At 41.8% G+C, this 70,747-nt stretch overlaps 4 protein-coding genes, 1 long non-coding RNA gene and 1 pseudogene across 6 annotated transcripts in view; 3 read left to right on the top strand and 3 right to left on the bottom strand.

Moving 5' to 3' along the window:
- AIG1 (androgen induced 1) overlaps window positions 1–7,963 on the top strand; it is a 72,611-nt gene extending 64,648 nt beyond the window's left edge. The window contains exons 5-6 of the mRNA XM_082215998.1: window positions 1,415–1,578; window positions 5,601–7,963. Of these exons, the coding sequence (XP_082072124.1) occupies window positions 1,415–1,578; window positions 5,601–5,638 (202 nt within the window). The 3' untranslated portion in view covers window positions 5,639–7,963. The remainder of the gene's footprint in view (window positions 1–1,414; window positions 1,579–5,600) is intronic.
- A 10,752-nt stretch (window positions 7,964–18,715) lies between these two features.
- Window positions 18,716–23,037, top strand: LOC309528498 (mitochondrial-processing peptidase subunit alpha pseudogene; annotated as a pseudogene). Its single transcript has one exon. The product of its transcript is annotated as a mitochondrial-processing peptidase subunit alpha pseudogene (transcript).
- A 1,118-nt stretch (window positions 23,038–24,155) lies between these two features.
- On the bottom strand, window positions 24,156–30,359 carry LOC309528530. Its single transcript, XR_014217800.1, has 2 exons — window positions 25,966–30,359; window positions 24,156–25,593 (listed from the first exon to the last, which is right to left on the bottom strand). It is a non-coding gene; the product is annotated as an uncharacterized lncRNA (long non-coding RNA).
- A 2,889-nt stretch (window positions 30,360–33,248) lies between these two features.
- On the bottom strand, window positions 33,249–43,406 carry ADAT2 (adenosine deaminase tRNA specific 2). Its single transcript, XM_082216013.1, has 6 exons — window positions 43,273–43,406; window positions 41,928–42,032; window positions 37,672–37,822; window positions 36,456–36,562; window positions 34,705–34,777; window positions 33,249–34,624 (listed from the first exon to the last, which is right to left on the bottom strand). The coding sequence occupies exons 1-6, from the start codon at window positions 43,342–43,344 to the stop codon at window positions 34,584–34,586; spliced, it is 549 nt and encodes a 182-aa protein (XP_082072139.1). The 5' UTR covers window positions 43,345–43,406; the 3' UTR covers window positions 33,249–34,583.
- Window positions 43,402–54,252, top strand: PEX3 (peroxisomal biogenesis factor 3). The gene is made up of 12 exons (XM_082215973.1): window positions 43,402–43,680; window positions 45,746–45,877; window positions 47,070–47,151; window positions 47,701–47,744; window positions 48,868–48,992; window positions 49,764–49,830; window positions 49,929–49,983; window positions 50,090–50,258; window positions 50,513–50,583; window positions 51,143–51,265; window positions 52,395–52,491; window positions 53,171–54,252. Exons 1-12 carry the CDS (start codon window positions 43,410–43,412, stop codon window positions 53,252–53,254), a joined length of 1,320 nt encoding a protein of 439 aa, XP_082072099.1. The 5' UTR covers window positions 43,402–43,409; the 3' UTR covers window positions 53,255–54,252.
- FUCA2 (alpha-L-fucosidase 2) lies at window positions 53,168–68,790 on the bottom strand. The gene is made up of 7 exons (XM_082215969.1): window positions 68,442–68,790; window positions 67,109–67,296; window positions 65,834–66,173; window positions 58,532–58,742; window positions 57,709–57,899; window positions 56,915–57,023; window positions 53,168–56,121 (listed from the first exon to the last, which is right to left on the bottom strand). The coding sequence occupies exons 1-7, from the start codon at window positions 68,672–68,674 to the stop codon at window positions 55,981–55,983; spliced, it is 1,413 nt and encodes a 470-aa protein (XP_082072095.1). The 5' UTR covers window positions 68,675–68,790; the 3' UTR covers window positions 53,168–55,980.
- Window positions 68,791–70,747: the final 1,957 nt, after the last annotated feature.

The raw sequence follows: 70,747 nt of genomic DNA, 5'->3' as shown, positions 1-70,747 counted from the left end.
AGAGATTGAAAAGAATCTACATATGTGCATGTTTTGTCTGGTTCCAGCTTGCTTCTATAAAGGTTTCTAGGATATGCACCCATAATAGATACTTATGGTACATTTTAGGGAGTAACTTCTTCCCCATAAGTCTCCTCATCTGTTCATGTAATCAGGTGAGATCCTGCTTCCCATGCCTCTGCCTCCTTAAATTAAGCTTGTTGCTACAAGGACAGAGCTTTCTCTGTAGTGGCACCTTCATTGCATCCTCTTCCCAAGGAACCCTACCTGGTTTACTGTCATAAACTCCCCACACACACACACTTTATAAGCCTTTCAGGACTGAAATGACTAGGGGAATTTATTAGTCCACTACAATTTCTCACACTATGCCCTCAAATCAGAGAGCAGTACTCTTTCCCCCCCTACTTTTTAATATTGGCTTTTATTATAATTAGGATAGAGCTGCATGCGATATGGGAGAGATGATCTGATGGTGCCATGTTTTTATTTTTACTCTAAGGCATGAACAGAGGCCTCCAGCTTAGATTTGGTTTTTTCAGGGGCTTGCAGTATATCTTTAAGAAAAACCATATAAAGGTTTTGTGCAAGACTTCCTTGACATATGTGCTGGAATTGCAGTCTTCAGAGATTTGGGGGCATGTCCTAAGCATATAGCAGTCAGCAGAAATAGGCACATTTACATCATTTGGACTGCTGGAAACAAAATGACTAGATTACGTCCAGGTAAGCAGCAAACAGAATTAGGGGTTGTGACAACAGAGGCAGCCGATCGGAACATCAGACAAATGCACCAAGGAGCTTCCACACTAGCAGTGAATGCCGATGTCCTGACTAAAAAGTGAGAGAGAATTGTGATTTGAGCATTGTGGAAAACTTGCCTGTATGACCAACAGCAAATCCACAGAAGACAAGCACAGCATATAAATAGACAGATACGTTGCAACGCTGAATACACCTAGGCTTATGGCTATCTGTATCTAACGATTAATCATAAATAACAATTAGGAATCAAAAAGTGTTACAATAGTTGCAAATGCTGGTTTGAGGCCAAAGGTTTCCTTCTTCTTTTTGGGGGGGGGGGCGGGGGGAATCCATCCATTGCAGCAAGAATCCATCGGTCAGAAGAAAGGAGCCTTTGGCTCCAACCCATTCTTAGTGTTATTAACACTACAGCCCAGTTGCCATTTGCATAATGGTAAGCCACATTTATATCTTTTCTTCAAAACCATTCAAAAATGGTGGGTGGGTGTTTCGTAGATGTATACCAAAATCTCACGAGACAACTAAACATAATCAATAGAGTTTACTTCTGAATAGACATAGGATTCTGCTCAGAGAAAAAAAGTTCTTGTTATTGTATAATTTTATTTATTTAAAGAAAACTTCTGATTTCTCTCTGTATTTATATTAGGGTCTGTTGGATTTATCATGTAACAGGTGTTTGGGTGTACCCTCTCTTGGAGCACCTTGGCTCAGGTGCTAAAATTATCTTCTTTGCTACTGTAACTGCAATAATTAACATCTTCTACTTGCTGGGTGAGATCCTAAACAACTGCATCTGGGATACACAAAAATGTAAGTATTATTTTGAGAAGCACTGATGTAACTATGAAACAAGGGCTGATTCACATATTGCCATGGACATTGTAAAGTTCTCTGAGAGTGACTCCACCATGTCTTTTTCATGTGTTTAAATTCTGTCACTTGGTGGTTATTCCATACAGTGTTACTTGGTCAGAAAAAAACAACCCATAAATTTCCTACCATTTCAATCTAATCTGGTAGCATTCAGTTATTTCCCATTGCTGCAGTTTCATGCAAACACCTTTCCACGTAAACTGATTGCATTGAAATCAGTACATGAAGTTGCTTGCACACTCATGCATTGATGTACATTTGGGCTTAATTTGAGGCTGTGTGTGTGTGTGTGTGTGTGTGTATGTGATTATCATTGCCTGGTTTTGGACATTTAGCTGAGAGCATCAAATGACAACAAATAAGTACATAAATCCAGAAATTACTAGTGAGTTAAAGGGGAAATTAGCAAAAATCACCTTCCGCAACCACTTCTATTCATGGAAGCCTCTGCTGGATCAAAGATCATTCCATGAATGAAACAACACCATTGGGTGATACTCCTAGTCTCAATAAGTTCTGCAAAGGTGATTAAGGATGTGCCTCTTGTGATCCAGATAATATCTAAATTGGATGTTCTTAAAAAGGTTTGACAAGTACACCACATATCACAAAATTATACAATGAGCTTATGCCATCCTATAATAAAGGTTGGGGTGGAAAGAAAAAGGCATTTACAAGTCTGAAAGGTTTCCCCCTCTCTTCCTTTAAGAGTTACATTTTTTAAAAAAACCACACACACGACTACTGACAAAATAATTTGCAGTTACTTTTTCCAAACTAAACCACAAACATGGTAGGCAAAGAAAAATCTTCCCATTCTATGGGCCAGAGTCAGCCCACAGGTCTGAAGATAACATAATTTCTGCCAGGGTATTTGATCCATCAGCAGTAAAATGCTTCTCAAGAAAGGATAGAGGCTCTTTTATGAAGAAAAATGAAACACTACAGCTTGAAACCACTGGAAAAGTTTCCTCCAGCAGCAGAGAGGACACAGGAGACCAGAATTGGCATCATCACAGGATCCAAAGCCAAGATGCGTTTCTGGAGCTGAGCCATTGTTTTGTTTTCTTAAACCTTTGACTGACTATCCAATTATTTTTGGTTTGTCAGCAACACCCAACCCATTGTATGTAGACTATTGGCGATGTCCAAACCAAATTGCTTCATTACTCTGTCTTTCAACAAAATCGCCACTACCAGACACTTTTGCCCCTCTGTAATTTGGACAGATATGGGTGTGTTTTTCAAAGATGCTCATGGTAAGAAATCTGAGCCAAGCAGATTTTCCATTTGAAAAGTACTGTGATTTATGGTCAGGTTTCCTTCTGAGAGGTTCCTTCTCATCTCTGCCCACCCTCTAGACCCCTGTCCTATTGAAAAGAAAGATAAGAAATTTCTGTTTTGGGATATGCAGCAGCACTGGAAACTTCCAAAAGAAACACTTTCAGAATAGATCGGAGGTGTTTGGCAGGGTGGTTTGGTCCAAATTAGCTAAACAGACAAAAGAACAAAACTTTTGCCAGAAGCTAAGAATAGAACTTTGCCCAGGAACAAGCATTTGAAAGAGATGAATGTTTCCATTGCCAGAAAAACACAATCAATGGCCATGAATGAGTTACACTGTGAGTTCAATTCCTGCACATGGCAAATCCCAAGGGGGTTCAACAGAACCTGCACCCCCCCACACACACACCTGAACAAGCGCATGGACACACAAGCAGACAGCACCTCTCACAGCCCCATCCAAGCCCCCTTCTCTGTGCCTTCCAAGTTACTTATGCTGGGCTTTCACTGCCTGGATTGCTCAAAAAGAACGAGAAACACAGTAAAGGATGCTGTTGACAATACCTGGATCTTTTTCATAGATGAGGTAAGTGTTGCTGCCTGTATATTTTGCTTAAGGAAAATAAGACGGGAAAATTTTGCAATTTTTTTTAACCCGTTATCATCTGCTGTCTCTGGTTCCTGTGGTGACTTCAGCATTTGAGCAGCTAGCGACATGTTTACGGCTTGCCACATTTCCCTCTATCGCACCTATAGTTTACAATATGTTGAATCTGTGGTGGGGTTTTGTTCTGTTCTGGTTGTTTCTGGGAATTGATTTTGGTTTTTGAAGGCTGGAACCAGGCAATAGTTATAAAGATAACTTTTTAAAGAACCATTTTAAAGAAAGTGGTTTTGAGTGAGGTTTTGCTTCCCATGATTTTCACACTCTTTATTTTGCCTGACGGTTAAATAGGTTTTGCAGGCTTTGGAACAGTAAGAACTGTTGTTTTTATCTCCAGCAAAAATGAGTAGTACACTCCAGAAGCAGTGATCCTTCTTTCAAAGTGTCTTCAGCTCTCTGAAAAAACAACAACCTGGTGACTATTTCCAGGCTATGTTTTGTCCTTGCTGTGCTTCAATGTTCCTCTATGGATTGTGGGTTTTCTTTGGCCACATTACTTTAAAATAAAATTAATATTAAAGGCCAAATGCACCCAGAGACACCTGGGCACCTACCATACTAATAACATTTGGGGGGGAGGGGGAGGTCATTTAAAAAATTGTTGTGTAGGAAAGTTAACTTCTGATGTCTCTGAGATTGGGCAGAATAGGAGCAAGATCAGAAGCACCCCTTCCCCCTCACAGAGTCGAGGCATTTGTGTGAGTATTGCTGAACTTAGAGAAGATTGTGCCATCAGATTTGAAAGGGGAAGGAGGGCTGTGTCTCTAGTAGTAGAGAATGAGCAGGAGATGGGCACCTCAGAACTGCACCTCTAGAAGCAAAATTATTTGTATAATTTTGGTAAGGAAGGAGAGACTGGGGCAATCACTTTGGGATGTTTTATTGAAATCAATAAACCTTGCAAAATGTTGGCAATCCAAAAGCTAAGATCGCCACAGTCAAGTTAGTACATACCAACTGCAGGTCTGCTCTGAAATAAGTCCCATTGAATCTAAAGGATGGAAGTCTTGGTGGAGTTAAGTCTCTATACTATGGCCGCATAGCGGGATGGGGACTTACTGGGAATAAGCCCCTTGAAATCGTTGGGATTTACTTCTGAGTAACCATTGCTAGGATTAACTGCAAGAAATCGACCAATGGAATACTACTCAGGCAACAGCTGAACCTTCCAAGCTGCTTGCAGTATTTTAATTCATGGGTCTCATTATAATGAGCTAATACAGATATATTGTTACAATTACAGATCCAAGTTATTGGTGTGTTTGAGGTCTTTTAAATCAAGGCTGACTGTAGACTGGTGTCACAGACAGCTGGTATAAGAATCTGGACATTTTTGTGTGGGCATAAATGCATATTACAGTTAATGGCTTTAAAAGTATGCCCCCAAACCTACCCATCAGCAGTTAATAATATGACTTGGAGAACCTCAAATATTTTGTTGCTTATCCCAGCATAGACATTGTTTTGTAACCATGAATACAATACATGCTCATAAGTAAATAGACATCATGAAGAATGATCTTCACCGTTATTCAACAAGGAACGAGGCGGAGGAGCTTCAAATGTGGAAGAAATATATCAGACAAGCTATTATTTAACAGCAAAAAGCCAGTATGGTTGCAGATTATTTGGTTAGTCTGGCCCCATTTTGTCAGCATTCTGGTTCCTATTATCATGCATTGGGAAGGCACCAAAGGAGAAACAAAGGGCAGGGTTTGGCAGATGAGTCTCAGCAGCAGCAGATCTGCACAATGGGGCTCTTTGCCTCCCCACTCCCTTGCACACAGTCCAAAATTGGCCTGGGGGTGGGTGAGGAGAAGCCTTGGAACAGGGCATGGAGGGAGGGGGAATCATTCTGCTTGGCAAACCCAAATGCTTATACTCTGACAGAATGATCACCTTAGGATGTACAACATTAAATTCCTCCCAAAATTTTGCAGAAGATGCATAAGGATGCAGTGCCTTCCGATTTCCTCAGGCGTTTCAAAAGTTGTTTTCTGTTTGTGATCAGGTATGGAAGAAGGAAAAGAAAAGCCTAAATTGGACTGAACATGAAAGAGGTAAACAAGATTTGCTGCTACACGGAAGACATCTCAGTCTCAAGAGATTGGCCATTTACATGAACAGTGCATCCAGGATACTTTTATTTTCTCTTAAAAAAGAAAAGGGATATTGATTTATTGTCCCACTCCTTCCTGATACCTGCCTCTGCCCATAACACTATATATGATACATTTCTCCACGACTCTTCTACACATGTAATTATGTATGTTACTATGTTAAGTGTCTTTCCTGTGGCAGCATTATTGAAGTCTGCTCTGTCTCTGATTTGGAAAACAGTGGGGAAATTGTTTGCATATCTAGCTGTATCATAAAGCCACGTCTTCAAAAGAGTGGAAAACTTAACATACACATGCAAATATTTTGAATCAGAGAGTTCTGTGGAATTAACAAATCAGAGAGTTCTGTGGAATTTTAATCATCATAACACGGACAAGAAGTGTTTGGGAAAATGGCGGTCAACTAGGGCTATAAAATTATTAAAACAAACTGATTTAACTCAGTGCTGCTAAAGTACAAAACCACATCAATAAAAAACAAGAATAGTCTCCCTTCATTCAAAAAAGTTCTTGCTGCTAAGGTGTTTTCAGGTACATCTTAAAAGCACCACCTGGTTTTCTTCACATCAAGAGGAAATGGCAGAACTTCATCATACTCCTTCCAGGAGCAATGACGAGATGGACTCCTTTTATTTAATATTTATTTGGCACTGGACTTAAATTTTACAGTAAATGAGGAAGACAGTGATTGGTGAATGGTAGGATTGGAATAGGAGAGCATCGAGTAAGAGGAGTGGCTGAGTCAGAGCCAGTCCAACTGCACAAACAACTCAGGATCACTTGGGGGAGCAAACCGGAGCCAGTGAAGTAGCATGCAATCTGCAAAGCATGCCCAAGGCCCCTTGCGTCACAGAGGCAGGATGTCCAACCACCGTAGTCTCAGGGATCACCAGCCTCTAGTCAGTGGTCTAGGGTCTGGGAGTGGTCTACATCTATTGAGCAGGAAAGGCTTCACGGCTTGGAGAGAATATTGCCAGGCTTAGTTTTTCATATAGCCAAATAGTCGATGTCACAAAAAAATGTGGCATATCCATTTTTAGTAACACCATTGGGGAGCAGAAAATTGCTAATCTGGCCTCCTGCACTTTGCAAACCACAAAACTGGCCACCTCTGTTCTAAATAGAGGTCTGGGGGGCAGAAGTGGACTCCTCAAGTGGTCAGGTTCTGCAATAAAGTTATTCTAAAGTAACAGTAAGGACTTTTTACAACTCTGGGTCGTGGACACAGGGCATTCATGCAAACCCCGGAGAGCAACAGTGTGAAGTGCATATCTCACATCATTTTTGAAAACAAATTTATTTTCCTTACAACTGTATGGAAAAATCTTTACCACGCTTTCATTACAGCTTGGCGGAGCGAGAGCTCACTAACAAAACTGTTCCATGAGCTGCATCTGCCCCTAAAACCTTCCACTGGTCAACGCTTTTCACAGAGTATACTAGGAAGAAAGACTCCAGCTAAACATCAGGCAGAGTTTTCTGACAGTAAGAGGTGTTTGACAGTGGGGTGGACTCCCTCGGGAGGTGGTGGACTCTCCTTCCTTGGAGGTTTTTATACAGACGTTGGGTGGCCATCTCATATATGCTTTAGTTAAGATTCCTGCATTGCAGGGGATTGGACTTGGGGTCCCCCTTCCAGCTCTACAATTCTATGATTCTATATCCGTCTCCCGACAGAAGAGGAATTTAGAGTATATTCCTATACATGTGCAGACAGAAGTCAACACTTTGGGAGTTCAGACAGTGTTTCCTCTCGGGTAAATGGGTATAGAATTGCAGCTTCAAAAGTAGTTGGTAAGAGAGGCTCTCCTGAGCAGAAATAAATAAAGATCCTCTCTACCTCTGGAAAGCTTTTTAAAAATGTAGTTGCCAGAAGCAAATGCACCAAAAAGGCTGAAAGGCCTCACTTTGGCCACATATCTCTTTGAGGAAATATTTATAGACAATGCTTGAAAGTTTAGTACAAGATTTTTCAACACGAGTGGTGCAATGTAAATTGAGGCTTCATTGTCAACAATGTGAAGTTCAGGTTGGTAAAAAAAAAAAAAGGTCTGTGCCGTTTTGTTAATAGTATTTGAGTGCTTTCGCGTGGCAAGGCTCGCATAACTCATTCTTTGCTGTTGGGACTTGCATGTCTGCAGTCTAAGTCTGTGTTTCTCATTGACCTTTTATTCGTTAAACACTGGATGCTGGCCTTTGTACTTTACTCGCTGCACAAATGGCAAATAATAATAAAAGAACTTATAATACTGAAGCATTGCAGAGCAGTTTACATTCTTTCTGCCTGCGGTGGCTAGCGTAGTCTTCTACTTTTGGCATTAGGCATGCTTCCTTGAGTCTCATTCGCCGGTTACCTTTTGTGGCTAGGGAGTTGCTGCAGTGTGGCTCCTTCCTCTGCCACAAAGTTAATGTCAGAGGCCCGAGGCCTTATGGGAGGTGGTCCCAGCTGCAGCTGTTTCCTACACCAGTGTCACCCCAGTTTCCAAGAGGGTGGGCCAAACCACATGAATTTCTCCCCTGTGTTCTGGGGATTTTGATGCTACCTTTGTAATATGAAAACTCGTTAGATGGTCACATGCTGAACCTGAACTCAAAGCACCAGACTGACATCATAGTGATGATGTGTTCCAAACATGCAGTGACAATCGGCTGGTAAAACCCACACAGTAAAGTCTCAACCTCGTACCAACACAACACCAAACATAATAAATTTACCTTTTTTCAAAAGCTAGTGAGAAATATTTATGGTTAAGGCACCTCTCTGTAATATGCTATGCTAATATGTAGGATGAATAGTATGCATTTTCCTATTGGTAGAATGAAACCATAGAGCTGGAAGTTCCTTTAAGGCCACCTACACAAACTCCCAGCACCGAAATCAAAGCTGATATATCTAAAGATTTGCATCTAAATCTAGATCAGCTCACAGCATCCTCCAGGTTATATATAAATCTTGTTACAGGCAGAAAGCATATGCAGACAAGCATCTCTAAGGCTTGGTAGAAGAAAAAATATTCGCCGCATGCATAACGTCTTAAAATCCACATAAGAGAAGTGAATCAGCTAGCCCTAAATGTGCTTTGCAAGTGTCAATTTATCCTGTAATTCCAGTTTTATCAATTTATGGCTACCCAGAAAGCCTTTTGCACTATATATCTCCATATCATCAGCTACCTTGTTGTCAAGTAGTTCCTCAGTTACATGCTGCCCATTTATCTTCCCTTCACAATAATTCATTGCTCATCTTTCTTAGCGCAACACTGATTTCTTGGGCTGTGTCATGTTGATGTGTCATCCTAGTGAGAAACCACCATCCTAGATAAGAGTTACAGTGATGACATTGTTTCAAGCAGATGCCAGAGCTTTGTGGAACACTCTTAGCAGCAGAGATCATGACTGCTGAAGATCAGCAATGCAGTCGCCTTGGTGAGTTTCCACTCAAATTTATTTAGTGTTTAACTGCCGCTAAACTGTTCTTGAAGCAAGCATTTGTCTTCAGAGCATCTGAGATGGCAGGAAGATTGGAAACCTTCTCAGTTGTGGTGTGTTTTAAATATGACAGTCGTGTCCTCAGGGTTGCTTTCTGTCTGTGCTTCCCACAACCGTCCTTTAATGCCTTAAAAGATCTTGCTACCACACATGCAGTACCCTTCTCATGTGTTTGTGGGTCTTTGAACTAGAGGCATCAGAGGAACCCATGGGAAAGCACCTCCTTCAAAACTAGCTTAACATTTCAAGGGCGTCTTGACTGTGGCACAAAGTTAAAACTAGAGGTGTAAGAAGACATCACGTTTTGTTCTGTATTCATCTCATGCAGCCCTGTTTCTGTTCCACTACAATTCATATTCTGCCCAAAACTGCTTTTTGTGTCTCTGTCCTCTGTGGCAAAATTATATAACTTCCATAATTTATGTAATTGATTACATAAATTGTGTAAGTTATGTTGTCATTACATTATTCTGCCCCATTCATTTCACTGCAAAGGAAATGCAATGCAAATAGAGGAAGGAGAGAAAAGCAATCAATTACATATCGTTTGTGGACTGAAAGCTACAGCAACAAAAAACACCAATAGTATTTGCTGGGTTGGTATCTGTTCTGGACATGGGACAAGTAAGCGAACACCAGCAATTTCCATCCCTGCTTCTGTTTTCAGTTGAATTCTCTGATATCCTCAGTTGAAACAGTTTGTTTTCATTGGAGAAATATGGTTTTGAGGTTCATTTTCCTTCCTTGAAATGAGAAGTGGCAGAGTGGATAGAATATGTTAGCAAAGTCTCTTAAATAACACAGATGGAGTCCAGAGAGGAAAAGGGTCCTGATAACACTTTACTGAGGAAACTGAACAAAACATGTATAATTTGAGGAGAAAGAAAAGGAGAGGTCTTGTCCTCTTTCAGGGAGTGTCCTCCCTAGCAGGGAGGCATTCAACCAAATGTACAGAGGAAAAAACCTCTCAGAGCTACATCCAATCAGGGCACACACACCCTGGTTGCTAAGCAGCACCTCCATCTGCCCCCCTCTTGGCTATCTGATTTTAACAGTTAACACTTAAGTTCCACATGGAATGTTGCACTTCCAACAGGGAGTCACAAAGCGTAAATGCTGCCACACTAACAAATAAACTCCTCACAGATGTGGAACAAACACTATATGGCACCTATAGAAATACAAGTTCTGCAGAAAGAAGCTGTCAAGTAAGCACAAAGGGAACGAGGCAATCCTTTAAGCTGGTCCCTAGTTGTGAGGAAAAGGTTGGGCATAAATGTTTAACAGTGCAATCCAAAGTGGGTTGGAGGAGGTAGAACTGATTTTTTTAAAAAAAAATACATGTTGCCCCCTGCATGAATACTTATTTATTTAAAGTTGCAATCCTATGTTCCCTGCAAGGGAGTAGAGAAAGAGCTTTGCCTGCTGAGGGAGTGATCTAGCCTTATAAATCCCCATCATGAGGGTCTGGAAGGATCTTCAACCAGTGATCCTCTGAAGTGGAAGTTCCAGTGTCAGGTAGAAAAGGAGGCTTGCTGGAGGGGGGAGGGGGACAGATCCAATGGGATCAAAACTTTAAAAATCTCTGAGAACAGAGTGAACTCCCCAGCCCTCCTGCCAGCTTTTTTTGCTCTAGGACTACAAATCCAGCAGGACATAGGAAAATACAGTTCCCCCACCCACACTTTGAATTGCTTAGTTAAGCATTCATAACCTGCCATTCATTATAAAAAGCTCACTGCTAAAACAAGTAAAAACAACATCAGCAATCGGCAAGATTAAAGGTGGTGAATGAACAGATGAACACTTGAAGGTTCGCACTGTGCTTGTAAACTATTTTAAAAGGCAGGTGGTTTGCCTGGTGCATTGCAGGGCGGTGGGGGTGGGGCAGAGAAGCCGACAGCTATGCCAGTGTTTGATTAGTTGGTTTGTACATCTCCCATTTCAGCTGCGGCTAAGGAACATGCTGCAAGCTCTCTTTTTAATATTGCAATCTTTGTCTCCCTCTTTCATGAGTACTGTATTTATTCCATGGAGCTATTACACCAGGCAGGAGGGTCTGGAACAGCAGAAAGTGCACAACACCAAAGGCCAATTTAACACCACACAAACGTATCCCTGCAGACTTGCTGTGCCAAGTTGATTTGAATGTCAGTCTGCAGGCGGTCCCTGCAGAAGAAGGAGGGGACTTTAATCACACTTAGAATTCATACAATCATTCCTGCACAATATTGATCTGTCAGTGTGAAAAACAGCTTTGATGGTCAAAGCATGCTAGGTTAAAGTCCTGAATGTGCAACTTGAGTGCTTTAACAGGGCTGGATAAAGTATTTCTTTTTTGCATCCTACACGTTTTTTAATTCACCTGTAACTTTTCTGTGAATATTTGTCCCCTGCCATTGCTTGTTATTGATTCACATGTTAGGGAAAGAATGAAACGGCCTTGTCCATATTTAGTGGGGAGGCCGTTCCAGCTGAATTGGCTGGCCACGACTTGCTCAAATGCATGCTGTTTCAGCAGTCCTGAGACATTTTTAGCAGTATAACCCAAAGCTTCTATGTCTCTGGTCAACATCACCTACCTTCACTTTGGCCAGTCACCCAGAGCCCTTCTTAGTCTCCTCCTTTCATTAGGATTGTTTAGGAAATGGTTTCCATTGGAGCAAGATCGCTGAGGCTCACTGGCATTTCACAATCCGAGTGTTTATCTTTATAAATACATAGGTTGAACACAGGTGGAGGTACGGCATGAAACACTGCATTACACCCCACACTTAAGTTCACTGCTGCCATAGCCAGGGCTTTTTTTCAGCTGGAAAAAAAGTTCTGGTGCCTCTCAGGTGGGCGCCATTGCCATTATAAGAGAACAAGGGAGGTGTTCATAGTGAGTTCCGGCACCTCTTTTTCTAGAAAAATAGCACTGCCCATATCAGATCTTTTAGGGCAGTGTTGGATTATCCATGATACACAGACTGTATCCACACCCCCCCCGGCTGCACATCTTTTAAGAACAAAAACCCTGACATACCCTCCTTCATAAATGTTGGTTCTATTCACATCTATTGGAAAAAGCTTCCAGCTACCCATGGGTGACATGCATTGCTGCCATTCTGCTCGCTGAATAGCTTTTAATCCAGCAGAGGTGTTCTCTAACATGAAAGAAGGGGAGGCAATTTTATCCAGTTCTTCATGTTGTTGTGGATGTCGCCCCACACCAAATTCCACATTAGGGAGCATTAGGAACAGAACTGAAAATAAAACTACCAGGATCATAATGCTACCATACCAATCTATGGTGCGATTGCATTTGGAATCCATTGCAGAGTCCTGGTTGTCTCACTTAAAATAAAGAGAAAAGAATATCACGGAGCTAGAAAAGGCTTAGAAAAGGACAGCAAAACTAGAGATTTGGGAGATAAGATTTAATGTGCTTTTTTGTTATTTTGATAAATTTATCCATGCCACACAATGCAGTGCACCGGCTAATGACATCTTGAGAAATTCCAAAATCTGTATCCTACACAGTTGCCTGCCCAAATGCCCCATCACTACACATAAATCCAATTTCTTTCACATTCTCTACATGCTTCTTGCCACTCAAAGGTCCACCTGCCTCCAGGACTTTCAAATAACATTGGCCATACCTAGCTGCTCCACTTAGATGGGGAAAGGTGGTGTCCTTCAAGTGTCATTCATACAGGGATTCGTCTAGTGACAGAGACACTGTGTGGGCACTAAACCAACCAATCCATTTGCAACTGTGATGTCCTCAAAGTACTACTGTCATTCTGATTCGTTTTCAGTCCTTAGAAACCTACCAGCTTTCCAAAATGTACACATATTTAACCTTAGCTTGAATGTTAACATACACGAAACTTCATGAAACTGAATGATTGCTATTCAAGCAGTGGAGAATGTGTGTCTCCCCCTTTAGCAATTTTACTTGTACTGTTCCGTTCCAAGGACTGTGCTTAAAAATAATATAAAGTGGATTTTCAGTTTATACATTTGCATAGCGTGGGATTACTGTCAGGAATTTATAGCTAGAGATCTGGAGGTGGCATGAACCACTGCCAACACTTCAGTGGGATGGAGATGAACCCAGCTGAACAAAGGAAGGTCTCTTTATTTATGAGATAATAGAGTATTACAAAAGTATGAGAATGTGCAAATTGCTTAAACGACTTCCTCTTGCATGTGGAAATTCTGATGTTTGCAGTGTGCAAATCTGCAAGTTTTAAGTGTGTGGTATGCAATTTCAGCTGCATGGTCTCCCATTATGGGTTTTGGAAGGAAAATGTTGCTATGGTAATTGCTCCTTTTTGCTGAATATTTAATTAAATGAAAAAGCAGGACATGCTCTGTAAAATATATACATGATATAATCTAACTAAATTTGGTCATGGCTACAGCTGCCGTCCTTTCCGCAAACACCTGGGAATAAGCCCTATGGAACTTGGGCCCCAGGCCAGTCTTAAGAAGAAAAACAGCTTTGCAAGAGGGGAATTTAAAGCAGAGAAGTGGCACCAAAATAGATGCTTAACCCCCACCCTCAATTTCTGCATTCCAGATAGCCCCCTGGGGAGGGGGAGGTGAATCTGTTGCTTTTGGTTTCTATCAGTTTCTCATTTATTCAGTCTTAAGTTGGGTTCTCCCCATTTCCACATACATTGTGGGGTGGTTGTTTTTTTTAAAACTACAACCAACAACCCTGTATGCGTGGAAATTAATATGCATTTTGTGTGCGTTTATCTAAATCTATGTATTTGTGTACCCAATTTTTACAGACAAGTACAAACTTGCTTCAGTCAGCCTTTGGGGAATGAACCGTTGTGCTGACCCTGTTTTTATTAGGATTGCTGCACTGTTGTTTTTGGTTTATGTTATCATTTTTAGAGCTTTTTGTTGTTGCCTTAAATGTTTTAAACCACTATAGAAATTTGGACGAAAAGCAAATAAAACAAATAAAAAGAGAAGTGGTGGGCCATTTGGATGGAAGCTTGGACCTCGCCTCCCAGCCCCTCCTAAAAGTCACCAAACAGTACTGTGGTTTTATTTGGGGGGGGGGATCTTTTATCATCCAGCATTAGCAGTGTTCATGTTGCCTTTTAAAAATCAGAAAGTGCTGAACACAAGAAAGGCTTCCATCTCTCTTTACAACAATGCCCCTCCATTTCCTAAATCTTTCATTTTTGTTCTGTGTTCTGGCACTCTCTCTAGTGCTGGAGCACAAACCTTTGAATGTTTTGGGGTGTTTCTCATCCCTCCCTCCCCAAAGATGGTTGACACAAGAGCAGCTCTCCCCCTTCAGCAAGACTTAGGAATCCCCACCCCACAGGAGTTGTCACCCCCCTGGTGCTGGACATGGGCTAATAGATATTTTGTGCTACAGGAATGGGGAAGCATTATCATCTGGAAAGCTCTTAATAGGGATATAAAGGTTTAAATGTTTCATTTCCCACGATGCTTCTGACTGATAGCTTAAAATATTCAAATGCTAGCCTGACAGAATAATATGAATAACCAAAAAGCCTGAGCAGTTGCCGTGGAAACCAGGGAGAAATTGTTTTAAGGGGAAGAACTTGAGGGTAGTTAAAGCTAACAGTTGAACTGCAAAGGGGGGGGGAGCCCTACATTGTGAAGGAAGTTAAGGCAAGGTCTGTTCAGCTACTGAATTAGGAAAAGAAATTCCTAAGCCTTGGAGATGTGGATTTCAAGGAGCAGGTGGTGAAAGGATTGCAGGTGGCCAGAGAAATAACTAAAAACTGTCTATCAAGTTGTTTCACCCTATGATATGTGGTTATCCAGGTTATCCTCATCATCTTTACCTTCTCTGAGGTAATAGCAGCAGCCTGAAGCTCATTTAAGCATCACCCCATTTACAGAATAACTGCCATTACCTTTAAAATGGAAGACATTTTTATGAGTTACTGGTTCCAGGGCATGTGGTCTGGCACACAGAGCACATACTTCACACACAAAACAACGACATTAACATCCAGAATCTGGCTTAAACTGACCCAAAAATTAAATAAACGAAAGAAGCCTACGAAACTCAGAAGTTCAGCTGCAAAATGTGTCCTCGGTTCACCCTCTGCATACCTCACTATTGAAACTCTTTGGTTTTGGGAAACTCTCTGACTCCTTGATTAGCTCTGGGCTGGCTGAGTTCCATTTGACACAGGACTTATAGGGAGGATAAAGAGACGGTGGCTCTTTGCCACTTTCATATTGTCTAGATTTCCATGGTTACTACATATTGGCCCAACCCTTGACAAAGCTGCTTTAAATCACAGGACCTAAAACTAAATAGAAAAAGAAAGAAAGAAACCTTAAAGGACTTCTAGAAAGATTACAAAATATTGCAAGATCAGAGAACCATCAGCTGCAGCCTCCTCTGCATAGGCATACAGTTGACTTCAAAGTGATTTCATACACTCTGGGAACAGCAAGGAGAATGAACAGTGAGGTAGTAGAGCTGGAAAAAAAATCACATATGGCAACAAATGCACCCCATTGGTTTCAGATAGTGCATGGGTAGATGAATCTGAAAGGCCCTGGACCCAAATTTTCACAGCCCTCTTGCTTCTATGGTGGCTCATTTACCAGAAGTGTGTGCTCGATTCTGATCAAAATAAGCCTCCTGGTGTGTGTGTGTGTGGCCCTGGCTAGCATGAATGCTGGAAGTTGTACCCTGTGCTTGCCTTAGAGGAGGTGTTCTTAACCTGTGAGCCGTGGACCTGCTTTGCCTCGCAGTGTTCAACCATGGACACTGTGCAGAGCCTATCACTGTGTGTGCGTGTATATCTGGCTTGAAGCCATGTTTCTGTGTAATTCTAACTCTGGATACTCATTTCTGGCTGTTATCAAAGTCGACTTGGATGGCTTTATACTAGAGTGTTGACTTTTATTATGAGGTAAGCCCATGAGATAGACCATTAAGTGTTTTCAGCTGTCGAGCTAATATGAAAATACCTTTGCTGATCTCACTGAAGAACAAACACATCAACTATTATGAGGTAAATGTGTACAAAGTTTTAGCTGTCTAGGTAATGCGAAAATATCAAAACCATTTGAGGGCATTCTTTCTTCCATTTATTTGTGTGAATGTTACCTTTTCAAAATTTTCTAGTAATGGGCCTATGTAGATACTAAATTTCCAGTTTTAAGCTCATGGAAAGTACATTAACTTTTTTATCTTTCTGAACAGTTCAGTCAGTTATGCCCAGAGCTTGGAAAGTTCATTTTTAAAAATAACTACATAGTTCTAGTTCAAGGTATCAAAGAAGGAACTAATTCTAGTTCATATTCACCCCTTTGCAAAATGAACATGTTTAGTTCACAGTTCATCCAAAAGATCATTGGCATTTCCCCCCAGCATTCAGAATGTTACAAGCTGCTGTGTTGAAGTTTAAAATATTCTTTAAAAGCCTGAGGAAACATCAAAACATACACACAGTGGAATGTGAACTGTTTAATTAAGTTCCCCCAACAATTATAATTTTTAAAGGCCAAAAGAGTCTAAAGAGTAAACAACACATGTACAGTAAGTGAATGAATTTGAAGATGAACTAAAAATCAATCAACGTTCTACCCCAGAATGAACTTAATTCATATATAGTTCACCTGGAAATTATAGGAACTACTTTCAGGTGTAGTTCAGAGATTTTTGAACTATCTCAGTGTACTTTGCTAAACGGAACTACAATAGCTGGTTCCAAACTTAGATGGATATGGTAAAATGTGAACTTCAAAAGCTTTTTTTTAAAGGCATTGTTTCATTAGTATATTAGGATCAAAATCAGCTGGTGTTAATTAAAGCACACAACCAGCTGTGGTAAGCTCTGCATATTAAATAAAGTGGAGAAGCGCATGGCAGAGCAATGTTGATGGTGACTGTTGAAAGCATTTACAAAAAGAATATGCCTCCTGGGACATTAAGCCGCAATAGACTGTCTCATTTTCTGGGGAATACAGAGCTCTCCTTAGGCAAGGAGATATTTCCCGAGTGTCTGCCCTCATTATACAAATAGCAAGGGAAATGCAAAGGGGAACAATCCAGATAAAATAAAAGGCAAAGACAAAAGCAGAAGACCAGAGGCAAGAGGAGCAGCTGCATGAGCTGTGTTGTCCCTGAGTAGGAGGGAGATGTTTGTCAAAACACTGCCCACGGGACCATTAGAAGATGGTGTTTATGACTTACTCTTGAACACAAGCTGTCTAAGACACAACCAAAGGCAGAACCAGCACAGGGAGATCTCAAACCAGCTCCAGATGGGCTCCCTGTGCTCCATATTTGGACAGGGGCAAATGAGGACATGGATATAAATATATCGGGACAATCCCTATTCTCTGGTACCTGTGCCTGAACCTATTTTGCCTTGAAAAGGGAAAGCTGTCTTTCTGGACCATCTTTGGGAAACAAGTATTTGAAATTTTAAAAATTATTTATTTTATTATTTTCACTTGCCTTCATAACTGGAACCAAACCAGTTCCTAGAACTTCTCAATCAAGCAAAGTAGTCTATTCTAATACCTAAAATTGAAAGGAAATTCAGCATTTAGTGGAATGACGCTTACTAGCCTAGGAGTTTTCTGGGAGCACTTGGAAATCCTTGATGCCCAACCAGCACTGCTACAATTGTTCTGGACAGAGGATGTGTCTTTCCCCATTATTGCATTGTCAGGATGGAAAGATCTTCGAGGAACCTACAGCTCTTCAAGACTTGCTGTCTCTTTCCATAAAACATTAGCACTGGCACACCTCCCTTGTTCTGCCTTCTACAATTTCATCTGATTTCCTCAATTTCACACATTCACATTTCTGTAACTGATATTCTCTCCCCATCTCACCCCCAGAAGTTAGAATGGTGTAGGGATTTTGCTTATGTTCGTTATTGAACAACCTTGGATATTACAACCATGTCTGCTCTATTGGTTGTGGCTGATCTAAAATACCCTCCTCTCTCTCTCTCTCTCTCTCACACACACACACCAAACCTGCATACCAGTCTGCCCTATAGACATTATTGGTTTTGTACTGGCTTAATAGCATTGCTTTCTATAAAAATAATTCCTGGGAATGCTTGATGAGGACCATGCAAATTCTTTCCTAACCCTCCTCTCAAAACTAGGGTTCCCTGACATAGAAGATTTACTGTTAAGCCAAGTTGACTCCATCATATAAACACACCTTTGGGGGATATGAATATCTCTGGAGGATATGAGACCATTTTGAAGCAAGTTCTGTCCATCCATTTGAAATGGAGTTCAGAAGTCCAAGTGCCAACTTAAGAGAAAACCACTAATGCCCAACACTATCCAGACCATGGCATACCACACAAGCAGAAAGTAAACATAACCCAGAATGGTTCCTGGTAAGCAAATATCTCTGACTCAAACAAGGGAACCAAGCTACATGCCATAGGGATCAGAATTAATAAGATAAAACAGAAATGAAAATATGAGGATGCAACATGGTTAGATCCACTAAAACTCAGTCCTGTGGCTCTTCCATTTCACGCAGGGGAAAATGTAAGTTTATTGGAAATTTATTGGTTTGGAGGAAATGAAGCAGGCTGTTCTTTGTGCTGGGTGGGTCCAGTTTTTATAATATGTTTATTGCTTATGGTTCATTATTATAGCCAATGAAGGAATCACTTCTCCATCACTCCCAGTACAGGACATTAATCTGTGCAGTCTGCCGGGGAGTGCAGTGACTGCATTTGTTTTGCTTGGTAGTGAAAATTCTGAAAGGGAGACGGAGGTGACTTTTATTGGATTAGGCAACTAGTGATTGGCTCAGTTTGTTATTATCTGTCTTTATCTCATTCTTCAGACTAATGGGTTCTGTCAGATACAAAACAATTCGGATAGGAAATTAGCATAAACACTGTTTATTCTCCTCCAATACAGCATGTTCTTTCTGCTGTTTGACACAGATGCTAGCCAAATTTGGCGCTTATGGAGAATGAGGCAGGTCCTCCTTTCCAACTGTTGTATTCTAGAAATTCCCCATTGAAAGCAAGTTATTTTTAAAAGGCTAGCCAACTTCTCTCTTTCTCCTAGCTGCACTGGAGGACGACTGCTTTGAGAAAGGGGATTGGTCTCAGGCTTGAATTTTCATGGGCTCTCTGCCTGTCAGTCTCATCTCCTAAAACACATTTTTAGCACATGTGCTGAAAAAGAAAACCTAGAGATCCCACCCACCCCTGCTGACAACAAGGCTTTGACTAAAAAATATTTGGTTCTGCTTCTTTTCACTGCCAGCTTTTGCAAAGTAAGCTTCCTCCGGAGTGCAGATAACCCCCAATTAATCAAGCCAAAGGCTACAGAAGGAGGCATCCCTCTGCCACCCAGTGTGACCTGGAGAAAATTGCTTTCCGACCGCAAGGCTGTTAGTTCATCTGAACTTGAGCATGAGTAAAATTGTGCCACCAGACCTTCCCAGCAGAAATTATTCTGGGGTGCAAGTGCACTATTATAACTCTGATGCAATGAGAGCAACTCCCCACACCTTCCTGTACCATGCTGCTAACCCCGAACCAACAACAGTTGTATGGTAATTGTACAAATGTAATAGAGAATGGAATGGAGCCTTGCTTCCAGTGAGTGGGAGAAGAATCTATCCAATTTTCCTAACTACAGCTACTCCACACTGATGGAGCTTTAAAGAAGGCTCAAAGTATGCTTCCCTTAGGAGTGAAGTACTCTAGAAGGGATTACTTGGCAGCCAATCTAGTCCTTTAAGCATCCCATTAACTTGCATGCGATTTGGGAAAGATCTGCTACTGGAAATTAGAAAAGCTGTAGAAAGAGATTCGGAAGTGTCAAGTGGGGACTTTATTCTCCCTTCCTTTTTACTCTCACCTCCTCCCTCCTATCTTGAATCAGCTGACTTCAGCTCTGCCCCTTAAGCCAGCCACTGGCCAATCCACACAATCCTCAACTGGCCAATCCACATTTGCCTTGCGTGACTCACACCTCTCCACTCTTGCCATGAGGAGAAGCCAATATGGCGGCCAAGGTGGTCGGTCAGGGCATCTGGAGCTCCGCACGCTTTGGACTAGTTGCATACAGGAAATACACAGTGGTGGAAGCTATCCCAGCATTCCCCTGGCAGCTCCTCTCCCTGGAGTGCCAAAGCCAGTCTTTGCCACCATTGATGGTCAAGAGAACTTTGAAACCAAAGTGACCACCCTGGTGAACAGGATGCAGGTGGCTTCTCAGAACATATTTGGACAGTTCTGCACAGTTGGGATTCTTATAAATTAAGGCTCAAGATATGAAGCAAAACATACCAGTGGCATTTCACGCTTTCTCAAAAAGCTTGCCTTTTCTTCTACAGCTCAGTTTGGCAGTAAGGACATGATCCTCCTCACTTTGGAGCAGCATGGCGACATCTATGATTGTCAGGTGTCAAGGGACACCACCATGTATGCCATTTCAGCCAATGCCAAAGGCCTGGACACTGTTGTCCGTCTGCTGTCTGACATACTGCTAAAACCCAGATTATCGGATGAGGAGATTGAGATGGTGTGCAGGGCAGTCCACTTTGAGCTGGAGGACCTGAACATGAGGCCCAACTGAGAGCTTCCACTTACAGAGATGATTCATGTAGCGGCTTTCTGTGAAAACACAGTGGCATTGAACAGATTCTGCCTGGCGGAGAATCACTACACACCCAATAGGATGGTGTTGGCTGGTGTCGGGACTGAGCATGAGCAGCTGGTGCACTGCGCCCGGAGGTATCTCCTTTGGGCTGAGCCCATGTGGAGAAGCGGTACAGCTTCAGCATTGGACAGGTCTGTTGCCCAGTACATAGGAGGGATCCTCAAGCTGGAGACAGACATGTCAGGCGTGAGTTTGGGGCCCACCCCCATCTCAGAGTTGACCCACATCATGATTGGCCGGGAAACTTGAGCTGGAGGAAGACTTTATCCCCTTTGCCACCCTGAACATGCTGATGGGAGGAGGTGGGTCGTTTTCCGTTGGGGGGCCAGGCAAAGGCATGTTCACCCAGTTGTACCTCAACATGCTCAACTGGCATCACTGGATGTACAATGCCACTGCCTACCACCACAACTAGCAGGTCGCAGGTGGTGCTGTGGTCTAAACCACTGAACCACTTGGGCTTGCGGATCGGCACAACGCGGTGAGCTCCCATTGCTCAGTCCTAGCTCCTGCCAACCTAGCAGTTCAAAAGCATGCCAAAAAGTTCAAGTAGAGAAATAGGTACTGCTCTGGAGGGAAGGTAAACGGTGTTTCTGTGCGCTGCTCTGGTTCGCCAGAAGCGGCTTAGTCATGCTAACCACATGACCTGGAAAAACTGTCTGCGGACAAATACCAGCTCCCTCGGCCTGTAAAGCAAGATGAACTCTGTGATCCCAGAGTTGTCTGTGACTGGACTGGTAAAGGGGTCCTTTACCTTTTTTTTTACCACCACAACTATGAAGATGCAGGCCTCCCATGCATCCATGCCAGCACAGACCCCAGGTAGGTTTGAGAAATGGTGGAAATAATCACCTGGGAATTCATTTCAATGCCAGGAGCCATTGGAGAGGTTGAACCTGAGTGAGAAAAGACCCAGTTGCAGTCCATGCTGATGACGAACCTGGAGTCTCAGCCAGTTATTTTTGAGGATGTCAGAAAGCAGGTGTTGGCGACTGGCATGAGGAAGCTACCCCACGTCCTGATTGGCCAAGTGAATACCAGTGACATCAAGAGAGTGGTGACGAAAATAATCCTGAAGGACTTGGTGAAGCTGCCCACTTGCAAACACATCCAAGGAGCCTTTTCCAGCAAGGATGGGTGGCTCCCAAAGATGTATCGGCTTCCATTAACAAGCCCTCTCAGATCCACTTGTTGAGATTTGTGGTTTCCCTGCCAAAGTAGCTCTCGTGTGTTTGGCCTAAAGGTTAAGGTCATGCAAATATATAACACGAGAAGAACCTTGCTGCATCTGTCCATCTAGTAATGTGTTCTCACAGTAGACAACCAGATGCCCACAAGTGGTATACTTGTGTTCCTCAGCAACTGGCATTCAGAGGTCTGTCTTTTAATGCCACAAGGTATGGATTGTCAACCACAAATATCAAAATTAGACAACTTCTTTTTTTGAAGATGGGGCAGGATCAAGTAAACACAGACAACAGCTGGTTCAGAAGGAAGAGAGACCAGAAAAACAAGTTTTTCCAACAGAGAAGGTATAACAATCTTCATCAAAGAGTGCAACCAGCTGATAATGAGATTTAGCAGATCAGACTGCACTGCTGGATGTGCTTCTTTACTGTGAGTCGTTCAAAATATTAAAGTTTCCACAGAGAAAGCAGTTATGCACATTATTTTTTAATTTTTTTGCTTTTCTCTACATATAAGCAATATGGTGAGACTTGTGCCTACAAAAGAAAGAAAGCATTATTCACTTGTTATAGCAAAGAAACGGCTCTGTTTTGACACCCCAGTTTAAGATGAATAACAGCAAAACCCATAATATAATCTCATCCTTCCCATAGGTCACCTGTTGCATGAGTTAACTTCAGTCCTCTGTGTTGTCTCTCCTGATTCAAACATGTACACACAGATTCTAGATCTTTCAAACAAATTGGAAATGCCTGCAATTCCTCAGGAAATTAGCTCCCATAGCGGAGGAAGACATAAAAAGAAGCTATAAAATTTCTGAGTTCTAGGTGAAGATGACTTTCTGATAGGATTTTATGAACTCTTTAGCCAGCCCCCACCACCACCACTGCCGCCCATCTGCTAACACACTTTTAAGAAAGGAGAAAAGGGTGGGCAGGTTGTTCCATTACAGGCAAGGTCCTTCCCTTCCTTCACTCACTCACTCACTCACTCACTCACTCACTCACTAAACTCAAAAGTGGATTGTTTTTGAAATAAACCTTTCTGTGCTCATCTACTTCATTGCCTCCAGGAGTAGTGCTTTGTGGACGATGAGAATACTGGTCAACAGAATTCTACTAGAAGGTTCAGCACAGAAAGCAGAACTGCCTGTAAAGAAAAGAGAGGGTTGCTCCAATACCCATAATAGGGATTTATTTGTTTACATACTACTCAATGGCAAAAGAGGCTTCTGTCACGGCTGAAGGCAGAAATGTGGAAAATATAGTTCTGTGCTGCTTCAGAGAAGTGGTTGAGGAAGTAGGACAAGACACTTTGGCTATAATCCACAGGACGGGGACCTCCAGCCCACTGGCCAAATTTGGCCTGGCACAGTTCCCAATTTGGAGAAGGCCAAATGGCCACTTGCCCCAAGCCATGCCCACTTGTCCCACGCCTGGTGTCAAGTGTCATTAGGTGTGGAGCAGCTACAGAAGGACTTTCCAAACTTGGGTCTCCAGTTGTTTTTTGGACCATAGTTCCCACTATCCCTGACCACTGGTCCTGCTAGCTGGGGATGATGGGAGTTGTAGTCCAAAAACCGAGTTAGAGATGCAGCAAGATCAGCTGCATGACCAAGTTCCCCATGGGGAACTTGATCCTGCAACTGATCCCTGAAGAAAGCAGGCTTGAAGTAACCACCCACCAGCCCACTAGCTAGATCAGGGTTCCCCACCCCTGCTATATCTGCTTACATGGAAGTAAGTCCCACTACACTCCTTTAATTTCTCTCAACAGGCCTGACTGACATCTTGGTTCTTTCTAGACTCTTGTCTGGTGCTTTCCCTCTTCATCAAAAGCCAGTTCTTAATGTTTAGCCTGCTCTGCCTACAGACCAGCGCTACCATGTTTACTTTGAGAAATGTCCAAAGAAAAGAAGGGGAATTTGTGGCCCTCCAGATGTTGTTGGACTTCAACTCCCATCAACCCCAGCCAGCATGGCCAAGAGTCAAGAATTATGGGGGTTGTAGTTCACCAAATCTGGAGTGTCACAGGTTTCCTATCATTGTTCCAGACAGACGGTGCGTTGCAGCAAAAACAATGTAGAATCTTGAGGCACCTTAAATAATAACAGATTTATTCTAGCATAAGCTTTTGTGGAGTAGAGACCACTTCAGCTGCCTGAAGTGTTACCCTCAGTTGGCAGGAATAAACATAAGTGTAGAGAGAGAAAAAGATGGGAATGGAAAATTTAAAAATACAGACTGTGAAAAACTGAAATGTATTCAGAATGAGTACAGTGGTCATTTCCAGCAGCAGTAAGTCGTGATAACAGCCCATACTTTTTGCATTTCATTGCCATTTGCCTTTTCAGTTTACATTTTTCTTCATTACACCCATATGTCCATTGTATATAATTTTGGGGCCAGCTCAGGATAGATAACACATCAGGACTCTTAAGCCATAAATGCTTATGCTGTAATAAATGTGTTCATCTTTAACTTGCCATGTGACTCTTTTGTTGTGTTTGAAGAGGGCTCTGCTGAATTCAACAGGATTTTCTTCCCAGTATATGGGCATAGGACTGAGGCCTTATTCCTTCTCTGGCATAGGTGGGGATCAAAACTTAATAATAGCAATGTTGTGATTTCATGGAAGAACTGTTATCTCTTGACTGCAGCTGGGTGCATGAGTCTGGACGGGAGGATAGGCAGGCTTATATATTCATCTGTATATTCTCAACAGATTGGCAAAAGTGCTCAGGGCGTTTTAGAAGCAGAACCTCTACAATCCAAAGATTAACCCTTTTGAAAAAACTAGGCACATACAAAAACAATGCAATATCTACATATGATTGCACATATAGTCTAAACCAGTGATGAACAACTTATATATATATTTTAGGGACTATTATGTTTTCCATACAGTGGGGTATATGTATTGTGGGAGTCACTTACTGGTTGGGCTTCATAATAAGGCTAGTGCCGTGAATAATATAAATTACAAATATTTGTACTCCATGCTGTCAGAGCACCTCACAGTTTTAAAATAGTTATTTAAAAAACCCTCACTATAAATATTTGCCACTACCAGCAGCATAAATACATATAGCTTCAGGATTAAAAATAACCAAAAGTTAACACTAAGGACTACTGGTAAAGCAGATGGCCAGGCCAAGCTAATACTGTACTTATCTGGTCAGTTGGCAAGTTCCATTACGCATATGTTAAATATTAAAACCTGTGTTGAATTAAAGTGTGGAAGATATATATTTCTTACAACTTGAAAACACTGCAATCTTTTTTTTACTAGTGGAAATGTCGGCAACCTTTTTCTTTATTTTAAACTTGCACTGATTACTGTTCTTTGGCTACAAGCAGTCAGAGAAAATAGGCATGTGAGATATCAATTAGACTAAAAACAGCTTATATGGTTCAGAATTGCTGAGATCTTGAGATTCCTTGTCACAGCAGCAGTCCACTAGGTGGCAATCCTGTTATGCATGGCAGAGTTCACTCTGGCTCAGTATTAGTGCTTTTTGCACCTTTCGGAGCTCTTGTATGCTGCAACAGCTCATAAAAAGGTAAAGGTACCCCTGCCTGTATGGGCCAGTCATGTCCGACTCTAGGGTTGTGCGCCCATCTCACTTAAGAGGCTGGGGGCCAGCGCTGTCTGGAGACACTTCCAGGTCACGTGGCCAGCGTGACAAAGCTGCATCTGGCGAGCCAGCGCAGGACACGGAAACACCGTTTACCTTCCCGCTATAAAGCGGTACCTATTTATCTACTTGCACCCGGGGGTGCTTTCGAACTGCTAGGTTGGCAGGCGCTGGGACCGAGCAATGGGAGCGCACCCCGCCATGGGGATTTGAACCGCGACCTTTTGATTGGCAAGTCCTAGGCACTGAGGTTTTACCCACAGCGCCACCCGCGTCCCTACAACAGCTCATAGATGGAGTTTAGTCCAAACAGTAGGGGAGGAACCGAGTTTTCCATGGGATATTTCTGATACAATATTGGGGCACGTTTTTTCTTGAAGATGTTCTCCCCATACATACAATGGCTTAGAATCCACATTGCCATACCCACGAATGTTGCAGTTGGGATTAAAGCATGCATAATGGTTGCAACCCTGTTCAGAAAATTGGCAATATCTCCCTCATATATGATTATATAGGAACCATTCAGGACTCTAAAAGGAACCATTGGTCTAGGTTTGCTTCAGTAAGAACACTTAAAATGCTAAGTGCAACAGAAGATGTAGCAACCTGCAACCTGACAGCAACTTTACATGAAAAACTTCAGTGATAGCCTCAAACAAAATTTAGCTGGAAACCAATGTTGTAGGCCACGAACTTAGTGTTATTTCATCCAGTGAATTATATAATTGTGTTTATTTTTTTAGTCAATCATCATTACATATTTGAATTAGCATTCAATACTTGCAGATGTGTGTTTCCATAGATTCCCATGCATGATGCGTGGGTTGCAGTTGTGTTCAGTCTTTGCTGCATAGCTACTCCAAATAGTATGGGAATCATCTGCAGTTTTCCCCTTATGCATGGCTCTAAACTTCTGTGTAAACTTCTGGATCTTCCACAATTCCTGATACCATGTCTCCAACATACTGGGACATGATTCTTTCCAATATCTCACTATTACCAATCTGGCAGCAGTCAATAAACTCTTCATGCCTTACAGTCTTCAAGTTGTCATCAAAAACCATCATTAAAACTAGCTTTGAATCTGGTGTACTTGTCTGGTTTGTTATTTTATCTCCCCCAAACTGTGACCTTTTCACATGGCCACCACATATGGAACATTGTTCTTCATTCTCTACACCTTTTCGACCCTCTGGGGAAGAGGATTCTGTTATTAAGTGTATGTAGAATGAGGTACCATTTGAATACTAATTTAACAGATTTTTCTGTAGTCCTTGCTGATACTGATTTAAAAGGTAGTTTTCTCCAGAGACTTTTTCAATTGTGCTCATCATTTCTTTGTAGGTCTTGTTCCCATGTTTTCTGCAGACTCTCATATGACCCTAGCATTTCCACCTCCAATATTTCATGTTTATCCAATAACAAGACTTTCCTAAGGTTTGTGGCTTGAGCAATTAAACTTTCCATTAGCGTGAGAGGTCTGGTCACTTGAGGAGCAATTTCCAGAATGGTTATAAATTGTCTAACTTGATGGATTTGAAAGCAGGTGTAACTTCATTCAGCTAATTGTTCTTCAGATAGGTTTCCTTATGTGGATCTTACACCCAGTTAAAAGTTCCTTATCTGGAATGGGCCAACTTCTTCCCAACCTTTAAAATTATGACATTTATCCCTGCTAAATGGCTGCAAGTAAAGGGCTCTGGATATATTTACATAAAAGGTGGGTTCTGACATGGTGGCTAGATTTTCCTCTGATAGGCATCTGCACTCTGAGCAGGAACTATGCCTTTTCCCATAGGACAGATGTGCCAGGTTACCTTTCTCTGCTGAATATGGATTCAGAAATTCCTATGCTGACCATGAAACAGCAACCTATTATATGGTAACAATTACGCTATCCTTTTAGTCCAAACATCAGCTGTAGAACTTTGTTTAAAGTCTTGTTAAATGCATTATTAGTAAATTGCATTCAGAGTCCTCTTATATAAATGCGCCATTGGTAAGTTTAACTATTTTCTTCTGTCCTGGACTATTATGGAATACCCTCTCCTAATCACAAAGCCCTGCTACGTTTATCTAAGCTTGTGTTTAAGAAGAATAAGATGGAAACATTTGGGCGTCAATTAACAAAGACACAATTTCATGACCAGAGGTTAAAATGCTCCTAGTTTGGGTTTTTCCTAGGTATCACCAGTGATGAAAATTGCAGTGTGTATGGGAAGGTGGTGAATGCTATGTCAATTGGGGATTTGGAGCTAGCAGTAAAGTTAATTTGCCATTTTCCCCTTATGCATCTGGGTTTAACAGTCATGCCTGGTGTATGCCAGGGTAAAAGTGGAGTAGCTATTTTTCTGGGAAAGAGATCTAAAAGAAAAGAGTTGATCTGATGTCTCTTGGCTTCCTCCACCAAGCTGCTATTATGCCAGAAGGCAGTGGAGGAACTTTGTTCTCCCAAACTAAACACATGGTGTCTCCCTGGTGTGAGAAGGGAAGGTTAAATCTTAAGACTTCAAGCAGTCAGGTTTGCAGAGATGCAAACCAGTACTTGCTCACCTATATATTTAATCACACATTCTGAAGAGTGGTGTGTTTGTATGTGTTGGGGATGGGAAGAGTAGCACAGTGCAGAAAAACATCCCAAATCTCTATGGAAACACAGGATACATATTTTCTCTCAAATGGGAGTTTTACATCTTGATATATTTTTTTAAGAGACTCTCAGATCTTTAAGGGCAATTTCTACTACATCAGTACAAAGCACATTACAATCCTTTTGCCTCCCTTCTTCTCACACATTAATCACCTTTGGCTTAGATTTTGAATCCAGCTCTTTCATACGCCAACTGCTATACCCGTGGCTATCGTTATCAAATACAGCAATCAAATATGTCCACATTTGACAAGGTTTGCTGCTAATTAAACCTTGATAAGAAAAGCCTTGGCCAACCCCAAAATACTTGCTCCAATCAAGCTAGAGTTCATATGCATGCAAAAGCAGATTTCTACTTGAATCTCTCTAGCAAGGAACTTTATGAGTGCTGGGCAATGCACAATTCAGCTGTCAAAGACTACACACTGAAAACCTAGTTAGAAAATCAGTGACACTACATGTCAGCTCTCTGGTAGGAGAAAATGGGGCTGGATTTGGTTTCCCTTGCTCTCCTTCCAGTAAGACTGGCAGATCGACAGTTTTTCCAACAGAGCTGTGTGTACAAAGCGACAGCAACCTGTGATAAGCACATGGAACCATAGTTCACTATCTGAGACTTTGCATATACAGAGTGCTTAGGTATTATTCTGGGAGGACAGATCTCAGCAGGATTATTAGTTTTTTGACTGGTGTTGGTCAGTTTGTAACCGATAAAACAGCTCTGTATAAGGTGGCACTTGAGAAAACTAGAAACAAGTGTGTTACGCCTAGTGCTATGTCTTGTCAAGGTGAACTTCTAGTATAGAGCTATCCTGCTGAAAAGGATGTAAAGGGTTTTGATTTAAAGTCTATAATTTGTACAATGCCTTTTTTGGTGATGATTGCTCTTCTTCACAAAGGAGAAGTCAATCAATCCTTTTATTTGCAAAAACCAAGATAGATTAATTGACTTCTCCTTTGTGCAGGAAACCCAAGGTGCCTGCCTTGTCAAAAACCGCTTCTGCAGCTTACGTCAGTTTCCAAAGCAGTTTGGCCTACGGGACAGAGATCTGTTGCTTGATTTCTTACATTTCTGTGGTTCTTTGGATCTTAGCTGAAATTTCTTGGCATTTCTCTCTTTTTTACACACACTACAAAAATGTGTGTGTGTGTCTTTCTGAAATCAGCCTAAAAACAAAAGTCATGTTAGTGAATATATTTCAGTGGGAAGTGTCCTATTTCTAGATGTACTTTATTGATAAAAGCAGATAGAATCAGCAGCCAAGGCTACACACAAGGCAAAGCAAATTAATAAAACAGCTGCTTCTGGGACTCTAATTGTCCTCGGAGCTCTTTCCCCGTTTGTGTCAAAGCCATTTTCTTTAAAAACCTAACAGTTGCTGTTTAAACTGAGCCCTTAGCTGAAAGCTCTCCTGCTAGTCTTGCTCCAAATACAACCCTGGAATGGATTGCCTGCCAACCATTGGACATTTTGGGGGGAGGTTTTAAAAAAATACAATCTTTTATCAGTGCTCAAAACCTGCCAAGGTAATTAAAGGCCACGTTGCATATACAGGATATGAATGGAGAGCCCTGCAGACTTTCAAATGTTTAAATTATAAGGAGCAACTTGCTTTTTTAAACAGCTGCCTTGTAAGAGTGTCGCTTTATTGTATGCAAAGGGAAAAACTAATTTTACAAATTTCACCATCACAATACATAATACATACCTTATTCCTTTTAATCTTAATACTTTAACTCTAAACAAGTTTGTACTTCCCTCCCTCCTTCTGGTTTCTCTATATTTTCTTTATATTTATGTATTTGTCATGTTTACATTTTATGTGTCCTTACTACTATGGAATAATACTATTCAAAATTTCATTAAATATACATCCTTCAACAAATATATTGTTGTAATATATTTGTTCAATGTTCTTAAATCCAAAATGAATGATTTTTAATAAACATTATGAGGTCTATTTCAGTCCCACGAGTGTCTTTATTTGTAAAAAAATTGTGAAATTTGTAAAATGTGTACAGTGGTACCTCGGGTTAAGTACTTAATTTGTTCCGGAGGTCCGTTCTTAACCTGAAACTGTTCTTAACCTCAAGCACCACTTTAGCTGCCGGAGCACAATTTTTGTTCTCATCCTGAAGCAAAGTTCTTAACCCGAGGTACTATTTCTGGGTTAGCGGAGTCTGTAACCTGAAGCGTATGTAACCTGAAGCGTATGTAACCCGAGATACCACTGTAAAACCAATAAAGATCATTTTTTAAAAAACAAAAACAAAGGGAAGAACTAATGAGGCTACAATAAAGCTTTCAATATTGGTTCAATAAGCCTTTCATTTGTTTACGTTGTTGTTCATATTTATGCTTCTTGTTGTGCCTGCATAGAGATATGAAAGCTCATAAAAATGTGGAGTGGGGGAGGACAGGTTTCACCATATTTTCACAAAGCAGTTCCTCCTCACTCCCCCCCCCCAATGGAAAGTTTTGGACATGTGAAAGGGTAAAGGCACTTTTTTCAACTCAGGCAAACCATCAGTTTCTAGATATCCCTGATAAATATGATAACAATTATAAAGCAGTAGAAACTGACAGTGATATCTTAATAACAAGACTGATTAAATTTCATATAGTATCGAGTCTTTGTCTTGCCCCTGCTCACCCTGTGTTTTCACAGCTCCTTTTATGGAAGAAATGCCTTTTGTCTGCCTGACCGCGTGAAGGGCTTCTACTCCTACTCAGAGTAGACATGCTGAAGTCAATAGGAATGAGGGATGTCCAGTGATGGCCATCTGTGAACGGAACGTATTTCAGCTGCTGCAACAGGCCTTCACCTTTATTTCTTCCCCCTATAGCCAACCACGTACCCCCAAAGTCTGCTGTGGAGGGTGGGGGACCCTCTGAGACAGGATTGGTGAGGGCACAGGAGATGAAAAAGGAGACACTCACTCAAACATCATTAGATGTCACCCTGTTGCTGCAGTCCTGCCCATCACAGATGGGAAACCTGTGGCCCTTCAGATGTTGTTAGACCTCAACTCCCACCACCCCTGGCTACTGGCTGGGCTGACTGGGGCTAATGGGAGTCCAACAACTCCTGGAGGACCAGATGTTCCTTATCCCTGCTATCTATGCTTGGGAGTAAAGTTATTTTAAGTTTATTTATAGGCTCTTTTGGAGGGAGGCACAGCCTCCCTCCCAAATCTCATTGAACTAGGCAGGACTTCCTTCCAAATAAACATCGATAAGATCGGGCTTTCTCAAAATAGATCATCTGAGTAGGAATTCAAAAGTTGCTAGACACAGGTAACTAGTGTGTGGGATAGATTACCAAAAGGTAATTGGAATAATAAGGATAAGCTTGCTTTTTTTTTAAAGGAACTTCAAAATCTTCTCAACTGTGTGTACTTGTGATATATAAGCAGTGGGACCTACAGCCAATTGCAGCTTCTAAGCCTGTGGAGATGATGGTCTACAATTTTTTGCATTTTTAAAACACATGATTTCTCAGTAGGAAATGAGAAATGTGTTACAAGTTGCTTGTTTCATATGAATAGAAATAATGTTTGTAGTGTTTGTGTCTCCCAAGTTTTCATTCTTCCCTTCATCAAACAGAAATGGATCCTCTCACCTGCCAGCCGCACTAGACTCTAATACAGTGGTGCCTCGCAAGACGAAATTAATTCGTTCCGCGAGTTTTGTCGTCTTGCGAAGCACGGTGTCGGAAAAGTTTTGGAAAAGCTTCAAAAATCACCAAAGTCTTCAAAAACTTCAAAAAAGGCTACCACACCGCGTGCTATGAGTTGCTCCTCAAAGTCAAGTCGCAACTGTATTAACGGTGTTAAGAAAAAGGAAACAAACTTGCAAGACGTTTCCGTCTTGCAAAGCAAGCCCATAGGGAAATTCGTCTTGCGAAGCAGCTCAAAAAACGCAAAACCCTTTCGTCTTGCGAGTTTTCTGTCTTGCGAGGCATTCGTCTTGCGAGGTACCACTGTATGTACTTAAAGCATTTATCATTAAATTGTGACTGAAGACAGATTAATAAGGGAGAGGCACAAACTGTATGTTTAAGGCTGCAACCCAAAAACACATATCTGAGAGCAAATTCCATTCAACTTCCAGGTAGACATGCATAGGACTGCACTGTGAAAAGCACCTTGCATCATCCTTACCTATAACTATTAATCAAATATATTCATCACACAAATGATGTCCCAGGTGCTATACAGGGCATAGAGGGGACATATTTTCTGCGCAGACAACTTACCATTTAAAGGCCAAATCAGTTTGCTTATAGAAATGCTGTATTTGAAACCAGTGGGGCCCGATTCCAAGTTTAATGCTTAAGAAATGAGGTGCTAATATAGCTACCTTAACATTACCTCCCCCACCCCCAAAATGCCCTTCTGCCGTGCACAATGTGAAATTATTATATGTCAATGGAAGCCAAGCATGGGAGGCAAGTGGCAGATGTATTCATTTTTATTATTTAACCATCAGGAACACACTTCATCCCTTTTCAGAATTTGTTTATCTGTTTAATAGAGAAATAAAAATAGTGCAACAACTGTGGCTCTCACTTGTCTAACTATTGGAATTGTCCATAATCTATAAGGCACTGCTTGACTGCTTCCCAGCCTGTTGAGTTGCTCAGCATGCACATTCTGCAGGAATAAGAGCTCCATGTCAAACTGCTGGGCCATTCATTATTAGAACAGCAAGGCCCTCTTCTGGATTGTAATCAGAATACGGTCAAGGAACAACCCAATAAGCACTGAAGTGCCAGCTCTAAGCTTTAGGCATTTTTTATTGCCATTTTCCTGCCTAGTTACCTTATACTAAGAAAAGTTCCTCTGGAAATCTACTTCTCAATATTCCTCTTTGACCTCTTTTTTTTTTTAAAAAAAAAAGAACAATAAAGCAATGTATGAATCTTATGAAACAAAATATTCATTCAAAAAATACTGGGTATGCTAGACTTCCGTTTTCAAGGCGGTTTTCTATCACAAGCATATAAGAAAAAGAAACTGTCTTTTTGCTAACTGTAGTGACAACGTAACCTGAAAAAGTACACACAACCAAACATGGTCATAAACCATGGTTTGTCAACTCAGACATCATGAACAAACCATAGTCAAGCTTTCTTAATCATGAATGTCTTAATTGAGATCAAGATAAACAAGCCATTGTCTGGGATTTGCTAGCTTACCTTCGAATTCCTCCAAATTATGTATACATTGGAAACGTGCACCACAAAGTGATGAGGAAAGCAGGTTTACTTTTAAGTAATACCAACTATAAATCTGTCTAGGATACAAGGGAAAGGGCTGTAGCACACTGGAAGAGCACATGTTTTATGAGGAGAAGGTCCCTATTTCATCTCCCTGTTTCCAGTTAAGTAGTCCGTAGGTGTTGTCAATCAGAATACGTAATCCTAGCCTAGATAGACCAATGGTCTGACTCCATGTGACAGCTTCGTATGTCCTAGAGCTAATAAGACTGGTCCTACAGTTTTCAGCATCACAGCCACTGCTCACACAGGTTTCTAGCTGCATGAGTGGATGTGGTGGTTCTGTTCCAGCTGATGGGCCATGCAGAACTCTGAGACCACTGATTTTTTGTATGTTGTTAAGTGGTTTAAATGTAAACAGAAATTTGTATGTGCACTGGCTGGTATATCATCATGTGTGTGCATGGCATCAGTGACAAGAAGTCATACCTGCCAAACTAAGTACTTTCAGGATAGTTGGTCTTCCAGCTGATCAGTTCAAAATTAGTAGGGTTACAACAATGTCATCTTCTTATTATTAATTTTTCAATTTATTAAGTACAAATTAGAAAACATACATATTTACAACAAAAGAAAATACAAAAGAAAAAGAAAATACATATAAACAAGGAAAAAAATTAGAGAATACTTTGTCTCTCTTCATATTTACAGTTATTTATACCTCTATAAAATACTATTCACAATAAAGGAGTGAAATGAAAGATAAGACTTAACTATTTAATTATTGAAGGATACCACTCCTTTCTATTGTTCCTTATAAAAAGCCAAACATTTTAACCAAAAGCCATATTTGACAATTTGATTATTATCTTTCAATTATTGATACTTTTGGTCATTTTACAGAGTATCTCCACCTCTCAGGATTAAATACACTGAGGGAAGGTCAATACTGGCCAGCCTTTTCAAAGACTTGTCATTCTTCCAGCTTTGCTTTACTATCCATCACAACCACTCATTTACTGCATACCTTTCTTCGAACTTTTGATTTTGGTGCTGCCACAAGAAAAGAAAACATAAGCATTAATGTTCAAAGATGCAAAAGCCAATATGAATTAGAACAAGAGGGTACTTACCATTTGGATTTTCTTGTCTGTAGAAGGTTTTCAGCATTTCAACAGCTTCTTCAGATCGATAACCAGCTATGCACTGTAGAGATTGGAATATTTTGTTCATAAAGCCTCCCAGATTAACCGGCTTGTATCCCAAAGAGGTTATCTGACTCTTTAGTAGCATAAAGAACGTCAGCAGATGTGACTTCTTATATCACTGTGTTCAACTTCCAGGGGCAAAAGAAAATCCACTGAACAACTTCATACTGGAGTTTTTTTTAAAGGCAAAGCAATACCTTTCAATAACAAAAATGGCTTACCACTGAGGGTATCCAATTTACACATGTAAATAGCATGTTTCCAAACCGTTATTATATTCATCTTGACTGGCTTACAGATAATAACCATAGTGTGATAGCCTGGTTTGTAGGGATAGCTTAAAATAACAGTTTCCTGGTTTGGACATTAGAAGCAACTGTGGGTTTAACAAGCCTCCAAAGTAATGAATGAAGGCATATGAGAGGAGGGAAGTGAGAGCGTGCACATACACAGGCTCTTCCTATTCCAACCAACCAACCATGGTTTGTTGAACAGGAATCTATGAGTTTGTGCCAAGGAACTTGCCTTTGTGGGTGTGCTTTTCCCCTAGCAGCAAAACGTCCTTGACCTATCAAAATAATTTAGTTATGTTGCAACTTTTTCCACTCACAAATCCTTCCGTTATCATTTATTTCTTGACATGTGTGAGTGAAAGTGACAGTGCTTACACACATACACAAAATAGGATGCTTTCAATGAATGCCCTAATTTAAGCAGTATGCACACACTTGGTGGAATAATTGCCATTAACTGCAATTGTTTGAGACTGGAAATCAAATTTCTTAAATGCAAGACATTTCTTCTCACATAGTTGTCATGATGTAGAGCTAGTGTCATCACTATGCTAAATGTCAGGGTAAATAAAGTGCCCCTTTTTCTCTTTTAAACAAAATTACAACCAAAGATGATCCTATAATGGTTTCCAACTATTCTGATAAACCTTCATCCATATAAAGTGTATTATTTATTAAGTTTACAACTTGCTCTTTGTTTTTAAAGGGAGGATACATAAGATTTATTGTGGTCTTCCATACATGGACTACTCAGATCCACTTAGCGTCACCAATGCTGCACAATTAAGTGCTCCCTAACCATTCACTGAATCCATTTTTATTGCAGCTAATTTTACAATTTATGGTTTGCATTCCCTCACACCTCAAACAAGGATGAATTATAATATCTATAAAATAAAGGAGCCCTGAAGATGCTATATTATGGAAGAACACTCCAGCCTGCTATTTCTGTTTGGGGGGTGGGGGTGGGAAGAGAGTGGCTGCTCTAGAGACTAAAGCTATTTGAAGTCTCTCTGAATGTTGATTCAGCACCAAACTATCACTGGAGAAATGCTGACCCAATGGTGCTAAGGATGAATTTCAGTGGTAGTTTCAGAATTAAAGTACTGACAACGATGCACCTTTAGAATAATTTCTCTCTGGATAAGGTTGTACCATCAACATGCACTTGGTTCTTCTACACCAGTGGTGGCCAAACCTGGCCCTCCAGCGGTTTTGGGACTGCAATTCCCATCATCCCTACCCACTGGTCCTGTTAGCTAGGGATGATGGAAGTTGTACTCCAAAAACAGATGGAGGGCCAAGTTTGGCCACTGATGTCTACACAATTTCATTTTTGTTGTTGTTTTGTAAAAACACACACATCCGTGACAAGTATTTCACCTGGAATGGTTCCCCTGTGTCTGTTAAGGTAGCAGAAGAGATGTTCAAAACCGAACCACAGCCTCCAAATCGTTCATTCTGGCAGCCATATACAACCAGTGGGATTTATATATGTAAGTTAAGAAAAGAAGGAGCATAGAATAGAATTACCCTCATTTAATAGGCTATATAGTTGTGCTGGTCTCAAACCCATGCCTCCCTCCTTTCTCACGTATGCTATAAACTCCTCTTTTCCACAGACACACTACTGCCTGGTCATATCTCTGGGCAAAACTTCCCCCACTTAATTCAACTCCTTTGCTGCTAATTCAGTGTTCCCCTCTGCCCACAATCTGAGAGCAATAACTACCACTACTGTATCCTTTCCAAATTTCCTAACCTAGACTTGCCATACGTCAGGAAAATTCCTGACATGTCCTGGTTTTGGGGTGTAAAAATTGTGTTGGGGGAATTGCCAAAATGTCAGGGAAAACCCAGATGTATGGCAAAGCGATGCGGGGGAAAGCAGAGGAAACAGCTCCAAAAGCTTAAAGTCACTATTGGGGGGGGAGGTTTCCCCCCCAAAAAAGCTCAACAATGTGGGTTTGTTTCCCAAAAAAAGCTCAACAATTTTGGGGTCCTCAGGAGTAAACCAGCTGGGTGGGCAGGTTATGCTTGCTCAACAACTTTGCGGGTGTCAGGAATTTTACTTATTGAAATGCAGCAACCCTATCCTAACCCAGAGCAGAGATGGCACAATACACTTTGGCCCCTGAGGCACAAGCACTACCCAGGGAAGGTAATAATTATAAACTAAGTCATGATAACCCCAAAGATTGCCACCTGATGCAAGCTGCCTCACCCTGCTTCATTGTAGCATTGGCTACACCCGGCACCCATTCCTTGCTTAGACTCACCCACACAAATACTTGCTAAATTAAACTTCTTCTCCTTAGGTGCAGAACCTGGGGAATAGCAGAGGGACATAGAAATGCGCTCTGCTTGTTGGCTTTCCTAGGATCTGGTTCAGCACAGTAGGAAACAGATGCTGGACCAGTTACGTCTTTGAACTTGTCCAGCACAGCTCTCCTTACGCCCATCATCTCTGCACAAACAAATCCCCTTAGACCCAATGACACAGGCCTCATGTCAACACAGAGCTGCCCTCTGTTAGCTTGTTAGCAACCGATACATGAGATGAAATGAACATACCAATGGATAATTCTCCAAAGGATACTCATCATTCGCAGAGCAGCTGCACACATTATACAGGGCTCTACAGTGACATATAGCACTGTGTTCGCAAATACTTCCTTGGGTTCCTTCTTGTTCTGACGACACCAGTCCATGACCTGATCAATTGCTACCATTTCTGCATGGCGAGTAGCCTGTGGGGATACAGGGAAATAACATCAGTATTTACACCAAATAGTAATGTATCAATCTGAATGGATGGATTCCTGCTATTTTTAGTAGGAAGGCAATAGGGTAGGATCTTCAGTGATGCCAAAGCTTAACCACTAAAACCATATAAAAGATGGTCATAATAACTGCAGAAATTTCATTTCAAAGCGGTAAATTTCCTCTTGTAAAATAGAAAAGCAGAGTATGTTGTTGGCACTTTATTGAAAGTTTCTTCCTTATCAAAATCTGCTATAAAGGGAAAATGCACAATACATCTGTTTCTCTTTATCCTTGGTTAACAAATGTTATGTTAATCAGCTTTTCCATTATTGAAAACATCCCAGTTTTTACCCAGATTACCATTCATGCAAGGACAGAGAGGTCAGACAGAAAGTGGCCAGTTGGGGGGGAATGCTCAGCTACAGGCAAAATGCTTTCCTTACTTGTCAAGATATCAGCATCCTTATTTTGTATCTAACTCAGTCTATGAATAAATATGAGGGAGGCGATGAGACCTACTAGTCATAAGAGCTCAAAGGATACCATGCAAGACACCCTCCCTCTTTCAACAGCTTTAGGCGTGTTCACATATTCCATCCAGAGTCACTTTCAATTAGGAGCATTTGAAAATGCTTCTGGGCTCAACAGAATGTCAGTATTGTTCACAGACAGACCGAATACCTCCATTTCATTCATTTATTTACATTTTGATATTCTTTACCCTGCTCATAAGCTGACAAGGCTTACATAAAAATTTGTTTAAAATAGGAACAATGACACACACACACACACACAGAGAGAGAGAGAGAGAGAGAGAGAGAGAGAGAGAGAGAGATGAAACAGGATTCAAAAAACAAGAATTAAAAGATTTGGGAAGATAAAAAGAGCAGACTCAATGTCTCTGGGGAAAACACTTCAGTGCTTGGAGGCTACAACCATTGGTCTGGCTTCACCTCCAATGGCAGTGGGGCCAGAGAACAGGCTCTGAGGATCATCGTCATACTTGAACAGATTCATGTAGGAGAAGGCACCCAAGATTCAAAGTCATTTCAGCGTTTAGAGACTAAAACCAGTCCAAAGAATTGTGCTCAGAAATAGACTTGGAGCAGTTATTTCAAGGCTGGCAAGTTATGATCTGGATGTCAGTTCTCATTTAGCAGTCTAGCCACTGCATAATTAACTTATTGTTATGTCCATTCCTCAAACACAACCCCATGTACAAAACATTATACTTGCCTAAATAGGAGGTTAACAAGAGCATGGATAGGAACTGCAGTTGGTGCATTAGCCTAAATGCTTTAACACACCATTTAGCGACAAAACACATATTTTGATAAGAGATGTTTAAAGCTATTTAAGGCTGCTTGGCTTATGATAAATGAAGCCTATATATTTCATTGAATTCCACTTCTTTAATACTCTGTTGCTGTTAAGATAGCGATCAAAAACAAAAAGCAAATTAATCATTGGGTAGATTAATTACTGTTCTGTCTTAATATGCTAAAGTTTTATGAACATTATTTTAAATCCCTTCAGGTAGACTGTTTGCCTTGCAATAACTTGTTCCACAAATGATTTCAGATCAAAGTAGAGATCTAAAAGTAAATAACTGATAACAAGTACATACCAAACAGAATTATTAGTATCTTATGTATTTGTCTGTAAACCAATGTTATGAGACAGTTTTGCAAATGAATTTATATTTTAGCCAGACTTCCGAAAGATCAGGATCAGCAGACACCATGAACAGTGTCAAGCACTCCAGGAAATGTTCAGCCACCTTCTTTGTCCCAGAGCTGACACTATCATGATTATTATTATTATTATTAAAATTTGTTTACTGACCATCCAAAGATTTCAGGCCAGTTCACAGCATCCCTACACACCTAATAGTCCTCTTAGTTCTTGTACTTACCTTTTATGAATCCAGTCATGATCCGCATTTTGGAGGGGAGGTTTGATATCACAGCACAGCTTTTCACCTCCCCTCTCCTCCTTGTGGGGACCTCAAATGGAACCCATTCTTGTGAATGAATTTGCCACACACATCTTATTCTTTAGCCTGTCCAGCTACACTGATAGCCTCCAATGGTGGGAATGGGCAACTACTTCACTACAGCAGTAACAAAGGGGGAACTTAAGATATATACACAAACTATTCTTATCACCATGCTAGTCCTACAAAACAAAGGACAGACTGTCAGACTAGGAGTGTTAATGTGTTAGGATGCTGGTTTAAATGCACCGTGATTTCATGCTGTACGACACTAGTTACTTCTTATAAGAATGATCTTGTTATTTTTCTATAAATTAACTCTTTTTGGAACAATTCTGTGTGAGAGCATATTTGTGGGTATAGGATAAGTTAAGCACCTACTCAGGGCAGTGCACAATCATCTCTACACAAAATATCTTATTTCTCAGGAGGTGGACAGATATAGGAACTCCCCCCCCCCACATGTAACTGTTTGATCATAGAAGTCCTAATATCTTAGGCACAGTTTATTTGAAATACTGCATCCTAATATGCATCCTATGTGGTGATATTGCCATCACCACAATGCAGTTAGATCATCCAAGGATTTCCCTGCCATCCAAGGTACAGTGGTACCTCGGGTTAAGTACTTAATTCATTCCGGAGGTCCGTTCTTAACCTGAAACTGTTCTTAACCTGAAGCACCACTTTAGCTAACGGGGCCTCCTGCTGCTGCCGCACCGCCGGAGCACGATTTCTGTTCTCATCCTGAAGCAACGTTCTTAACCTGAGGTAATATTTCTGGGTTAGTGGAGTCTGTAACCTGAAGCGTATGGAACCTGAAGCATATGTAACTCGAGGTATCACTGTAATATTGTTACACTGTTACCTTGATGCTTTGAATTTTGCCCTTGATTGTGAGCAACTCAGAGAGATCTGTTAGGTTTGCTGTGCTATGTAATATATGCATACTCAAATGACCAACTGGATGCTAGAGGTTATCGCTGAAACATCTTCAAAGGCAAACCAGGCGGGTGGGCAGGTTATGCTTGCAAGTGAGGTTTGGTGTGCCAGATAACTGTTACAGCCAAAAAGAACAAACAACGCACGTTCAAACAGAAACAGAAGCATGAAGGAGGGAAAACAAGAGCAGGCAAGGAAGCTGCCAGAGGGAAAAACACGCTGGTAATATTTGCTCCAACTCCTGCCAGACAATTCAGAAGGGTCAGCTCAGAGACGTATTGGCTGCACTATCCGAACGGAGAACTGCCCCAGCTGCAGATTAAAACAAGTCTATTATGCTGTTCAACATACAATCCAGCTCAGGATCACTTCTCACATTTTGTACTAGGGCACAGATACCAGAGCTTAAAAAACCCCACACAGCCACAACAAAAACATGCATGCATTTTGTGAATGGAATACTGTCAGTAAACTGCAACTTTTCTTGGCAAACATTTATAAAAATAAGATGAAAAACACATCAACTTTTGATCAGAAAATCTTTGAGATTGTTAACAAAGTTAAAATGTTTTTTTTTAAATAAACAAACACCACTGTATCATCTTTTCAGCTTTAGCTGTGTCCTGAAAATATTTCAGCAAAAAGCTGCTGCTTTTAAGAATTACACTATTTTTTAAAAAAGTTTTAATTAAAATGCAGTTGCATTAATATGCAGAAAGGCCAGATACAATTATGATAAAAATACAGAAGCTGAAACAACAAATCAAAGGACCAAAAGTAATGAAAATGAATTCTCACCAGCATTCAGAAATCAGTGCTATGCCAAATGCCTTGTAGAAAAGGAATGTTGTCATGGCCCTTCTGAATTACATTAGGAAGGATGCCAGGTGATATTTCTCCCATTGGAAGATGTTCAAGAGTTGCAGAGAACTACTGAAAACACAGTGCTTTACACACCTAATTTCCAGAAAGAAGGAGCACAAACATGCAAATATTCCAGAGACAGCAGTGTACATATGCCACTCAGAAGTTACACAAGATGCATGTTTTTGGACTGCAAAAATGATTACAATTATACCAACTTAAGGAGTTTTGTACCCACATATGTAGTGCAGTGATTTACATTAGCTTAATTCAGTTAAATAACTTACATTTTTAGTTTCATTAACTTCATTCTTTCCCTTCCCTATGATCTCATTATTGTAGACCATGAGGCAACCAACAGGTACTTCACCACTCTCTAGTGCTTCTTTAGCCTATCAGACACAAAATGAATCAACAAGAGCAGCTTTATCACTGATTATATACACCAAGGCAAAGTACATTGCGTTCCAAATCCTCCCACCCCACAAGCCAGCATTAAGAAAGCAGCCAATTCCAATGTATTCTTACCCAAGGATTACTCTTAATAGTAAGGTTGGAAATTATTCTGTTCCCCCTTTCCATATAATAAGCAAAGGCACCCATGTTAGAACACAATAAAAATTCAAAAACCCACATTAGGGCAATATCTAGCCATAATAATATCACAATATCACTGCAATAATATCACAAATTTGAGTGCATGCTTTCAAGTTCTCCTAAACTTTTCATCAGGCTAGATGTTAAATGAAGCCAAAATGCAGGGCAGGGAAGAGAAGAGGAGAATTATATTTTGCTACCCCTTATCTACATCTATCCTCAGAATGAGCTCAGGCTTGTTAGAGAAGTTACAAACAAACAAATGTTTCTTTGTCTATGTTCGAAACAATAGGAAGAACAAGCAAGTAGTAGGTTAGGTCGTCTGCATGGAGATGGGAGAAATGCTGTTGGAGGACACGAGAGAAGTCAGAACTGCTCAACAAACTACTTTGCCTCTGTCTTAACCCAAATGGAAAGAAGGTCCATCCTGGTGATAATAGACGATGCAGAGAGGATGTTGAAGCCCAAGATAGGAAGGGGGGGGGGGAGAGGTGGTAAGATAACACCTAGCTAGTTTAAATGAATTCAAACCTTTCGGGCTTGTGAGCTGCACCCAAGGGTACTAAAGGAAAGACACACTTCCTTTATCCATACATGTCTCGCGTGGCCCTTGAGAGAATCTGCACTGACAAGGGGTTTGCGGACTTCCCCTAGGCCCAATGGCGTAGCGTGGGGGGTGCAGGGGGGGGCCCGGCCGCACCATCTGGGGGTTAGGATTAGGGGGCGCAAATCCGCGGGTTAGGGGGCGCAAATCCACGGGTTAGGGGGCGCAAATTACTTGCCTTGCCCCGGGTGCTGACAACCCACGCTACGCCACTGCCTAGGCCTAGGGATATTGTGAAGGCTAGATGCTGTACTGAGTGTCCTCGGTGGGCCTTTGGCTTAATCCAGCTCCTACACCCTTAGATGACAACAAATCTGCCTAGGCATTTGACGCGCCACGAGCCTCCTTTTTGCTTCGACGAGCATCCCAGCCACAACTCAGGCGACCGTCCTTTTATCCAGTCCCTCCGCTCCCCACCCCCACTCACTCACCATGTTTACAGCGAGGTCCATCCAGGCCTCCCTTTCCCCTGCGGTCACCGCTCGCCCCTTCTCCGCTTCCATCTCTCTATAGAGGTGAGCGGGGCCGCCGCCGACTCTACAGCCCCGGAACGGAGTGTATGGAGCCGATGTTTCCGGGGGGGGGGGACCGGGATCTAAACGGACCGCGCAGAGGTGGGGGACTAGAATGCAGGTGGGAGGCGGAGCGGCTGCAGCCGCTGCCTTCGCTTTGCGTGGCCGACGTCCGGGGCGGGGCCGGAGGCTTTGCGGCGGCTGCGCTACGGGGAAGAGGCAGCGCCGAGCCCTTGCTTTCCGCGGACGCCGGGATGCTGCTGGCCGTGTGGGGCTTCCTCAAGCGCCACAAAAAGAAATGCTTCTTCCTGGGCGCCTTCGTGGGCGGTAAGTGAGAAGACCCCCCTCCCTTCGCCTTCTCGGTCTCCGCGTAGCCCTCCTTAGCCCTTTGGCTGGCTTTGCTTCTCACCCAGTGCCGCATTTACGCATAAGCTAAACAAGCTATAGCTTAGGGCCCCACAAAAAATTAAAGGGAAAAAAAAAACCTGGGTGTAAATTTCCAAAATATAAGGTAAAACCTACATACAGCAACAGAGGCGAATGGCGTTAGATAGCTATTCGGTCCAGAAATAACCATATAGCATATATTCAACACAAAAAACAGCGGCAATTTGTTGTTGACAAAGGACGGCTGGAAATATAAAGGGCCCCTTTATCTTCAGTAGCTTAGGGCCTCATCAAACCTAAATCCAGCCCTGTTCTCTCCCCCATACGCTCCGCCTCCCCCCATACACACACACACACCTGCTGCCTTGTTCCCTGAGATTCCTCCCCCCCCCCAAATCTCCCAGCAGTAAGCCCTACTGTTTTTAGTGGGGCTTACTCCCAGGTAAGCGTGGCTACCTGCCTAAGCAATTATAGCACTGGATGTCGGTGTGCAGTTCCTTATCTTTTTGAGTTCAGGTGCGGTCAAAGGCCTGGAAACAATGCCTTATGAGGAACGGCTAAGGGAGCTGGGCATGTTTAGCCTGGAGAAGAGGAGGTTAAGGGGTGATATGATAGCCATGTTCAAATATATAAAAGGATGTCACATAGAGGAGGGAGAAAGGTTGTTTTCTGCTGCTCCAGAGAAGCGGACACGGAGCAATGGATCCAAACTACAAGAAAGAAGATTCCACCTAAACATTAGGAAGAACTTCCTGACAGTAAGAGCTGTTCGACAGTGGAATTTGCTGCCAAGGAGTGTGGTGGAGTCTCCTACTTTGGAGGTCTTTAAGCAGAGGCTTGACAACCATATGTCAGGAGTGCTCTGATGGTGTTTCCTGCTTGGCAGGGGGTTGGACTCGATGGCCCTTGTGGTCTCTTCCAACTCTATGATTCTATGATTCTATCATTCAGTTACAACACCAACAAACCTGCTAGGCAGGCCAGCTCTAGCATTCCTGTGTATTGTAAGGCAGGGGCTGAAGTCAAGAGAGGGCCACTTGCTCCTGCTCTATGGTGGCCACACACCTTCTCTCCCAGGCTGCGGCTCCTGCTGTTTCTCGTTCCTTGTGCCTTTATTTCAGCTGATCTCTTGTGTCTTTTAGCCAGAATCCGGTGTGTCATCCCTCCTTTTTCCTGGCTTGAAAAGTAGTCCCCCACCCCCCAAGAAAAACTTTTTTTAAGCTCAAAATTGCTGAAGGTGCTCGAGTTCAGGCCTGTTCCTTATTCACTCGTTTCAGATTATAACTTGTCTTAATCTTTCCTAACAAGTGCATGTATAGACTCATTCCTTCTTTTCAGATCAAAGTCTTTCTTTTTGCACAATCATCCTGTTATAACCAGCTCTTGCAGATACTTGCTCCCCACCCCCACCCCTGATTTGTTTTTTGCTCTGTACTAGTGGGAAAACACCCCTTTATTGTGCTTTTCTGGACATATACATTTCATGTGCTGATATCTTGTATTCTACATCATTAGAAGTTTATATTTCAAAATAGGGGAGTATGTGGCAGTAGCAGCCATTGCTTCATAACTTACATTTGAAACTGCTATATATTCATTTGCCATGAATTAGGCTTTTCTCATCTCAGTATTCGTCACTACTTAACCAGGGGACTCTATTTCCATTATCAGTTTGCTAAAAGTACTACTTGAATAATTTGTATAGTCAACTTTTTTATCTGATTGTGTGAAACTATTACCAATAATTTTCTATCACAATCCATTGTAGGTCATTTTTGCCTGAGAAAGGAAAGACAGTCTGGAAATTAAGAACAGTTTTATTTAGCACATATGCTGTACTGTGATGGGATCCAGCCTTACTTATGATCATTTAATCTAATTGTGAGAACTTGTTCTGGGTAACATTTTTACAATTTCTACTGAAATCAAGAGAAAAATATATTCTGAAGCAGAAGAAACTGGTTGTAAGCCCTAAATTATGCCTCTTCTAAAATACCTTTAATAGGAGTTTACATACTTGGAAAATATGGACAGAAAAAAATGAAAGAAATCCAGGAAAGAGAAGCTGCAGAATACATTGCACAAGCACGAAGACAGTATCATTTTGAAAGTAACCAGAGGACTTGCAACATGACAGGTAAAGCAACAGCAGTCTTGGAATCAATTCAGGTTATACCATGGCTTTTGCTAACTAAAGTGCATGTCACTTGCCTATTGTTGGTTCCTGTTTTCTCAGCACATATTAATTACCATAGTTTCTGATGCCAATTTGACAACTGATCACTGAACCATGATTTGTCATGCCAAATCATAGTTAAACTTCCTTAACTATGGTTTGGTGTGCTGCCTAAATTGAAGTGGTCTTTTTGATTGAGGTAATATAAACAGAATCACATAGTAGTTAGGGTCAAAAGAATTGCATGTCTAGCTTTGCAATTCCAGGGGGACTTGTGTTTTGTTAACAGCAGCCCCTTAAGTTGCATGGCAAACTACATTTAAAACTCATGAAGGACCATCTGTAGCCTAAGGTAAGTTTGACTTTTATAGCTAATTTTGTTATATTTTTCTGCACATTTTATGGACTGTTCTTATCCTGTGCATCTGTGTTAAACTCCTATTTTTAAAAGCAATCATATCCATACTGAGCTTCCTTTACTCTAAAAGACTGAGATCATTTAATCTCTATTCATAAAATTAGTTCTCTGATTGCAAAAGTGCTCTTTGCACTTTGGCTTTGAATTCCTCCTTTTTAAACAGGGGTAACTAAAGCTGGAAACAATAATATTAAAGGTGTCATTGTGCCTACTTCCAGTTCATGCTTTTTTGAAAAACAAATGATCCTTATATTTATTTCCCAAAGACCAAGAGTTGGATTCAGACTTGCAGTTCTATGAACGGAACAGCTTCCCCTGTTGATGGAAGGTTCTGAGATCCAGCAGATGCTTGGCTGGAGAGAGATGGGGGGGGCATTTTAGTCTATTCTCCCTGTTAGTTCACCACTTCCTGTGCTGTTCAGGAAGGAGTCCCACCCCTCTAAGGCAGTTTCCCATGAGCTGCTATAGCAAGTGTGGAAAACCTTTAACTCTTCAGATGTTGCTAAACTACAATTTGCATAAGCCTCAGCAAACATGGCCAATGACCAGGGGTGTGGGAGTTGTAAACCACTGACATTTGGTGGACTAAATGTTCCTCACAGGTGTGCTGGAGGGAGGAGGAAGTATCAAAAAACACATACACATGTGATCAAACCAATTACTAAATAAATGATTTGTTTTATGAGATTCTATGTACGCTGGTTATGTTCCTAATCATATGCTTTTTGTTAATAGTCCTGTCAATGCTTCCAACATTAAGGGATGCTTTGATGTATCAACTGAATTCTGAGAGCCTCACTTCACTGCTGAAGAATAGGTAAGTGTGATCTGTTGATTTGGTTTGAATGCCTGTTCTTTATATTTGGGCTATAAGTGGAATGTGCATATGTAACTATCATGTAGGAAAATTATTCCCTGCAACCTGAATCTGTGGACTGTGAAAACCTTTAAAGTTATTTTATCCTGATAGAGAAATATAAGAATTAAAACCATGTAGCACATTTTGTATCTAATATGCATTAGTGGGGAAATGATACTAAAAAGGATTTATAATGTATTTCTGTGAAACACGTAAAGGAAGTCTAAAGCAAATTCCAGTGTGTTTCAGTTAGTTTGAAAAATGCTTGTTGAAATATTATTTACAAAGGCCAGTTAGGGCTACATTTGTAAATTTCTTCAGCGCCTCAAATCCCCAGGCTTAGTTATTTATATCTTCATTTTCCTCTAAGCATTTCCTCCCAAGCAATTTCAATGCTTGTTCATGCCTATATTAAAGTGAAAATTGAATTTTCACTTTAATATAGACAGAAATTGAGCTTTCTTTCTACCATTCATTTTCAATGTTTCCAATTTTGTGTTTTCTTAGACCAGCCAACAAATTAGAAATATGGGAAGATTTGAAGATTATAAGTAAGTTGAAAGGAATAATTATGCTCATGATCCAGTGAGCTTCTTTTTATGTATGCACATAGCAGATCTTCTGGTTTTTCTTCAGAATGCAACTCTGGTCCAACTCCAGTGCACATTACAATCTGTAAGCAGAACTATCAGATATGTGCTTCTTCAGAAGCAAGTGCCATTCTGTTCAATGAAGTTTACTACCAGCTTATTATGCATAGGATTGTAGCCTTACAGAGCATTCCTGTCCCCACCCCAATGGCTGCAGATGGTTTGTCAGGATGGTATGTACTTGCCTCTCTACTGACCTTCATTGCCAGAGGTAGGCAGCGGGAAAGGCTCTGCTTTGGCAGAGGCCTCAGCTTTGCCTAGCCATGCACTGAGCAAGTAGTTCCCAGCCTTTTTGATATGGCAATACCCAAGCCCAAATTTACATGGCATAGTGACCCATCAGTTTATTGACACATGAATTTTTGACCTTCTCAAGTGTTAAAATTTGGAAATTGAATCTTTCTAACACAAGTGTTAATGCAGCATTATAGCATGCCAACAAAACAAAAAGTTGTAAGATAAAGGATTACAAGCAATACATATTTAGGGTTTGCTTACAAAGCCCATGACCCACTTATACAGGTTTTGTGAGCCACTGGTTGGGAAACGCTGCACTAATCTCTCACCTGTGGTAGCCAGCAGACAGCTCTAAAGTGGGGCACCAGCAGATTGGGATCAATGGGACCCAAACCCCCCCCCCTTGAGATATTTAGCTACTCCAGGCTGGAGCTGATGTAGTGAAAATAATCTGTTCCACACTTTCCCAACCCCTTGTTTGGATTGCTTTGCCATGTTCTTGCAAGCGTAAGTAATAGGCTTGTAAAATTTGTCCTTGTTTGAGCTCATTGCATCTTAAGCTCTTGATTACCCAGAAGAAACACCTTTTTGAAGAAGACACGAAATACAGATAGCCCCTCTAAATAAGCTCTAGAAAGTTATGTTTTCTGCACATAAAACCAGAACGGTAAACAGTTACTCTATCCCATATATACAATATTTATTACTCTGCATTACTTTAGATGACATGCTGATTATTAGCTGTCCACTCCTTTTCATTTAGCATCATTCCTTTTTCTGTTTAAAGGTTTTACAAGAAGCATTGTAGCTGTATATAGCACATGTATGCTTGTAGTTCTTCTACGAGTACAGTTAAATATTATTGGTGGATACATCTACCTGGATAATGCAGCAGTTTGCAAAAATGGCACAGTAAGTACATTCTTTGAGCAGTATATCAGTGATTGAAAATTTCAGTAAGGGTGGCTATAATATGTAGAATCCAGTACATAGTATTAGACTTACGGAAATCCATTTGACGTTAATTAATATGCCGAGGATGAAATCCAGCATCACAAGTGAAATTTTTGCTTGCATGACAGGACTGCTCCTTCCTCTCCTCTCCCTACACCCTCCCAAATGCAGAGGGGGGAGAAGAATGAGAGATTCTGTTGCACATGTGCAAGGCCATTCTGCTAGCAGATGAGGCACGACTGGATATCATCCTCAATTTATGAGTATTGGAAGATTGGACTAATTTACAAAGTGAATGATGCTAAAGAGCAGAGGTGATGCTTCTTGAATTCCTTTTTTGTAAACTCTCTGGCCCTCATAATTGGGGGTGGATTCATCCATTTTGTTGGTGCTGAATAAGTTGACAGCACAGCAAAAAGGAAATAAATTTGGTGTTCCATGCTTGTGTGGTTGTTCCCAATGTTAGCTCTTATTTATAACGAGAGAGGATCTATAAGGCTTTTAAAAAAGAGAGATTTGAATTGTTCTGTCCTCTGTTGTTCTGTGTTTAAAGATGGCTGAGGCTGTTAAGATCCAGGGTATCTTGAGAGTGATGCCAGCAGCAGGAGAGCACAGAGAAGGCACGGGGAGGGAAATTCTGCATCCTGACTGGTTGTACAGACACATGGAGGATAAACACACTGTTCCATAAAGTAACAGAAACATTACAGAATGTTTTTCTCCTTATAGACACCTCTAGCTCCCCCTGAAGTCCAACAGCAATATTTATCAAGTATTCAGCACCTTCTAGGAGATGGTATGATATCTGTAAACCTCTTCCTACATAGTGCCAATATTTTCAAAGTTTGAACAAATGGGTAGCTAGTCTTCAGTAACTTTTTTCTTCTGCCTTAGGTTTGACTGAATTAATTACTGTGGTTAAAAAAGCTGTGCAGGATGCATTTGGGAGGTAAAAAAATGGCTTTAAAAAAAGTTTTCATGTGCATTTTTAAAGCAATTCATTGGGATGCATTCAACTGATGTGATAAATAATGTTTAACTTCTTACCCTTTCAGTGTTTCTCTCAAACATGCTCTTTCTCTCTTGGATTTGGACCAGAAGCTACAAGAAATTAGAAAGGTGATAGAACAACCTGGAGATGGGTCGTCATCTGAAGACACTGGGTCCCAGTCTCTGCTGTGTCATTACATGATGCCAGATGAAGAGAATCCATTAGCTACCCAGGTATTTTCATAGTATTGTGAGCAGGGAACCAAACCAAACCTTGAAGTTGTTGGGGGCGGGGCAGAGATTGGCTCTAGGTTTTTTAAAAAAGGAGCAGAATTTAAACTTGAAACTCAAATCTTTTAGTTTGCTTCCATCTGAACCAGAACCAGACCTTTCCGAACAAAAAAGGTTCAACATAAATAAAGAAATCCTGTACATTCACTTGGAGCACTATCCAAGTTGCTTTTATGCTCTGTTGTTTGTCTTTCTAGGCCAGTGGACTTACAGAAGGCGATGTGGCTACTATTAAATTACTTAATGAGACAAGAGACATGTTGGACAGGTATGCAGGAAATGTTATCTTTGGTAACTTAGGCTAAATAAACTTAGGAAAGGAAAATAGGAAACTGATATTTTATCAGAGTAGAGAAATTGAGGGTGATTTTGCATAACGAAGTATCTTTTTTTATATAAAAAAAACCTTTCTCAAATGCTTTGATTCTCCACTTCCCTTGTCCCTGTTTGAGCAAACCACAGTTTGCTGTTTTATCCAAACTGAGAATATACAGCTTGTCTCTAAACTTGGGGTTGAAACTCATTTTAATTACTGGCAAAGGCACAAACTTTGCTTCATAGAGGTGAGGGTGGGGAGTGAATTGGAGCAAGAAGAGCAGAGGAAGAACAAATAGGCCTCCAGTAAATTCTTCCAGGCCCAGCCAGAGAGGCCTGGAGGTGCTTGAAATGCCCCATTTCTAGTTTAGTGTTATGTTTTATCTAGCCTCATATCCCCATCAGCAAAGTATCACTTTTATGTAAATTACATTTTAAATATGTTTTCCAAAATATGTTGGCATGCAGAGAGGGATTTATATATCTATTATTATTTGATTGATTTATTCCAGTCCAGATTTCAATAGAGTTTTGAGTTCATGCTTAAATAGAGGGTTCAGTCGATTATTGGACAACATGGCAGAATTCTTCAGACCCACCGAACAAGACTTATGCCATAGTAGTTCCATGAACAGGTAAACATCTTTAAACATGTTTTAATATAAATGCTTTTCAATGTAGAAGAATCAAAGTATAGTCAGAGTTTTACTTACTATTTCACTATTGTCAGGTTCTCAAAAAAATAGTTGAGGTTTCACCAAGATCACATAGCAATCCTGCCAGATGGATCAGTTTTAGGCTGAATTTTTAACAAAAACAATGTCTCAGCATAGATTGGACTGTGCTCTTCTTTCAGCAAAATGTGTTAACCCTTTGTTTAATTATGAGTAATTAGCCTTAAAATAAGATGGATCTGCTGTCTAGCAAGATTGAATACTCAGACTCCATTAAGTTAATTTTCTTTTCAAATTCTTTTTATTTAAAGTTCCTCTCCACTTCCTGAAAAACACACTGCACAAACTTCCTCATGGGAGACACTTGTTTTAGCAAACATAAAGAAAGCCATTTTGAAAAGAGAAGTAAAAGAAGGCAGAATGCTTCCTTGTAATCAGGTGCAGTGTTGGCACTTTTGAATGGAAGTGGGAGACAAACTCTGCTCCCCCACACCCTGAATCTTCATGCCGGCCATCAAATAAACCGACATGAATTGGCCAGTCAGGTGACCACCACACATAGGAGCTAAGAGACTCCCATTCAGAAATAAAGCTACTATATAGCACCATATAGCTCAGTTGGTTAGAGCATGGTGCTGATAGCGCCAAGGTAGCAGGTTCGATCCCCGTATGGGACAGCTGCATATTCCTGCATTGCAGGGAGTTAGACTAGATGATCCTCAGGGTCCCTTCCAACTCTTAAGATTTTATGAATCTATGCCACCTACCCACAATGTCTAATCTGGACCAGGAGCCAGGCAGGGAGGGTGGCTGAATGAGTGTGTGTAGGCTGGAGAGCCTGTGCAACTGGATAGGGGTTGTGTGCTGCCTGCTCCAAACTGACAGGCTGTGAGTGGTAGCATGCGATGGGCTGGTGAAGGGCCCTTTTTTGCTTCTGGGGCTCAGTCAGTCCCCAACCTGGCTGAGCTTTCCCCTGGGCAGGTATTATGTGTTTACTATTCTTCTTCTGAATCTGTTTATTACAAAAGTAGCTAACAAGACAGACATTTATGTTGTGTAATCACATCTCTTTCCCCACCTCCACCTCCAGTCTTTCCAGTGTCAGTCTTCCTTTAGCCAAGATAATTCCAATAATAAATGGGCAGATTCATTCAGTCTGCAGTGAAACACCTAGCCATTTTGTTCAGGTAAGAATACCTTTTCCCCTTTTTCTTTCTTTCTTTCTTTCTTTGGCTTAGTCTGTTATTTAATAGCTTTTCTGCACTTAGTTTTCAGGATGTCTTATAAACAAAATTAAACAGTACAAATGGGGAGAAATCCAATTAAAATAATTTCACACCCAAAATATGAAAATGTAGACCTGTCAGCCTGCTTTGTATTGTTGCCATTAGTATATTTTTAAGCCTTTAAAAGTGCACTAAGCTCTGTACCAACAGTAAACTAGATTTGTTGCTGTCATAATGTCTCACATCTTATTAATCAAAATATGAAGAAATGTGTAGAGTTCAGGTATGCACATTTTACACTGCATAAACACAAGAAGTGAGACTGCCAGGATGACACATTTTATTCTGAGTGGAAGAAATAGAATCCACCCCCCTTTTTGGTTAGGCTTCCATGTTGGTTATAGCTGCGGCAAAAGCCGTTTTAGTGTCAGTGGTAGATGATCCACATATGTAAGATAGAACATTTCCCTCTTAACAGTTTTGGACTTCTCAGCCTCTAACAGTGCATGAAGTAACGTGCGAAGCAATTCTGTTAACACTTCAGGCTTGAAGTGTTAACGGGGGGTTACTTGCTGATATTATGCATCTGCTTGTGTTAAAAAAGAGAGCTGTGTCTGCTACATGAACATTCTCTTTCCAGGACCTTCTAATGATGGAACAAGTGAAAGATTTTGCTGCTAATGTGTATGAAGCTTTCAGTACCCCTCAGCAACTAGAGAAATGAACTGCACAGCGGGGTGTACATATGATCCATAGTGCCCAGTCCTGTGAATACTTCATTTGATGATGAATCTTTTCAGAATGGTACAAGATTATTAATCCCTGCAAAAAGAATGTCTTTTGAGAAAATCCAACACCTGGGTTTTATACTGATAGAGCTCATCAGACTTAAGTAAATTTAAGGGGGAAGTATCATTACACTGCAAGCCTTTGTGTTGAAGCAGTCTCAGTTACAAATCACTTGTTTACAAAAGACAGTGCAAAAAATAATAATCTGCCTACAGTAACTCCTTTCCCCACCCCATAAGAAGTACATCTGGCTCCAAAAGTGTGCAGGCAATGTCAGGCTTCTGTCTCTCTTGACCCAGTGGGGAGGTGGTTATCTTTCCCCAGTCTCCCCTCAACCCAGACAGTGGTTGACCTATGAAATGAGTTCACAGATTGGCTGCAGCAGGTAACACATTAAGAATAGGGGCGGGGGAGAGAACCACCCCACTGTACTCAGCACCTCTTCTCTTGGTGGCAGGGGAAGATCAGGAGTAGCTCGTCTCAGCACCAATCAGCTGTCAAGCAGGGTAGAACATGTCCTACGTGCCCTTCCCCTATGGCAGGTGTAAGCCATGAGAGGTTTCACTCAAAAGCTGATCATACCGTCTACCACTATGAAAAGGGGAGATGCAATCAAGCTTCCTTTACTCCCAGCTGTCTCTTCAACTTCTTACCTATTAGCCTGAGTGAGTCTATAAGAATGTGAGAACAGGAGTAGGGTATGTGGCCTTCTGTGCTTTAGGCTGATGGTTCCAAATGCATATTTTTAGAACACGGTTATCTTCTGAACAACGCAATGCTGAGTGCTTACTCTACTGTTTCAGATTCAGAGTAGATGGTTCCTAGAAAATATGTTTATGCTGTTTGTAAATGGCTCCTGCTGTATACATTCATTTGTAAATATTTTTAATTGGAATATCTGTTAAATATCTGACAATAAATTATTTTAACAAAGATTATGTGTGGTAACTTGCTACATCCTAAGCTCGCCGTTCAGTGATGTATTTGTGCAATTTTGAACTGTAGGGGGCGGGTATGGATGCAATGCTTTATTTTTTGTATATAAAAAAATCAGTTGTAACTTCAGCACAAAAAGAAGCATTAAACATATTAGTAGTCTTGCTGTAGCTATACCTACTTCTTCTGTAGCAAATTTATTCTATTAGATTCTACTTTATATATGTAAGAAGGTCCCCTAGCAGCTTACAAAAGTTTCTAAAAAAAATATGCAGTCAAATACAGTAATCGCATTGCATTCAAGTAGAACCAGGATTATTTAGGCTGTATTTCTTGTCTGTGTCCTTTTCCTTCTCTGGTTTTGTAGCAGGAAACAGTTCCCACCAAGCTTCTTTTGAGGCAAAGGAGTGGGACCGAGCAGCTAGAACTTGCCCATCCCATAACGAAAGCAAATATACAGTACATTCACACAGAGAAAAAAGAGTTTGGTTGTAAATCAACAAGGCAACTGGACTTCAACATTGATTTCTCCTTATAGAACCTCAGCTGCTTTATTAAAGTGTTTCATGAAGATTACAATTACACAAAATTTTAAATTAGCAATAATTTTCTTTTTTTCAAATCACAAACTGCAAGATACTCAAAGAGGCAATAGCTTTAGAATCTTACTTAAGTAACTGAGCATACATGTATCAAAATTTAAGAAGTATATAATTGTAGGCCATTTCTCACTAATCAGAACTATGACCCAAGTCCTAATATGTATTTTATATTCAAGGAAAGTGTGATGGGGTAATATTGAGGTAGGTTATAGGACTGAGGAAACTCTAGCACCCAACTCCAGCAAAATGGAATCAAATATTACTGAAACCAATGGAAGAAGTTGAAATTCACAGCTACTTACCAATTATCCCTACTGAAAACAATCCTAAACACTTAACTTGAGCATATTCCATCGAACATAGTAGGACTGTTGCATAGACAATGGTAGGATTGTATTGTTTGTCATACTTGATTTACAGTCAAATGCAGTGTACAACATTTCAGTTTTAGAATGCCTCAACCCTTTTAGTCCATAGTTATTTGAGCACCAATTCTAACATTAGGCATGGCGGACTCCCCCGGCGCCCTTGGTTGCTTTTTAAAGCCAAAATACTTTTCTTTTTAAGACACATAATAACTTTTCTGTTTAGTCTGTCTTTTGTGAGCCTCATAAGATGACTCTTCCCAAGGCCCAAAATCTTGAGCGGTTTTGCCTGACTGGTCTATGTCCTTAAACTCTAGTAATCCCTCTTGCTTGTGTGGCTGCAGGATAGAGAGCGGGGTGTAAGTGAAAAAACTAGCCTACTGTACAACGTAAAATTCACTTTAATTGCTCTGCTCACTTTTGCCTCTGGCTCAGCTCTGCACTGGCATTTGGTCCCTAGGTTACCCCAAAGGAAATGTGTCCCTGGGACTCAAAATAGTTCATCGCTTCACTCTGCGGTTTACTTGCACTTCCTGCCTAGTTGTGGTAGATGCTGCCTAATTTCATAGGTCCTCTTTTCAAAAACAAGGTGGAACAAGATCAGTGCATGAATCTTCCTATAGATTATTTCTGTTTCAGATATATATCCCCTGTCACCTCAGAAGTAAGTCATGGTGAGTGAGCTCTGATTGTTCACCAAAATAATAATAATAACAAAAGAATCAGTCATAATAACCAAAAGTGAAGGATGTCTGTTGCTAATAGACGTTAGTCAGCTGCAGAGTCCAGCCCCACTGATACGGAAATATAGTGAATGGCAATTGAGGTGTGACTACCATCATTCCCTTTTCCCCCATGGAAACCCATGGCAATGGTTCTTCATATCCAATCAGCTTAACCTGAAACAGAAAAGCTTTTATTAAATAGTAGAAGCCTTTCAAAGAAATGCTGACTCTCTTAAGATCTTGCGCTTAAAAGTCTCTGTCTCTCCAGATGAGAATAGCTATAGTCTGGAATTAATGGGTATTAAACAACAACATGACAAACCTTGACAGCATCTTAAAAAGTAGAGACATCACTTTGCCAACAAAGGTCAGTATAGTAAAAGCTATAGTTTTCCCAGTAGTGATGTATGGAAGTGAGAGCTGGAAGAAGGCTGATTGCCGAAGAATTGATGCTTTTGAATTATGGTGCTGGAGGAGACTCTTGAGAGTCCCATGGACTGCAAGAAGATCAAACATATCCATTCTGAAGGAAATCAGCCCTGAGCGCTCACTGGAAGGACAGATCGTGAAGCTGAGGCTCCAATACTTTGGCCACCTCATGAGAAGAGAAGACTCCCTGGAAAAGACCCTGATGTTGGGGGAAATGGAGGGCACAAGGAGAAGGGGACGACAGAGGACAAGATGGTTGGATAGTGTTCTCAAAGCTACCAGCATGAATTTGACCAAACTGCAGGAGGCAGTGGAAGACAGAAGTGCCTGGCGTGCTCTGGTCCATGGGGTCACGAAAAGTCGGACACGACTAAACAACACAAAACAACAACATTGACTAGCCTTGTAAACTAATCTGTTAGGGATGTTATATGCAGATGATTTTGCTTTGCTGGAGTGCATTTCATGTTCTTTCTAGTCCTGAAATTCTTCAAGAGAAATTGTACAGAAGTCATAAAAATAGGCAAATATTTCTTACCTCTGTCTTTCCGGTAACGCCTTTTGGTTCCCCAAGCATCAGAGTTCCTGAAGATGGCCAGTTAAGGAAAATGGCATACAGAATGTCTTCTTTTGGCTTGAATGTATACCTAGTAGGAGTTAACAAACAAAGAATCATTTTTTCTAAAGATTGCACGTGAAACTACCTAACCTACAAACAATTTGGGACCCTCGCCAGCAAAGCTGTTTAATAACCAATGCAAATACTGCACACCTCAGTAGTGTGTTGTTATTTTTAACCACCTCTTTTTCTAGAGGAGAAGGACCAATAGTTTAGAAATAGTAATCCTGCACATCATATGGAAGACTAAACTAGATAGCTTAGTCAAAATGTTTGACTGTGTGTGTGCATGTGCGCGCGCGTGGGGGAGGGGAGTTTTAATGAAATAGCTATGGGGGAAGAGGGTGGTTCTGATCAAGACAGCAGCATTTTGAGGGAGGATTTGCTCTCGCCCATTGCATAATTTCAATCTAGATTGCACCCTTCCTTAAATGCTATTCTCAACAGAAGGAGAGCTCCCATTGATACCAATGGAACTTTCTTCCTGGGGTTAACAGCAGCTGCAGCAAAGGCTCAAGAGCAAAGTGTTAAAAGTCTCACTGCACAAATACCACAGTCCTGATTCAGTTCTCCCTGATTCAGTAGCATCACACCTTGCTTGTGAAGGGAGTCAAATGAGGGGGAAGTGAAATATAGCCAATATAGTGGAACAATAACAAAAGTAAACTTAACGTTGGTACAATACTTCCTGCATTTTTGCTTCACAGACTTACCATACACCTGGTGTGGCACTGTCATTCTGAGCTCTCCAAGGTTTAGTGCTGAAAATGGCTTCCCCGTTGAGGGCCAGCCACGACCCCATTTGCTTCAAGCGCTCCTCAAAAATAACAGGAATGCGGCCATCGTGGGTGGGCCCGATGTTCAACAAGAGATTTCCTCCACATGACACTGTTTCTACAAGTTGCTGAAATTATATAGGGAGAGGAGCAATGAAAAGCCACACTGGGTTTGGCATTTCCAACATAGCTGCCCAGCGTTTGGGATGGCAAATTTATATCAGTTGTTAAGCCTAAATTCATGCTTCTGTTACAACACTGTCAGTACCTTCCTGTATGGTTCAAAGAGAGTTTAACTCATGGATGGGGAAACTGTGGCCCTTCAGATGATGTTGGACTCCAAATCCTATCAGCCCCAGCTAACACATCCTGTTGCCAGGGTTGATGGGAGCTGTAGTTCAACAACATCTAGAGGGAGACAAGTCCCCCAACCCTCGTCTAGCTGTTCAATTGGAAGTGCTCCTTCTAGGAATCAACATGGGTGTTTCATTAGTGGGCTCCTTAGTACCTTTTTTGTGGACGCTAGCCCTTTAAAATGAGAAACAACTCTTGCACGATTATTTATCTATCCATCCCACCCTTCCTCCCAAAGGAGCCCAGGATCCGCAATAATTTTTTTAAAACATTCTAAAACATTTTAAATTATTCTAAAGAAAGTTACAATTATCAACATTGTTTCATCTAGTGAACTCAGGGTTGCCAGGAAGGGCAAGGAAAGAATGCAAGAATTGACAGCCCCAGATTCTTTATCTGGTTTTACCTTTACAAGCTCTTCAATAGTTAGGTAGTCACTCAACTGTGCATTCCTCCGGTATCCCCAGGAATTTTTGTCTATTGTCATACAGTTTTCCCACTTATGGGTCAAAAGGTGTCCTGGGTTGTAACGATCGGCACACGTGTAATAGCCTCCATGTTTACAAATGCAGTCAGCTCCCCAGCGATCATTTGTTACAACCGTGTCCCGAACAGGGCTGGGGAGGGGGAGAATATGTTGTTCAGATACAGTGCTTTATTTTAACAGGAAGCTCAGTAGATTCCATATGTTACGGAAGGGGGGGGCATGTCTTCTTCACTACAATATATTTGCTCAATTTCTCTAGGACTCCATCACCCCTCCCCTGTCCTCCATAATCTCTCAAGTAATCCTGTCAAAATCACTCTGCCAAACCTTTCCTCTGGGCAATGCCAGGTGACAGACTATGTGTACATGGACCATTGTCTTCTCAGGATGTGCTTATCTGCGCATATCTCCAGCTCTGCATATTCCCCCTCCCTCCTCCATCCGGCTCTCTGCATATTCACCCCTCCCTCCTCCATATGTTAAGCTGTGTAACCCAACCTCTTCTTAATGTATTCATGATGTAACTGGGATGTATTTTGCACTGTATTCTGGGATATGGAGGGAAATTTCAAAAGTTCATGTCACCCCTTTCTCTGGGTTCAATCTCGCCTTGAACCTGTTGCGCAATAAACTTGGACCTTCTGCAGTTTGCTCCTGTGTCCGGCTGAGCTCATTTTCTTCCGCAGGGACCCACGGACTTAGTCCGATGAGCTGGGTGGCAGAGTAACCCCGCACCCAGATTTTAGCCGTAACAGTTGGCGCCCAACGTGGGGCTTGCGGTTCTCCCGAGCTGCTGACTGGGGGCCCCGAAATCTTCAGCCGGCTCCAGGCCATTTTGCCTGGGAAGATCCTTTTGGACCCCCAGCCATCTTCTGGGCGGTAATCGAAAGCCCTAGGAGTTCAGCCGGGGAGCAAAAGAGGGATCCAGCCGGCTTATTCATCGATCCCGGGATCATCATAGAAGACGCGTGAGTATAAGGAAAAAGGAAAATCCAGTGCACTGGTGGGAAGGGGGTGGAAGTCTCCTGGCAACTGAATTCTCTGCCCTCCTCTCTATCGCTCCTTCTTGCCTTTCTCTTGGTCCGGTTAGTGAGAGAGACCGTGGACCGCTGCTCAACCCGAAAGGGGGGTTCTGAGCTCTATCCCTTTTCCTTAAAATCTCCAGCCAGCCGCACCAATTGGGAGCCCGAAAGTAAGACGGAGAGACCCGACTTGAAAGATAGCCGACTCTCTGCAACGGGCATCCCAGTTGAAAGCAAGGGGTTGGAGCTCTCTTTCCGAACTTCCCGAGCGTCCTTGCTAGGGGGCAGGAAGTGGTCTTGCTTTCTATCCCAATCCCAGCCGCACCGGTCGAGCTACATACCACGTGTACTGTAAGCTCGCTTCCGAAAGCAAGGGGGATTTTCGACCCGAAATTCTATCCAGGGACCACCCGATCTGGCACCGCATGGTGCGGGCGTCCAGTAGGGCCCCTTTTCCTGAGATGTGACGATAGGTAGGAGGTTGCCAGGAGGGATAGCCCATGAGGAATTGGGCAGGACCGGCAGAGTGGAAAGAGACCCCAGGTTATAGGAAATAAGGAAATAAGGAAATAGGAAATGGAACACAAGGAACCGGATAGCTAGAGCTCTCTAAAACCCACTAAGGAAGTTGCCAGGCAACTAGAAGCCCCTTCTCCTCTTTACTATACGTCCCTGTACTAAGCATACCAAACCCCTAGACATACCAATCCTAATCAGCCCCTCATACCAATCCTAATCAGCCCCTCTCTTTCCCCCTTCTCTATCCCAGACACCCCCCCAAAAAAAGCAAAAAGCAAAAAAAAAGCAACAACAGCAACGCATGCATCTATAAAGGGGTACCCAGTCAACCAAGCGTTGTGAGCCCTACCAGTTTGATTAACTGGTGGTGTGTTTGAAGAGGCAAGGAGGTTCATAAAACCATGTGGGACCTTCCTACTAATTTCACTTAATGAAGCCAAAGGTAGTGGCCCAACTCCTTGCAATAACCAACTAAAGGATGAGAATATATATGTTTACATGTTTACATGTTGTCTGTTATGTGTTAATACATATATGAGAATATGTATGTTTACATGTTGTCTGTTATGTGTGTTGTCTGTTCCTTCTGTCTCTGGCAGACTGCCTTTCTTAAGTGTGCATAGTTTAAACTGCAAGCTTGCTTCAAAATTTAAATCTAAGGAAGTCATGCTGGATCTTAGCAGTCCTAAATAAGAGAAGATGAGAATGAAGTGTGCAAATGTTTACCCCACCTCTTGCTTTGCCCCAACTTTTGAGATTGTGAGTCTACAGTCTTATTTTAGAAGGTGCTTTTAACCTAATGTTTCTGCTGCAAAAGCCTAGTTGAGCACAACTGCTCTCTCAAGCTAAAATGCAGTGTATGTATTTCATTAAGCGTATGCCTATAAAAGTATGGTGTTCATTCTAAGAAAAATATTTGAGTCCAGTTTTAACTTTGATTTGGTTGGACAGAAGAGTTATTGTAAGGCTCCTGATATCAGTCTCTATAAGACTTCATGGCCTCTTTTGTTAGAAAATGCCCCCCTCCCCCTTGTTTCACTCTGCCTCTTTCAGTTGTTTTCTCCCTTCTTACTTCTGTGCCAGGTAAATTTACTCCCGAGTAAGCTTCCTTTAAAGGAAACTGCAAAGAGGGGAGGGGGCAACACTTGTGTATTCCCTTTAAAAATCAAATCTAGGGCTGCTTTAACTGTGCTTTATAAGAGATCCTCTCAGGAGTATAGATGTTTCCTTTCCCAGCTGTAAATCTGTACTTAAATGTGTATGCCTCTTTGGTAGTACAAATCTTGCTGCGAAATCTTGCTGTGAACCCTATATTTTGGAGGGTTGGACTAGATGACCCCAGGGTCCCTTTCAACTCTCCCAATTTGTGGCTGTGTGGAAGACCATGTGTCTGCAAGCATTGGAGGGTAATTCTTAAATTCTGGTGTGGTAATGGAGTTGAAATTCAGCCTAGCTTTGCTCTTTAGTTTTAAAAGGTGAGAGGTGAAGCCCAACTGGTGATATCAAGCATTTGAGTGATTACAGTGTTTATCATTTTGTCTACTATTTAAAAATCAGACTTAAAAGTCTACTCAAAGTTTAAGCACATACAAATGAATAATCAAGTAGAATTAGCCTTGACCATTCCTGTAAATAAAGGGCAGGAAATAATAATATTAATAATAATAATAATATTTTTTTGTCTGCAAATGGTAAGGCTGGAATGGCTGAGAATGTTAAAAAAAAATATAAATCCTATGAATTCTGACCCTCTGGCCATTTTCCCCATATATAAGGGCGTGGCATTGTTCTGCAAATAGCCAGAGGGATATTAGCCCTTTCCTGTACATAAAGGAAGCAGTCTCAGTTTGCTTGGGCTGAAATTGCTAGCTTTGGTGAATACTTAAATTGCTGAGTTTCTCTTTTTTGTTTAAAATCAAACCCTGTTTTCAAAATCTACCCCTTACCCTTCCTTTCCCTTATTCAAATGGTAATTTAGCCAAAGGATGCAACATTTTCAATAGTATAAAAGGTTTGCTGAGACATGAACTCTGCACATGCACAGAGGCTAGATCAGCTAAAGAAGAGAGAGAGAGGAAGGGGGGAACTGTAAGGGGGGAGAGGAGGTTTCTTCCAAAAAAAAGAAAAGAAAAGAAAACTTGGAACCATTGAGGGAAATCACCCTTAATCTGTCTTTGCTCCAGGGGCTACTTAAGACAAAAGGCTCAAAACAAAACAAAACAAAACAACAACTAGCCCATCAAAAGTCAAGAGCTTTCCAAGTTCCAAATCTTAACATGCCAAATTCTTTTCACAGACAACTAGCCCATCAAAAGTCAAGAGCTTTCCAAGTTCCAAATCTTAACATGCCAAATTCTTTTCACAGGTAAGTATCAAAGCATTCCCCCCTCAATGGGAATTTTAGGAACAGCATTTCCTGACAGGCTTCTCACATGAAATAATTTTCCCTTTTAACAGGATATGTGAACCCCGATAACAAAGTGTTTGTCCCTTTTTCCTCCCACAGCAACTTTCTTTCTGTTCTGTGAAACAAGTCTGAATCCCTGCTATATTAGTGACTTCCATCTCTTTGTGGCTTTGACACTTTTTTTAAAGTTACAAATAATCTGATTTCATTTATTTAATCTGTTTCTCCATGATGTCTATGAAGTTAATCGAAGCACAACCAAACATTGTTTGTGGAATGGTATTTGTTTACCTTTTTGCCTGAGCATTTCTTATTAATTCTGTCATTTTGGCTAGTGCAAGGTACCTGCACAACTTTAAATTGCCATTCATTTTTCTTGGTATTAACTCATTTCCCAGTATTAACATTACAGTTGATGTTGCCACATCAAGAAACACTATTTTATTTTCATTTGGGATGTTAGAATGCCAAAACAGATTACTTCAGGTTACTTATTAATTGTGTGTTTTAGCATTTATTTATTTGGTTCCTCATAGGTCATTTTGTGTGTGTGTGTTTTACTTTGGGGACATGTTCATCACATGTTGAAAGTCAGTTTCATGAAGTTCTTTTATCAAATAGCACATGGTGAATTTAAAGTTTTCCCCCCATGGTTTTCCCTTTTTTTTTCCAGTCTAGTAGTAATCTCCGTGGTTTTGATAATATATTTAATAATAATTCTTTTCTAAATCTGATGTCTTTGTGTCAAGTTTGTTTTCATCTGACTGGTAATCTAATTTTTTTCTTTCTTTTGTATTTTTTAACCTTTGTATTTTTTTCAGTTCTCTTTCTATACATGTGGAGTAATTTTTATTTTATAATATGAAAAGAACAACAACAACAAAAACTAAGTGAAGGAAAGCAAACAAACTTAGCAGATAATAACAGTAATTATGTGGAAATGTGATAATAATATTGAAATGAATAAAATGCTTAATGTGCTAAGATTGTTATTACTTGCAGCTTCCCATGGAAACTGGAGGACATCCTTTTTGCCTTTTGCCCCTTCCTTGTCTAACTGTTTTTAAGTCCCCAAAACCCTGCCCCCTTACAGGATATCACGTCTACAGATGAGCAATGATGAAAAGCAGCAACAACCCCTCAACTCAGTTCTTCCGTCATCACAAGACACCAGAGTTTCCAAGTGCCCACAGCTATCTCTTTCAAAGGATATAGACTGCCAGGGGAGTGGGCCTGACAAAGGGGGGTGGAGTTGACTTGCAAGGACATCTTTTCACTTGAACCTCAAGCCTCTGTGCTCCAGGATTCAAAAGATACATGCGTAAAAGATCACAATTGTGTCAAGATATGCAACTGATATTTAATTAGTTTGTTTTGTATTAAGTGTTATTATGTAGGAATGTTGAAATGTGTCTGACAGATTTTAGCCGTAACACATATAAGCAGTTTACTATTCTTGAATGCTTCCTAATAGGTAGGACTTAAAAACAACAACTGATTCAGTGGTACACTCTCTGTGCATTTTCTTCTAAATCAAATATTTTAACCTAGGTGATTATGCACTTCTGGATGTTTGAAAACAGCTAACACTTGTGGATACTATACAAAACCATAACCTCATCGTTGCTGCTCTAGCATGCTACACTTGTGGGGATTCTACATGTATTCGAAAGTATTTTCTAACTTAGAAATGCCAGTTTCTTTAAAAAGCCAATCCACTTCAAGCACCAAGACTTTTGCACTAGTTTTTTGTTGTTTTTTTTAAAGAGTGCCAATCCTCTTTTTTTTTTTAGTATTTGGTACTGGAACTTTGCTTGAAATGCTTAAGCAACATTTTCAATTCATTTTCTAAGTAACTTGGGGCCTTCCTCTACATCTGCCACTGGACAAACACATCCCTCCTGCAACTCATTGGAAATGTGACTTCCAACAACATACAGTGGTGCCTCGCAAGACGAAAAGAATCCGTTCTGTGATTCTCTTCGTCTAGTGGTTTTTTTGTCTTGCGAAGCAAGCCCATTGAAGGATTAGCGGCTTTTAGCGGCTTATCTGCTGATCGGATCAGCTGATAAGCCAGTGTGGTGTAGTGGTTAAGAGCGGTAGTCACGTAATCTGGGAAACCGGGTTCGTATCTCCGCTCCTCCACATACAGCTGCTGGGTGACCTTGGGCCAGTCACACTTCTGTGAAGTCTCTCAGCCCCACTCACCTCACAGAGTGTTTGTTGTGGAGGAGGAAGGGAAAGGAGAATGTTAGCCGCTTTGAGACTCCTGAAGGGGAGTGAAAGGCGGGATATCAAATCCAAACTCTTCTTCTTCTTCTTCTTCTTCTTCTGATAAGTGGCTTAGCAGCTTAGAAAAAGGGGGGGGAGGGAAAAAAACCAGCAGGAACTCGCAAGACATTGTCGTCTTGCGAAGCAAGCCCATAGGAAATTTGTTTTGCGAAGCACCTCCAAAACGGAAAACTCTTTCGTCTAGCGAGTTTTCTGTCTTGTGAGGCATTCGTCTTGCGGGGCACCACTGTATGAACAATCAGTGGAAAATCAGAACAGTGGAGAATGTGTCAGACTGAGTTGCATTTAGACCAGTCCTCACCAACCTTGAGTTTCCACAAGTTGTTGCAGATTGTGTGGGCTGCTGTCCAAGAACATCTGAGGGCTCAAGGTTAAGGCTGGTTTACTTCAGCCTTTGCTGAACTGGTGTCCTCCAGATGTTTCAGCCTATCATATTCGTGACCACCCTGGCTGGCTTTAGTCTATAACATCTGAAGGCCATCAGGTTGAATGAGGCTGGTTTAGACAAATGCTTCCAGCAGAACTGGGTCAAATATCATCAAGTCTTCAAGTATTTGAAATGAAGAAGTCAGGGCACTGGGTTATAAATGTCACTAACCTACTGAAGAAAAAACTGCACTTGTCCAGGACTCCTAAGCTGTGTAACTACAGGTCAGAAATCACAGGCACCTGCAATGACAGCCACATTCCAAAACCACAAGGAACTAGTATGATGTACCCCATTCTCTCTCAGTATCTTATTTAGGTAAGTAAATTAGAATTTGTTATCATGAAATGATTAATCAACAGTGAAATCCTGCACATGTTCACTCAGAAGTAAGTTTAGTGAGACTTACTCCTAGGAACCTGTTTGTAAATGCATCAGCCTGGAGCAATGAGTTGCATGAAATGCCATTAAAAAGCTGTTGGGAAACAAGTTTCTTGCAATTATCAATATTGAATGCATTATTTCAAGGGCAGGGAGTAGGGAAATGGACGCACCTGTCATTATAAAGCCAAGCTAGGAAGCCAGTGCTGTTCCAATAAGTGTCTGGGGCATGCCCATCTCCATCTGACCACAGAATCTCTGGGTGGTACTTGTTCACAATCTCATACAGCTCTGGGAGTGACTTGGCACTTGGGAACTGGTTTTTTAGGAACCCACTAGAGGCATCATCAAGGAAAAGAGGATTGAACCATTCGAAGAGCGAGTGATAGAGTCCAAAGTGCAAGACGGTTCTATTTCTAATGGATGATGCTAATTCAGCCACAATGTCCCGTTTGGGTCCAACATCAACAGCATTCCAATTCCAAGAATATTTAGATCCCCACAATGTAAAACCTAGGAAACGAATGGTAGGATTAATAAAATAATTGTAATTGTAAATATATCGTGCACCTTTATTTTGCATTCTTGTTTAACCTAATGCTTCTGAACCTGTTGCTGGAAGCCTCAGAAGGGAAGAGTGGTCTTGTGCTCAGCTCCTGCTTGCAGGTTTCAAACAGACATCTGGCTGGCCACTGTGAGAACAGGGTGATGGACTAGATGGGCCACTGGCCTGATCCAGCTGGCCCTTACGTTCTTTAACTAAAGCATGCTCTGAATTAAATTAGCTGTTTATGGAGTATAGTCCGCCAGCCCTTGCTCTGGGAATAGAGAGCCAAGTGGGAGGCTGGGCAGGTAGGCAGGTGCTACACTGGCCTTTCTTGTGCTTGCTGTGTGCAATGCCTGCCTGGGAGCTGAGTGCCCAGCGCGAAGGAGAGCCTTTCCACTGTGCAGGCCCAGTGGCACTCGCTGCTGCTGCCACTGCTGCCTCCCAAGGTAAGGTGCTGGTCTCACATTCACCTTGGGCCAGTCTTCGTTGGGCTGCTAAGGCTGGGGGAATCCTCTTCCCAGGCCCCTGTTGGGCGGTGTGAGGAGGCACCTCTCTTTGGGACAGCTCAAAGACCAGGGAAGGTGGTTACTGCTGCTCAGAGGACTCCCAAGAAGAGAGCAGGCTGAGGGAACACTCCCAAAGGGAGGGTGCTCGAAAAGGGCGAGAGACTCACAGCTCTGAAGGCAAGGGGTGACGTAACTGAGCTTCTGAGGCTTGGGGAGTGTTTCCCCACAGGGGAAATGCAGAAAGAATGTAGTTGGCCAAGGGAACCATGGACTCAAAATGGCTGAAAACCTCTGCATCTTAGCAGCTAATTAAGCTGATTAAGCCCCACCCAGGCTTTTTGTCTGCTGAAACAAACAAAACAACTGAGATCAGAAAGAAATACATTCAAGTTTACCTTCATGGTGCTTTGAAGTCAAGACAACATATTTGGCACCTGACGCTTTCAAAATGTCTGCCCACTGGTTGGCATCAAAAAACTCTGCTGTAAACAAAGGGCCAAAATCTTCGTAACTGAAACCAGGAGGATAGTTGCTCTTCATAAAGTTTACATAGGGATCTCTTTTTTCTTTCTGCCAATACCACCTACAAAGGAAACAAACAAGCCCATTGTATCTGCACACAAAGGTAGAAGCATTCAGAAGTTCCCAAATAAAGATTCAAACATGTTCTGGAGTATAGTCCTGCAGCTGTCCTGATCATGGGGCTTTTAGGAAACACAAGAAGCTGCTTTGTACCAAATCAACATGTTTCATTATTAGTGATCAATGTATAAGTTCCTGGGTTAAGAATTGGTTTAAACAATTAGGAAGAAGAAAAAAGAAAGGAAAAAGGGGTGAGTGGTGAGTGGGGTGGGGTGGTTATGCTTCTATTATTCTACTTAAAGCCTAGTCTCATATTATTTATGCCACACATGTGAATGGAGTGAAGAAAAATCAACTGCACATCCTAATCATGATAAGCTTTGCTTTGTCGATGGACATAAAGTCCAAACCAATATAAGCCACGTGTGAAAATGCTCCTTGCCCTGGAGCTTGTTTGCAGCTTTAGAACTCAGGTCACTTCTCATACAGCCTGTTTATTGTGCACTCATCTCCATTTATTGAGAAAACGTTTGCAGGGAGACTACACATCTTCCGGTGTCCATTGAGCAATCTCTCTGATTTGCTTGCGTGGAGGTTATGCGATGTCACTCTGGGCAATTGTTTAGCTGCTCCTAAAATTCAGTTCATTAGTGGAGGTGCAGGATTTCCCAAGGGTTCATCCTTAGAGCCCCCTCACTTACATGAATACATGAAGCAGTAGCTTTCACTGTAGAGCCCACCCACCTTAGAGCTAAAATGGCAGGGCTTCCGAGTTAAGTTTTGTATCCTTCGTCCCTCTCTAGCACGCGGCTGAGTCCGAGGATCACAGCGGACCCACCAGAGGCAGCATAGGAGCCAACCCCTAGGGGCCAAGATAACTTTGGGCTCCCCAATAAAATATTTGAGGGGGCCAGGCCCCCCCGACCCCCCGCAGATTGATGGGCATTGCCATTCAAATGGTGTGCGTGCATTATGTCTTGTGATCCATTGTGCGGGGCGAGGCTGCCCTGCCCCCCCTCCAATATTTTATTCCAGTTGGTACCCCAGGGTGGCAGCCACCCAACTTGACATTTCCCACCCCGGAGGGAATCGGCCGGCGCGATGCTCTCGGGAAGAAGAGGGGCAGGCAGGGTCAAAGAGCCTCACCAAAACCACTCGCTGCCGAAGCTTGGCACCGAGAAGACGCCCCAGTGGATAAAAATGCCGAACTTGACTTCGTCAAACCAGGCGGGGAGCGGCCGGGAGTCCAGCGACTCCCACGTGGGGTCGTAGCGAGCAGCATCTCCGGGAGAGGGAAGCTGCGAGCAGAGCAGGAGCAGCAGGAGCCCTAGAGGAGCCGCTGGGGAGCGAAGGATGGAGGAGCGCGCCGGCGGAGACATCAGGCAGCAACAGCCCCTTGGCTCAGTCCTCCTTTCCTTTCTGCGCCTCGCCTTCACGGGACTCCGGTCAGCTGACCGAGCAGCAGCCGCCGGGGAGACGAAGCAGGGCTGCTTCCGCTTCTTGCGAGGTCTGGATCTTTTTCACTTGCTTTCTCGTCTTCCGGTGGACCAAAATAGTGACTCGCCTTTGGCCGAGTTTGCTTTCCGCGCTGGCCTCCAAACAGGAAGTCGTTTCTGGGAGATGCGTCCTGAGATCGGGTCGAGCTTCTAACCTCTCAAATCAGTGGGGCTACCTGCCGCAAGGAAAACAAAAATTGGGGAGCGTTTGCCAGTTTTTATTGCGAGCATCGACTGTGGTTGAGCAGGCACAGAAGTCCACAAAGCATCAGAAGCTACACACACACACACACACACACACACACACACACACAGCGCCGAGAGCAGCAGGCCCCCTTCTCAGTGGCAACGCAGCTCCACTGCTCACGACCTTGGACAGCTCCAGAATGATAACCAACTGCTGTGGTTGTGTCGTGAGGTCATTCCTTCCCCCTCCAACGACCTGCCAGTGGTCTTCTCAACCACCTGGATCAAGTCACAGAGAAAGGACGTCAACTCCCAACACCTCATCAAACAGTTCTGCCAAGTCACAGCAAACAGACCCCATGGCGTCTCATTGCCATGGACCAAGGAGGTGCCACGTAGACCACACATGGAAGAAGGTGCCATCTTCCCAGAGCCACCACCAGAGCCAGGTTCGAGGCAGCAGCCACCTTCTGCAACAACTGGCATGACTGCACTGCACCTATGCCCATAGATAAGGCAACACAATTTCTGGGCTTGGTATACTGTGCGCTGATCTGGCCCTTTGGTGCAGTTGCCAGATAAGACACACATCTGCATGCGCTTCTTTATGTCTTGGGCAAATTTGTGCACACTTTTGCAGGAGAGGGTGGAGTGCCCCAAAATAAATCAGGGGTTGCATACAAGTCATAAGATGTCCAGCAGACAAAACATCAACAAGTGAAGCTTTCCCCATAATTGTAGTTCCATACTAGAAGAGAATTGCTTTGTTTGATATCTGCCTGCCACATAGCTGATAAAGGCACCACAGCCCCACTCTCCTCCAGTGTCAACCCTAAAGAGTGCAACAAATGCAAGTTTCTGCTTGATGATAGCTCAGTTGGTTAGAGTATGGTGCAAATAATATATATATATATATATATATATATATATATATATATATATATATATATGCTTTCGTAGATTTGCTTTCGTAGATTTTCACGGGTACAGGAATGCAGGTTTTGGTGTCTTCGGGTGTCTTCCCGTGTAAGAGTCGGGGTGTCTGTGCGACGTTTCGACGAGGTCTCACTCGTCATCTTCAGGCTGGTGCTTTCGGCTTCTTGTTACTGGAACAGAGCAGAATCTGGTGTTTGAGTTCCTATAAATACTGTTGAGGGGTGTGGTGTATAGCCTCCAACGTTCTGGGCAGAGAGGAAGTTCCTAGATTAGTGTGCCTCTTCTTCTTTTGTTCCTTAATTACTTGAGGGATATCTTGAGTGATTTCATGAGTGATATTCTGAGTACCACTGGGTGGGTCATTAAGTGTAGATTAGTTGCTAAAGCTTTCGTGTCTTGACCTCTTGAGCTTGTGAAGAGTTTTTCTGAGAAGATGGCTGTGCTGCATTTAGTTGTGCTCTGGCTTGGCTCCGTGTATAGGGGCGAGCTGGGGGGTGCAGCATCCGGAGGTGCCACTATAGTTTGGCTACTGGATGGAGTCTGTAATATGTCTGTGGAGAGGGTCTGGGTTTGGGTCTGGTGTGGTTGATTGGTGACGGCGTTCTGTGTGCCTCTGGTTCTGGTGTCGGTTTTTGTGGGGAGGGCTAATTTCCAGATGTCTGGCAAACACCCCCCAAAAACCAAGACACAGAAGAAAACAATGGCATGGCCCTCCTTCCTTATATCAAGGGCACTACAGACAAAATCAGCAAAATCCTCCATAAACACAATATCAAAACAGCCTTCTGCACCAACCAAAAAATAGCCAATATCCTCAGAAACCCAAAAGACAAA

This window comes from Podarcis vaucheri (assembly GCF_965113315.1).
Source record: "Podarcis vaucheri genome assembly, chromosome: 3".
Taxonomy (NCBI): domain Eukaryota; kingdom Metazoa; phylum Chordata; class Lepidosauria; order Squamata; family Lacertidae; genus Podarcis; species Podarcis vaucheri.
This window is presented reverse-complemented; position numbering and strand designations above follow the sequence as displayed.

Excerpts from the sequence above, each read along its gene's own strand:
- PEX3 (XM_082215973.1), top strand. The coding sequence starts at position 43,410 with ATGTTTCCGGGGGGGGGGGACCGGGATCTAAACGGACCGCGCAGAGGT. Across the intron at positions 49,831-49,928 it reads TCAGCACCTTCTAGGAGATG|GTTTGACTGAATTAATTACT; the intron begins GTATGATATCTG and ends CTTCTGCCTTAG. Across the intron at positions 52,492-53,170 it reads CACCTAGCCATTTTGTTCAG|GACCTTCTAATGATGGAACA; the intron begins GTAAGAATACCT and ends TTCTCTTTCCAG.
- ADAT2 (XM_082216013.1), bottom strand. The coding sequence starts at position 43,344 with ATGGAAGCGGAGAAGGGGCGAGCGGTGACCGCAGGGGAAAGGGAGGCC. Across the intron at positions 37,823-41,927 it reads AAGTTAATGAAACTAAAAAT|GCTACTCGCCATGCAGAAAT; the intron begins GTAAGTTATTTA and ends GTATCCCCACAG. Across the intron at positions 34,778-36,455 it reads ACACAGGGGAACCATTCCAG|TGCATAGCTGGTTATCGATC; the intron begins GTGAAATACTTG and ends CAATCTCTACAG.
- FUCA2 (XM_082215969.1), bottom strand. The coding sequence starts at position 68,674 with ATGTCTCCGCCGGCGCGCTCCTCCATCCTTCGCTCCCCAGCGGCTCCT. Across the intron at positions 67,297-68,441 it reads TTCGGCAGCGAGTGGTTTTG|GTGGTATTGGCAGAAAGAAA; the intron begins GTGAGGCTCTTT and ends TTTCCTTTGTAG. Across the intron at positions 58,743-65,833 it reads GCTTGGCTTTATAATGACAG|CCCTGTTCGGGACACGGTTG; the intron begins GTGCGTCCATTT and ends CCCCCTCCCCAG.